This window comes from Dermacentor andersoni, chromosome 9 (assembly GCF_023375885.2).
Source record: "Dermacentor andersoni chromosome 9, qqDerAnde1_hic_scaffold, whole genome shotgun sequence".
Taxonomy (NCBI): Eukaryota; Metazoa; Arthropoda; class Arachnida; order Ixodida; family Ixodidae; genus Dermacentor; species Dermacentor andersoni.
The window spans coordinates 35,711,383-35,770,000 of NC_092822.1; the positions used below are offsets into that span (position 1 = coordinate 35,711,383).

A 58,618-nucleotide genomic window follows, 5' to 3' on the forward strand; every position below is an offset into this window, starting at 1 on the left:
CACCGTGTTGCATAATATATTGTGGTCGACTTTTACGGCGCAGTCGGTACGAATTGTAAGCCCGCGATGTACATTTTTATATAGGCAGCTACAACAGCAACCATAGGTTTACTACTTCCAGTCACGACTGAGTTCCAGAAACGGCACAGGTCACGTAGGTGGCGCTGCAAGCGGGTTCGTGCCCGGGATTTCGCATCACGTGTGCAGCCGCTAGTTTCTGCTCCCGCGGTATAGCCGCAGGATGAACAAGAACAGGTTGATGGCGTCCATGTACAGACCGAGGACAGCCGCGATGTAGTCCTCCGGTGACAGTGTGTACTTCCTGTTGCGGCCGCCAACGATCTGTTGCGTATTGATCACGATGTACTGCGATCGGGCAGTGAACACTATATATAGTACGCATCGTACTAAGAGTACCAATGAGAAATTACGTATTGAGGCGCTAGTTATATAACGCCTTGAGAGGGGCCAGCTGATTCGTGACTATTGTAGCCCCTTCAGACCGCGTGCCTGGGCCCCGTGGACAGCGGCTTTGGTCACATTTCGAAGTTAAACCACCTAGAATAAGGTAGCGTAGCACTGGCGTAACCTCGAGCTACAGGTGCAGGCGACCGCCGTATGCCAAGCGTGTGAATAATTTTCATGTCACTGATTTTTTTGAAAAAAAAAAATGATACTTATTCGTGTGAGCCGCAACTGCTGCGGCGTCAAGAGAGTCATAAAATGGATGAAGTGTTGACTTAAAATGGCACCAGCTTGCGCGACGATCCTGGATAAAAAGTGTAGGCGAAGAGCACGCTGCAGATCAAGCAAGTACTTTTCAGAATCGTGACCAGGTTGACAATAATAACCGACTTTAAAAGGTGTTGTGTCACAGGATTTGTTGGGTCTGAGTAAAGGCTGGACCCTGACCGAAACATGAATAAATCGTTTCTGACGCGCGTCTACTTCACTGAACACACACGCATGTATATATATACACACATATTCGAGCACGCGTAACTCCAAGACGTGGGTTCGTATCCTACGTGCGACCAGTTGTTTTTTCACCACTTTCATTTCCATTTATTTATTATTTCGTTAATTCAATTACGAACTGCGGATAATTTCCCCTATGCTGTCGTCGGTGTCATTCTTTGTTGGCTTCTTTTTCGTTTATTTACCCTAAAGCCCCAACTTGGGCATTACATGGGGGGCGGGGGAGGGAATAACAATTTATATACAAAAGTATAAGGCAACATGCATGTAAGTCGAATACCCTGATATGAAATTGTACATGCTATGCAACCTTTACATCTCTTCTCATTCGACATACGCCAATAATTCCTTGATTATACAAACAATAATCTTACATCCCCTGACATCTGAAGAAATGTAAGAAGAAATGTTAATGTTTCTAATTTCCGAATGTTTCATTAAGTGTTTGTTTGAATATAATATGGCCAGTTATTTCGGCTATATTACTTGGGAGGTGATTCCAGTCCGAAATGGCTAAGTGCGGATATGAAAACTTCAATAGCTTAGTACGTGCTAATGGTTGTTCGACCTTAAATTCGTGATCATTTCGTGGCCATTTCCTTTTGGCTGGTAAGATGTGTGCCTGGTAGAAGATATCTTATGACTAATAAAGATCGAGCCCCTCGGTCTTCAAATCTATATATAATCAGATGAAGGCAGGGCGCAAGGTCGAAACGTCAGTTCATTAAACGAGATATGTTCACTTCTGCGTCCACGTGACTGGCTACCTAGACAGAACTTCCTATGTCATCATCATCATCATCATCATCATCTATTTATTTTCCTTTAACAGTCCTTGTCGGGGTATTAGAAAAAAAGGAGGGGAGCGATTAAAGTAAGCAAAGAAGAGAACAGAGGCGTGGTTACAAGCTTAATACAAAGCTCAGCTTGTGGATTCCTTTGAAAAAGAACTAAGCGGCACGCTAAACTCAACGAAAAAAAAGGAAATCGGCATTTAAGGAACGCAGTATGAATCATCGATCGCAGAAATCCACAGTAAGGTAATGTATAAATGTCAAGAGCTCGAGGTAATCGGTAAGCAACTACTTAAACGTAATGAGGTTGCGCTCGTAAACAACTCTGGTGAATTGTTGCACTCTGCGATGGCGCTAGGCGAAAAAAAAAAAGATTGAATAAAAGGTGTTGAACCATGCAAGCGCTGGATGCTGCAAGACTTAAAAAGGCGGCCAAGTGGATGGGTTGGCGGATAAAAAAAAAAAGGTTGTACACGTAGTTGTGGGCCGTTATATTATAGTTACGGTATAACGCCAATGGTTCGAGTCCGTATAGGAGGGATTTAATCGCACTTACCACTTTCTTCGCTGCTTTACCTCAAAGTGATGAATTTGGCGACCCGGTTTTCGTATTGTTTCTGAATTGTTAATTAGGCAAGCTTGGTGGGTGCTCCAGATGGCCGAGGTTATTGTTCGAGTTTACTCTGATTGAAAGTTTCGTAGGCTGGTTTTAGCCTGGACAGTGACCATAGAGCAGGGCACACGCCTGACGTAAGCAAATGATTTGGAAGTGTCGGCCACCAATTTCGTGACGTGGTCGCACCAGGTAAGCTTGCTATTGGCGGTGCTACCGAGATAACGATACGATTGAATGGCGAATATGGTTGTCGACTTTAAAGGGATGCAGGCAATCTTTGTAAGAGTGTTTGTGTAGTATGGGCGCGCATGTTTACATCTTGTGATGTCAAGTTTCATTAGAGAATGGGGACACCGAGTTTCTCATAAATGTTTTTCTTTTTTGAAGCACAGCGTGGTCGGTTTGGTGTGGAATGCGACGATAAAGCGCGCAGTCGTCTGCAAAGAGTCGGGCAGAGGATGACTTGTCGTTAGGAAGGTGGTTTATGAAAATGAGAAAGGAGACCGAGGACGGAACCTTGCGGTACTCCGGAGATCACGTTAGCAGTGATCTGAACAATGGTTTCCGACAGCTGTGTTTTGGGAACGATTCGTTTAGAAAAAAAAAAAAGAAAACACAGCGGATCCATGACAATACGAAAGGGTCGAGACTGAGGCATGAAAGTTTAGCCAAAAGTCGCTATGGGAAACCTAGTCGAAGGCCCTGGCAAAGTATGGATAGACGGCGTCAGTTGGAAATGGGTTCAGGTGGAGTTCCCTAATTAATTCAAGAAGTTGTGTATCGTATGGCAGACCAGGTCAGAAACCGCGTTGATTGAGAAAAAAAAAAGAATGTTGACCAAAATGGGATGCTACTTGCGAATATGTTGTACGTATACCGATTACCTGCAGTTTACAGGCGATGCATGTTAGAGAAACGGGATGATAGTTTGACCTTGGCGGTTGCCTGACCTATAGAGTGGTACCACTTCACTGCTTCACCACTGATTGGGGATCGAATTGTCAGTAATGGACGGGTAAACATTACTTGTAATATAGACTGGAAATGGTTTTGGCACGTACGCTTTAGTATTGATGCCATTTTATATATGTATATGTAATGTACGCTGCCCATATATGTGGTAGCGTGTGCCACCTGACTGACGTCTTGATTGATTGATTGATTGATTGATTGATTGATTGATTCGGCTTAAACTTCCTAAGCGTCACCTTGAGTATGAGACACAGCGCGGTTGGGCGTCTCAGCTTAACTGGGGCCGCTTTGGCGTCTTTAAATGAAACGTACATTACCCCTCCTACGGACGCTTTCGCACTCACCCCCCCCCTCATCCCCCGCCCTCCCATAAAAAAAAAGAAAGGGAAGGCCTTGAGCTCTCATGTCACATGTAATCACCGTTTTACACGAGTTAATTTCTACTGTTTATAGGGTGCTTGTAGGGTGCTTATGAGATTTGCGCTCATTAACATACTTACAATGGAGTACAAGCCGGCCCCACAACAGCTGTAAATCATGAGACGTGTCTGAAAATAATAATAAAAAGAACCTTGTGACCTCTGTCAACGTTATGAGTGAGATTAAATAAGAAATAACAAAGCCACACAACCAACTCGGTGAAGATTGCTAGAAATTGGTACACTACTCTTACAATGTTTCTCCAGTGCATAAAAGGGTTATTTTCGCGGGGAAAAGGATGGCGTACGAAGATGGGAATATTTTGGTTCCACATCTGCTCTACCAATTAAACATTTATTTTATTGTATTTATTTTTTTATTTTATCCAAAGCGCGCCTTTCGCTCCGTTGCTGGATGTAGTCCCGCAGTGTTATTCACGTTTTTTTACGTGGGAAATTGAAAAACATTGTGGTCTTTGTATGTTATAGCACTGCAATTAAAAATAGAAACGTACCGTTCACCAGTCAGCTACTAGTATTGCTAATATTTTTACTTTGCCCTTTTGATTTTTCACACGAGGAAGACCATCGCACGTAATACGCATTTCTTAATTTAGAAATGGCACCCGTGTCTCGCGGTGAGTTATTGTAGAGCAAGTAAGTGAAAAAACAGTTTGAAACCGAAACTTTGCAGTTAGGGTTTCACCATGCACCGCGTACCCTACGATTTAGCGCGTAAACATTTTAGCGGCAAAAGGAAGAGGTTTCTGACTCTTTTTGCAGTAGATAAAGGAGTTTGTGGGGTTGCGTAAAAGCACGAAAATATCTCAAGTACCTCATACCGTCAGCAGCTTGAGCAAAAAAATTTGTTTGAAATGCAGCAGACACCGGCTGTTCAGCGGTGGCCAAGAGCATACTTCTTTTTTGGTGCGGGGGGGGGGGGGGGGGGCGTTTGAAGTAAACTTCAGGGATGATGCTGAGAGTTTAAGCTTCCCGATTATAGAGTAAAGAATCGAAGCAGCACGTACCCTCGAAGGGAAGATAAGGGCTACGATTCCGAAGATGAGCAGCAGTAACAGCGCTATAAGCGCCAGGCCCGTGAAAATGGTGAAGTCAATCTGCGATTAAAAAAAAACGCACGATGTCCAAAACTGGTCCAGCCGAAGCAAAGGTGTTGGACCGGGCTAGTTAGTGATGGCGTCGCTCGCACATACGTTTAAAATCTTCTCGTACGGGCCTTGTTTCCGCAGATTTTAACACTGGAGGACGTTTCTAGTGTAAAGCGGAAAAAAAAATAATTCAATTGAATTTTCATTCAGCTGAAGGCACAGAAACTGGAGACGGGGTGTAGTTGGCGTAATGTGACGTGAAAATAACGCGTGAGTAAACTAAAGGTCAGCGGGGAATGGGGATACACAGGTGTAAGCGCTGGCCGATAAAGTTGGCTTATTTCCACGAGAACACAAACGTGGCATAAAAAAGAACTGTGACGACTGAAACGTCGCGCATTTATGTTTTTTCTTCCCTGATACCGTACAGAATTTTTTTTTTAATATCGCCTGCAGCAGCGTAATTGCGGTCCTTGAGCTCGATTACCAGAAGCGGTGATGCAGGCATCGCGATTCGCACGAGAAACCGAAGTGCGTAATCGAACTGAACGAAAATTCCGAAATGATTGTTTCATGGATTACTGTACGGCACATATTGGAATGTGCGAATTTTTTTAGACATTGAATTTGCAAGACATGTACACTTGGAACGAATTCGAAGTATCGCGCGGGTGTCGATATAAGTGCCGTAAGTAAGCTTGCGGTAAAAAAAAAAATACGCTATTGTTCGACCCACTTTTTTTAACAAGCCGCTGTTTTATACGTCGGAACACAAAAGTAACGATAACGTCCATGTATATGTCACAGAAATCGGGAATAAATATCTCGTAACTAGTGCCATCCTGAAAATTCGTTCCTAGTGAATACGCATTGCCAACTCACCGGCTGCAGTTCGTAAATTGCGATATGTATGAGACAAAGTAATTGAATAAATGTTATAATCAGTGAATGTTTGTTAATTAGCCGATTATGCATTTCGATTTCTTGCGCTAGTCATGTACCCGCCTGTTTGAGCAGCTGAGCTCAACGGATATAATTATGCTGTCTGTCACAAGCGATTTGCTGAAATTTTGTAGTGTGGCCCCCCCAAAAAAAAAAGAAAAAGAAAAGGCACCCGGTATAAGGAAGAGCGCATTCCGTGCGTGAATATATAAAGTTTTTGTTTTCTGGCGAAGTTTTTCTGTTGATGAAGCATCAAAACGATAACTTCGACAGGGTCTACGAGATCTGGGCCAAGTATTCTTTAGAGTTATGGATACAGGATGACTCAGTCAATGAAGGTCTCGCTGAATGGGAAGAAATGTTCAGCGATGAATGAAAGGTTGGAGACGTTGCTTACGGTCGTTTGCATAGCAAACAGTGTGAGTACGACGAATACGGCCTGCGGATGCAATCAATGGACCATCAAGTTGTATATGCGTAAAAGATTTCAAAAGCGCTGACAATTTTCTTAATTCTTGTACGTTGTGCAGGGAACTCCAGCCGTGCACTTATTAGGAATGCGCGAATAGGAGTTCTTTCGGTCCGAATCGAACACGAATCGAATCGTGTGAGAAGCGAATCGAATGTTGAATACTTTTGCTAATAGTCTTTGAAGAATAAGCAGCTATTTTCACGATTTATGCAAAGCGGTATTCACATCCTAGTAGTCATAAGCTTAGCATCTTTCTGTTATTACATTGCGCGCTACCATACGCTGTTTATCAATATGCAAGAACGGACGGAGCATTAGAAACAACTAGGCAGGTTGTTTGCATATGTATAGGACTTTAGGAAAGTGAAAATGATCCCCGTAGTGTAGCCTGTTGCACTACGTAGCCTGTTGCACTGCGTAGCATGTTGCGCTACGTAGGTTCCGAAATTTCATACGTATGTTATGTCCGCGGGGATGAAAATGATCGAACTTTTGCCCCAATTTTATGTTTGATTGTGCACCGTTGACATCATAAAATACTCGACGAACAATTCGAGAAATGTTCCCATTTACGAATAGTGACTACTCGATTTGAAGGCCGAATAGAATAGGACACTATTCTATTTGTGATTCGAAAGTTTCTAATATTCGCACAACCCTAGCATTTATACATAAAATATTTGCTGTCACTAGGTTGTGAATTATTTAAGCGGAGATGCTCGTCGAACACATTTTTAAATATATATATAACCTAGACCAGTGAAACGCCGGTTGTTTACATAACTTTTGATTTCAAATATATAAACACTTTTATAGTGAGCAGCATAGTTTTCGTTCTGTACCATCATAATTTGTAAAATTTAGGCCTTGTTGCCCCCACCGTTTCTTGTCACGAAGCTTCCAGAAATACGGACTATTGGCGGCTCATATTTCTTCACATCAACTGTAGACTGCCGAAAACTGACTAGCAAGTACGTAGAATAAATGTTAACAAACGAGAAAAAAAATTCACCGACGATTACGATACTCCCTAATGCGAAACTTGAGCGGAGCGCGATGCTTGTCTTTCATCACGTGATATGTTGAGGCATCGCACCGAGTGGCAGAGCCGCGACGCGTGTTGCTATATATAGACCGACCACACAGTCGCCGCTTCCCGGCAAGTGCAGCTTATGTAACCGTAATCTTTACCAGGAAACGCTTGCGGCGAACGCTGTGCGCGGAGGCGAGCTTTCTGGTTCTTTTTTTTCTTTTCCCCCGGACACCAACGCCGCCGCTGCCGCGCATGCGCGGACGCGTGAGCGCCATCTGGTGGTGCATCAAGGTGGCGTCCTCCACTTTCCTCCTCGCGCTCTCTTCGCTATTGCAGTCTTCTGCTTGTCTCCGAACCATTTCGCCCTCTCCTCTGTTTTTCGCCTCATGCTTTCGCTGTAGCGTCCTCTTCCGCTTTCCTCCTCGCGCTCTCCTTGCTATCGGAGTGTTCTGCTTGTCTTCTCACCCTCTCGTCCTCTCCTCCGCTTTTCGCCTCATGCTTTCACTGTAGCCTCCTCTCCCGCTTTCGTCCTCGCGCTCTCTTCGCTCTCGCCTTCTTTCGTTCCCCGCTGGGCTCTGCGTTCGCTCGGTTACACCGATGGAGCACGAGGTACGCCGACACACTGCGCAGGGACAGGCGCCTGAGAGCTGCGTTCTAAAAACTAGCACCTGGGAAGTCCGAAATAGCTCAGACCGCAGTCTTACTTGCAAATCTGCTTTAAATGTATAAGCTACGTTGATGTTTAAAGGAGGTAAAGGCACTCCTGATGTCTTAAAGAAAACATGGACAAAATTCCATCCAGTTTCGAGTATCGGAAGTACCAAATACAAGGTGAAAAAAGTTGCCGAAAATGACACTTTGAAAAACAAAAATGCATTCTACACTTTAAACCCCAGACGCAGCGCCCGGAAAACGCGTCAAATACATGCTTTTCTGTTATTTCTTGCTCCGTGGCAGCTCGGGAAATTAGTTATTTAGAGAATGCGGCTTGGCTGAACTCCTCACGTGATCCGCAATAGCGAACGGCCTTGCTCTTCGGCAGTGGGACGCTAGAAAGACAAAAACTCACTTTTGGGCTTTTAACAGCCACCTTTTGCTATTTAAACGTGGTTTTAACTCATTCCCACTCTAATTCAAGCTTCTATTTTTACTGACAACGATAGTGAAACTGAACTTGAAAAGAAAAGGGAACAGGAAGCAGTTAGTAAAATGTGAAAAAAATTGTTTTTCGGTTAGTATCTTGTTCGTTTATTCTGGCACCTGCAGCCCGTAGTGTGACGTATCATCCTTGTGTGCCTAAAACCATCACTGCTTCAGTACCAACACTTGCAAGGAATTATTCAATCGAAAATTACTAGTGGTCCCATTGGGTGTGGTGCGGTGACCGCTTTCCACAACGCTGCACTCTTAAAGCAGTTGCGCCCTTTTGGGGTGTGGTATATTTGTCCCACAACGCTAATTCTAATCTGCGTTGCTTGCGTTTCCTTTCTTGAAAATTTGGCGCTCGCTACTTTCCTGTCGAGAATGCTACGTCACGCTGATTACGCGCAAGTCGTTCGTGACTTGGAAGTATACCGGGCTCGGCAACGTTAAAGAAAGGAAATAATGCGGACATGACAGATGACGATTATCGTTGGGGGACAAGATAAGAGTGATGGTGCAAACTTAAGAGTGTATCGCGTGATTAACCCACCGTCGTTATCGCTGCGGCCACCATCACTTCGTCTCGTTCGTAGCGCCTGCGATGTGGAATCCACACAGTGTAGCACCAGATTTCCTTGTTAACAAGTTTTGCCGATTTACAAATGTTTTACCGATACCTGCTTTACATATAGTGAGTGCCAAACTACCTGTACGAAATGTTTGTATGTCAAGCACTCCATACTTTAAGGGCCTACACTAGCATATTTGTGCGTTTGCGTGAAACACACACACAAAAAAAACAGGGCAATCTTACTGACGCAACATTGCCGTTTCCTACTTTTTCCTGTGTTGTCACTAAAGCATTTTGTCGACTTTCTTTCCCCCGTAACTTACAGGAAAATGCCGTTACGTATATTGCTCCTTTATGGGAGTAACGTTTACTCTCCTAGGAGTAGATTTTAGTCCTCTCCCGATTGCAGTTTTCACGGAGTACACTCTAAAGAAAGTTTACACCCTTTGGCTAGTATTTTGTCCCCAAACGTCAACCGTCATGTCTTGCCCGCATTTCATTTCTTTAACGCTGCGAGCGCGGTACTTCCTAGTCAGGAATGCCAACGTGAGACAGCATTCTCGAGAGGAAAGTATAGCAAGAGCAGAGTTTTCAAGAGAGGAAACGCAAGCAAGGCAGAACACGATTATTGTTTGGAGACAAGATAAGCCCCAAAAGGTGTAAACTTTTTTTTAGAGCGTACGGAAGAGGTCAAATGTTGCGATGCGGTTGTGACAGATCGTACAAGTGCTGGTTAACATGATACATGGAATGCCATTAAGAAGTGGCATAGCACCAGGCAGGCCGACACTATGCGACACATACAATCGTCAACTCTACCAATATATTCACGGTGCCAGGCTCTGAGTGGCTATGTTGGCTTTGCGAGAAGCTGCATCAATCTCTTGACTCTAATTGACTCGTGCGCCTGAGGTCTGTCTGCCTACACATACGTGGGCGGTCAATCTGCTCACAAATTTTAATTGAGTATAGATAAGCAACGAACAAAGCTAATTTCACTCAGTGTTATCATTTTATCACTTTTCGCAACAAAGACCAGTTGTCCTAAAATCAAGAAATTATCCGTATTTCAACGTCGCGACAACGAATAATTATTTAACAAAATAATATCTAGTTTCAGTGCGAAAAATAAACTTGTGAATTTAGAACACTTTTTTCATTTATTTTTCAAGTTTTCTCTCAGTTATTACAATGCTTACGATCGATTGTCATATATGGACGGACATACTTTAACCAGTCATAAAGAAGAAAATCTAGGGAAAAGAAAAGTAGCCGCACAAAATTTGCGATAAAAATTCGGTACTTTCTGACAACCAGCATGATGGATGAAAAGACAACTGGCCACCTCTGAGAGCCGACTCACGTGTAGGCTTGTAATTTTACCACGTCATTCCATTTCGTAAAATGGCTTCTCGCAGTTAACCCAAAACGCTGTGTGTGGTCGTTTTTCAAAGCGAGTTTGCATTCGAATGCCTCTGCTACGAAATTACCCGTATGACGAAGGACTGATTATGTTCCTGTCGAATTCCCATCTTTAGTATGCATTGTGAACGCCTCTACAACGAATTTTCCTGTACAACGAATGAATTTAGGCGTCCCCCCGACGGCTGATTCACTGCTCTGCAAAAAACAAACACAAAGCGAGTAACTTACACGCAGGTTCCTGCCAGGCTAACGGCCATTAACACCGTCTGCAAAAAAAGGAAAAATAAACTAAACGCAGATCCCACCCATTGTTGGAGTTCCGCGAATCATTGCCAATGAAGACACGAGGCGAAGCCACCAACCAGCGGCTTAGCAACAACTACAACTACAACAATAATAAATTTATTTTGCCATCACTGCACGCACAATAGAACTCGCACTTGGCCTGTAGTTGCTTCTTGCTGAATGACATCACTGCCGAAAAAAAAACGCAAGAAGTATACGAGAAAATTAACACACACACACGCGCACACGCACGCGCACACGCGCGCACGCGCACGCGCACACGCACGCACACGCGCACGCACGCGCACGCGCACGCACGCGCACACACGAACTACACGCACGCGCACACACGAACTACACGCACGCGCACACGAACTACACGCACGCGCACACGAACTACACGCACGCGCACACGAACTACACGCACGCGCACACGAACTACACGCACGCGCACACGAACTACACGCACGCGCACACGAACTACACGCACGCGCACACGAACTACACGCACGCGCACACACGAACTACACGCACGCGCACACACGAACTACACGCACGCGCACACACGAACTACACGCACGCGCACACACGAACTACACGCACGCGCACACGAACTACACGCACGCGCACACACGAACTACACGCACGCGCACACGAACTACACGCACGCGCACACGAACTACACGCACGCGCACACACGAACTACACGCACGCGCACACACGAACTACACGCACGCGCACACGAACTACACGCACGCGCGCACACGAACTACACGCACGCGCACACACGAACTACACGCACGCGCACACACGAACTACACGCACGCGCACACACGAACTACACGCACGCGCACACACGAACTACACGCACGCGCACACACGAACTACACGCACGCGCACACACGAACTACACGCACGCGCACACACGAACTACACGCACGCGCACACACGAACTACACGCACGCGCACACACGAACTACACGCACGCGCACACACGAACTACACGCACGCGCACACGAACTACACGCACGCGCACACGAACTACACGCACGCGCACACACGAACTACACGCACGCGCACACACGAACTACACGCACGCGCACACACGAACTACACGCACGCGCACACACGAACTACACGCACGCGCACACACGAACTACACGCACGCGCACACACGAACTACACGCACGCGCACACACGAACTACACGCACGCGCACACACGAACTACACGCACGCGCACACACGAACTACACGCACGCGCACACACGAACTACACGCACGCGCACACACGAACTACACGCACGCGCACACACGAACTACACGCACGCGCACACACGAACTACACGCACGCGCACACACGAACTACACGCACGCGCACACACGAACTACACGCACGCGCACACACGAACTACACGCACGCGCACACACGAACTACACGCACGAACGCACACACGAACTACACGCACGAACGCACACACGAACTACACGCACGAACGCACACACGAACTACACGCACGAACGCACACACGAACTACACGCACGAACGCACACACGAACTACACGCACGAACGCACACACGAACTACACGCACGAACGCACACACGAACTACACGCACGAACGCACACACACGAACTACACGCACGAACGCACACACACGAACTACACGCACGAACGCACACACACGAACTACACGCGCACACGAACTACACGCACGAACGCACACACACGAACTACACACGTACCTTTATAAGTGGCGCACACTTGACAGAGGGGCCGAAACAAAAAGCGCAGAAGAAATGTAGCGGAAACGCACTTCGCTACTCGTGTAACTGCGACTTCTGTAAGTTACATGCTCATAATTACCGATATACACCGCAGTATAACTTTCTACGGCACGTTTCTAAGACAACACCGCATTCACTAGAGGCGCTTTTGTACCGCTTTGAAGCATCGAACTCGTGGCTCAGTGGTAGCGTCTCCGCCTCACACTCCGGAGACCCTGGCTCGATTCCCACCCAGCCCATGTTGCAAGTTGTTTTTATTTATGAATTGCCTGCCCGGATTTTTCGCTCACGGCCAACGCCGCAGACGCCGACACCGACGACACCGGCGACACCGGCTTTTCTGCGACACGAGCTCCTTAACGCTGTCGCGTTAAAAGTGACGAAACCAATCTGATGGACGTGACAGTGTTCAGACCACAACGCAGCATGCAGGCACGTAGGGTAAATCCCGTCATTTACCCAGGTAATAAGTTTCCGAGTGTTTACCGCACGTGTACCACGTGATTCGCGGCGAAATAGCCGGTCTCTGAGAAAGCGGTAATATTTTTTTTGTTTCTTTTTATTTGCACATGCTGTCAATCCCAATAGGGGTTATAACAGGAGGGCAAGTACGATGCAAGAAATAGAAATAGAAAAATTATACACGCAAATGTCATGCAGTTGAGCGCTGTAAGGCATACAACGAAATCTACAAAAGTAAATTGCACGGACAAACGACATTTGGCACTTGGCTTAGCTGAGGACAAAGGCAAAAACGTAACACAGTTTCAAAATTTCGAGGCTAGCAAATCGCTTTCATTTAGTTTAGAGAAACGAGCTAAAGGTGTTCTGCTGGTAAATATACACATGTCATTGCTACAGTATAACGCCACACACATACACGCATTACACGTTATTACGCTTAAACCGGCAGTGCGTCGAAGGGGACTTTGAGCACGCAAAGCGAACGGACCGCAGCTTGGCGCAAAACTGGTTAATCGACGCAGACTACTTCGGAAGAGTTTGCTCGCAGTGTGACGTGGTATGTGCTACAAACTTGACCAGGTTGTCTTTGACGATGCGATTACTATAGGACGACGTAGTACTACATTTGCGTGCCTACTGTGAAAAACACTAGTACATGTACACGTGAAGGTCTAATATGAAGCGTATGACTCCGATATATAGCCGGGACAAGAAGAAGCAAGTCTGTATACGTGTACTTACGAACACTGAGAGCAGTATCATGTTTGCCGGGTAAGAACGGTCGACGCCCTTGCAGCAGAGGAGCACTAGAAGAGTGATGAAGCAGGGAATGCTGCAAACCAAGTGTGCGCGCATCATCATCATCATCATCATCATCATGTACGCTACGTGCTCATGGACACGTTTATTCGATGAAGCGGTTAAAACGGCTAAAACAGTTAAAAACCCACTGTATTGATTAATAAAAATTCTAACGATTCCCATAAACCGCACTTGCTTCCGTAGGTAGTGCCTGAAGCGTATCAAGTTACTATTTTGATGGGTGCCATTGTTTTGTCAGCTGTGTAAGTATGTGTTGATTGTACGAAGTGATAGATACTCCGTACTATTGCTTTATTTGATGTTAATGTTAAAACTTCCTTAGATTTTTATTGCATGTTGCTTGTTTATATAATACTGCCGTTCTGCGACCGTAATATGGTTTGACTTGTGCACCTAATTGTCATTGCAATATTTGTCATTGTATTTGAAATAGTGTCTCCAGATTGAGTTCGTTTATGATGCGGCCCATCTCTTATCTAGCATATATTTTTTTCTTTGCTCAAGTGCTTATAAGGATTTCCCTTCTAATAGAGACTGCTTGCTTTGTGCCCATTTTTTAATTATATTCTTTGTCACCAATTGACGAGTACGATGCCTCCTGGCACCTGTCAAGCTGCACACCGCAGCTTTTAGCACTAGAGGACGTTTGCGGAGTACACTATGGAAAAATGACATTGAAATGACGGCGACATTGACATTGAATGACAGTGACGTTGAATGACAGCGACAACACACACTCTTCAGTTTAACCACAAGGAAGCGAATTTTATGGCTTCGGATCATCGTTTTCGAGCGCTCCACAAAAGGGCTGCAGTATTATTATTTTGACGGTTGGAAAGGGGTGATCCGGCCGCATTCGGATGGTCCTTCTCGATCGCCCGACTCCAGATCAGTAGCAGAGAACTCTGGTCGCTTTTCGGTCACGTGACCGCGCCTCATTTCCCAAGGTTGCTCTGGCAACAGTGGCAATTCTCGCTGCGTTCACGATTGCCGCGACGATTATCGGCTATGGTTCCCCTCGGCGATCGCTTCCTCCCTCTCATTGCTGTGATAAGCGGCCGGCTTCTCGGTTGGTGCAGAATATCTCCTACACTGTAAAATAATTTACGCCATTAAAAGTGCATAAAATTGTAATGGCATGAGGTATAGACCAATATACACCTTCCTTTTTCACTTTGAAGGTGTAAATTATTTTACAGTGTACTTGTATCCAGAGTGACCCCGGAATCGGAGCGGCCAGATTCGGAGGATCAAAGTGACCATCCGAAGATGTTATTCGTATTTTCATGAAGGTCGTGCGCTTGCTCACCTAGTTAGTGCAATCAGAATACTCCCGTTTGGCGACTTGGCAAACTCGGTGAGTTGTGGGCTGCGAAGCAAGGTTTCACAAATCAAACAAGACATGTCGCACATCAAGCACTGTCAATCTATATATACCTGCGTGAAAAGCAAAATTTTCGAGTTGAATCCAGCATAGTTTTGTTGATGCAAAATCGTCAAATGGACCACTGAGTGAGCGAAAAAATCCGGCGTCTGTCATCTGCAGGGGAGAAACGGCACCTCCTTTCCCATTGGCTGCGACGCCACGTCACCATGGCTCGCCACGACGGAGCGGAGCGGGTGAAAGGGTTAGCACTTGCTGCGGCATTAGCGCGCCGGGTGTTGCGTGAGGGGAGAGGGCATCACCGCGACGCCACGTCACCCTCGCTCCCCGAAACCTGTGTTATTTATCGGCGCCTTCTTTCTCCGCGCTAGCTCTCGCCTGCCTTCGAACTGCGCCTCGGTAAGGCCAAATCAAAACGCGCCAAGCGTCTCAACGCGCTCGCTTGCCCGCGAGGAGTTCATAACTCGAAGGAGCGCTCAGCGGCGTTCAGTTGGACATTAATGCTTTCGCATTCACAACTCATAATTGCTTAGGTGTCCACGGATTTTTTTTATTTTCCTTTACGTGAAAGAAAACAGCGAGCCACTAAAAGGCTTGCCGAGGTGATTGGCCCCAGTACGTGACGGGCAACGGACCGTATGCAAACCAGTAATTCAGGTACAGATATGTTACGCGTACGATGAAAAAATCAAGTTGTAAACGAAACCACTGCGGTATATATATATATATATATATATATATATATATATATATAAGAAAATGATGGATCTCATGCGTATGTGTGAATTGGTGATAAGTAAATCTTTCTTAGGTGTTTACGGAAATGTTTTTCGTTTCCTCACATCTCTGCGGCTCACCACTCCTCGCTCATGAGTGCTCACTCTTTGTCCCATTTTGTCCCCTTCACTCCCCCTCTTCACACTCGGCTACCTTCCGTTGCCGACTTTTTCACTCGTTTCTTGCTCTGCTTGTCTATTCAGGTACCTGCCCGTTGACACATACCCATTCTAGGGTATTGGCCAGTAATATCCGCTTACCCAGTGGAACATTCCCTATGACACGTTCCCTGTGACACGTTCCCTGTGCCACATACCTAGTTACTGAACTTATATAATCGGCAAGGCAGGACAATACCCAACAGCCAGCACCCATACAGCTGGGAAAAGAGGCAATGAAAGACGTTTTCCTTTAATTTAATGTATTCATTCCTTAAAGTCCCGGACGCATTGCATAAAGAGGAGTGGGGATGATATGTCAAGATAACAATGTTCAACGAGGGCAGTGTGTTAACATCAATTGAGTATAAATTTGAGGAGTACAGTTGTACTACAGTTAATACAGTAAAAAAAATTGTAAGAAAAACAATAATAATAGTACCTGAAACACGCGGAATAACAAAGCAACACAACAAAAAGAAGGTATACAATGAAGGTTCAAGTCGTGATTGGTGAGATATGATCCAGTTCTTTTTTTTTTCTGAACGATGTGCGGTCAGAGGATAATACTGTATCGTCGGGTAGTGAATTCCAAATAATACGAATGATACTCAGTCTTTTCGCCGGCATACAAAGCACCTTGGCAATGCAATAACCGCGCAGTGTAGACGTTCATTACTGACCGACCAGCAAACGGCGTCAGATATGCGATGCTCTCGCAAATACCGCTGTGCATGTTTAAATAGATCATGACGCAACACCATCAGGCCCAATTATAAACGAGTACTTTTCTCTTGTCAGCTACACAGTTAATAAACGGGTGCGGCGAAAATGGTGATACGTATTCGGACAGGCTGGAACTCTCGGGTAACAATACATACGGATGACGCGTATGTGACGATCTCAAGTGACGATCTCAAGTGACGATCTCAAGTGACGATCTCAAGTGACGATCTCAAGTGACGATCTCAAGTGACGATCCCAAGTGACGATCCCAAGTGACGATCCCAAGTGACGATCCCAAGTGACGATCCCAAGTGACGATCCCAAGTGACGATCCCAAGTGACGATCCCAAGTGGCGATCGCAAGTGGCGATCCCGAGAGACGATCGGGCCAACTTCTATTTCGACTATTCAAATACAATCAGGGGACCGATGTGAATTAAATGTGTTGCACTCTAGGGAGACAGTGAAATTGTAGCAGCTTTAGTAAGCAAAATATTGATTTAAAGCAGTACATATTCTTTAAATAATAGACAAAAAGACGCTGTTAAATATATAAACCCACGAAGTTTACCAATCCTAGCTCTACGCCAGAAAAACATATCTCAGTTCTATAAACGGCATCTGTTAGAACGTCTCAAGTGGGCTAATGTGATTTGTGAATTTACAACTAACGTGAAATTATTACAACACTTGCAAGGTTGTTTCAAGGTCGTACTGAGAAATTAGTGGTATAATTGAGAGCGGTGTATAATGCATCAATTTTGTCCACTTTAGATTTATTATTAGGTTAGGCTTTACGGAATCGTGATATGCCGCTTTTCTTAATCCTTTGCAGAGTTGTAAACTCGAACTTTTCTCTTTCCTTTCTTTTGATATTTTAGAATATTCAAGAATATTTCTAAAACAATTGGGAACACACATTAAAAACCCACTTCTTATAGTTCCTAAGTTTTAACTTAAACATAAGTGCGACAGACTTAATCAGTACTGCAGTGCAGTGGTTGCCGAGAAAAACGATCTCTGTTTCCATGTGTTTACATAGGATCTTCTTAGCTAGAGCTTCCTCTAAGAACATGAACTACACAGTCAGCTGTATGAGCCCATGCGCAAGCCACACGGGCACGTGCGATACTCACATGAGTAAGAAGATAGCAATGATGACCGTCGTTACGATCAATTGCAGAGACAGCATGGCGTACACCTTCCTGATGAAGCCTGCAATGAGGTCACAGAAAAAAAAAATCGGGTATTTCAAAGGACACCAAAGATACGTGCAGGGTGATCTCTCGTAAAAAAAAAAAAGAAATGAACTTGTTTGCCTGCTACGGCAGGTATCGTAATTCTGTCACGCAAGTCGTATTGCTTAAAGATGTAAGCATTACTGGGCACTAAAAGTTGCAGTGATATGTCAGCTGAATAGCGATTCGAAGCTTTAATACTTGTGTAAGACTCGTGTAAGGGCCGTACTTCCTTTATTTCTTCACAATTTCGACGAGGTGCGGCCCTCACACGGGACCGAACCTTTTGGTCGAAATGGTGCCGGCGACTTGCGCAACCTCCCGGTCTTGTGCACAGCCTGGGTCTATAGGCGTCTAATAGCGGCATGTGGAAGTAAGCAGCGCCGATGCGTACTTTCGTAAATTCGATGCGTAAATTCGCCGATGCGCGCGCCTGGTGTCAGAGCACCGAAAGCGATTGCTTGTCCGTTGGAAAATTTTTCCCCACAAATTTTGAGCTGCCAAGTTGGAGCTGCGGCCCATACACGAGTCTATAAGGTAATTAATAATTTTCGCTATAAAGCACTGGTTCTAATTGCGAAATTGAACACGAGCCGTGGTGAAGTCATATCCACTTTAGCAGGAACCATGCGCTCAGCAACAGTGCCGAAAAATACACCCTGCAATTCCGAGGCTGAATGACATGGCGATCCGGATAACACTTCAGCATTGTCAGCGCACCATCTTTCCATACGCTGCTGAATCTTGCTAGGTCGAGCATTTTGGTTCAATGCTATACGTTGCCCTTCTTTACCGATGAACCATTATCTATAAAGGAATTCAAAAATATATCCTGAAATCCATGACGTCGCGTCGGGCTAGTGCGGGAACTTAACGGTGGCGGCGCCACCAGTGGAAGCTTTTCTGCGTCTTTTCTAGCTTACCTAACCTTTTTTTCACTATTAAAAAATGCTGTTTTTGTACTGCAGGAGCGTAACTTACTAGCATAGCTTAATTTGCTTTATTATTATTCAGTGAGGTTACCTTAAAGCTAAGCTGAATTTCCGCCTAAATTGTGACAAATGACGTGACCAGACCGAAGTCTGAACGAATAAACTTCCGCATAATATACACGGTTCAATTGCTGGGAGCGCAAACAAATGGTTATGAAGGGTTGGCGGGGTCGGCACCCTGCCTAAATCATTCAATTAGGCTCGCGAAATGTTATATCGAATGCAGGAGACAGGCTAATAGGCCCCCCGACCCTCCCTTTACTTCTTCTCTGAACTTGATCCCGTGACTTGCGAAATGAACGAAGGTTACCGTACTGTTATCTTCGTTGATTTGACGCAAGAAAGAGGGCATGATGTATGCCTGAAGAGTGGTTTAAAAGATGCAAAAAACTCTTAAGAGTGCCAAGACGCCCGTGCACCGTGCATTTGGCGCATGTCAAAAGACCACGGGTGGTCAAAAAAAAAAAAAATTCAGACGAAGCTTCTCCGTTTGAAAGCGAAGCCTCCCCGGGGTTTGAAGTTCTTCGTCGTTTTTTTTTTTTCGCCGAATATATTTGTGCTTGTACACAGACACGTTGGGTTGCTGGATACGTGCCGACCGCTGCCTTGCCGGGCACACAACTTAGGCCACTGGAGTATGTTGCCGTCCTTGGCAAATCCATCGGGCTATGCTCATGGCATATACGCTAATAGCTGCCATCTCGCCAACTCAAACGAGCTAAGGGCTATTTAGATTCCTACCATTTAGTTGGATCTGCGAGTTCGTTTTTTTTTTCTTCCTTTTTTTAGTTAAGGCGTCACTACAAACCTGAAATACCTAGCGGCCTGGACAAGAATTCGAACTTGGGACCTTCGGTGGAGTCGATTGATGCAAGACGAGGGCAATAAGTGCCACGGAAGGGTCTTCCTCTTGCGGCGCACGCATAAACTGGGATAAGGGTGATCGATGATGAATGTCGAAGGCGGGAAACATGCAAATAGCGACCTCGCCCCACTAACCATCCACAACTCCTTACCCCCTCTGTCCCTACCTTCTGAAATAAATAAATAAATAAATAAATAAATAAATAAATAAATAAATAAATAAATAAATACACCACGTGGGAAGAGGCGACCACGGAGAACGCAACCAAGGAATATCGCGAAACTTCACATTTTCAGTCATGTGGAACGTTGGGCCTGTAGTTGGTGATTAATCGTCACACCTTGCTGGGGAAGCAGCGTACCGACACGGACGCGGCAGAATGCACGACACTCGCTGCGACACACAACAGCAGCGAGTGTCGTGTGTTCTTGCGTGTCTTCGCCGTGTCTTCGCCGTGTCTTCTCCGTGTCTTCGCCATGTCTTCGCCGTGTCCGTGTTAGTGCGCTGCTTCACCAGCAAATTATGTGGCGATTAACATTTTCCTTGCGTTTTCATTCAAGCAGTGGCGGTATACCGTTGCTCAACACGCAAGAAGGAAGTTGAAACGCTCAAAAACTCGCTACGTACGCTAAGTGGTGTCGTAAAACGGCAGCAATTGAGTAGCGAATATGTGAAGAAACCGGGAACCCTCACCCATCCGGATGACCTTGTTGTCGAACGGCTTGGGGGTGACGGCCGTGCCTTCCTCAGCTTCGACGCAAGCCGAGCCTGCCTCGGCGTCAATCGGGTCTGTCTTTGGGACGGGCAGTGACCTACTCATGGCGACAGAATCAGTCTTTGCGAGAGCGCTTTCCAGGCGACGATTGTGGTGTGTCTGCAGGAAGTGAAAAGAGCGCGGAGATTATGTGTGGCGGGCGCCAAAAGCTTACGGGACGAGCGATCTGAGAAAAAAAAAACTATCTTTCCGCAACCTGCAGGCAGTTAATCTGGCATTCAGATTTCCAGCGTGTGCTGGTATGCGTAGGTGTTTTGTTCTCGCAAGCTTCGGATTGCATAGCACAGACGGAATGACCACAAAAAATAAAAACAAAACAAAAAAATAAAAGGACATGACGACACAGGAGAGTGCACTTTAGGATGGGTCGAAAGGAGGCAGACGCAGGACAAGCAGTAGGACTACCGCTACGCAGGTAGCGCTAGTTCTGTGTCTCTCTTCTTTAGTCCTGTCTTAGGACGTGCGCTTGTTAGAATCTTCAGGCATATCTTTATTTATTTATTTATTTATTAATTTATTTATTTATTTATTTATTGATTGATTGATTTACAATACTTCCAATGTTCCTTTTGGAGGGGGCCTTACATGAGGAATGGACGAGTCCACAATTTAGTAGAATCACATAATCAGCTACTGCGGCCAGTGCAGAAATCGCGAAAACAGCAAGAGAAAATGAAAAAGAAAACGCAGAAATAGGCAGGTACATAGGTTATCGCTAAATAAAAAGGCAACGCGAACTGATTATCGGTTACCGAAATCAAGAAATGTGGAATTCAAGGAGCCTGGGAAGCGGTGGTGAGAAATTAACTGCTATTAAAGCATGGCTAGTAAAAGAGGCACAGAACTAGATAAAAAGAACATTTAAGCCAACGACAGAACAACAACAAAAAAAAAACAGTGCAGCAGATATACTACAAGCACATACCGTAATTAGGCGAGAAATGATTCGATGGGACAACCAGTCCAACAACGCGTTCTTTGAACCGTAGTATCACATGCGCGAAAAACAGTGTTGTACGGTCTTACTGGCTGCGCATGATAATTGCAAGGAAGTTCCTTTTTTTTCTTTTTCGCAAGACGCAAGCCCGGTAAACATCCGACGCCGACTGTACAATGGGCATCAAACTTTCACGAGGCGAAGGTACTAGGCGACAAAAGTGCGTTTCTTTAAAGTCATATGTGGCGCGCAGCTCCCAGTGAAGAGTCACTGTCTCCACTTGATTGATGAATTGACACAACCGAAAACTTATGAATTGATTTGTCTTGTAGAATGATAGACAATTGTATTCAGGATTGAGTAGACTAACGTTATTTGTTTACTGTCAAGATACATTATAATGCGTTGACTGACTGAGTAGATCAATTCATCAATCGAATTCGATTGAAATGCAGTCCTATCTTTGATCGGTCCCTCTTCAAAAGATTCCGTGTGTGTTTCAATAATTGCATATGTTGTCTATAATTCCGACAGTAACCGTCTGCATGCCGTATTGATCTTGCAGCATTTTCGTAAAACTGCTGAAAGTATCTTAAGGTTGTTGGAATACGTACGTAATTTCTTCCGTGGTATGGATTGCTTGCCTGCTTGAGTGAGTGAGTGAGTGAGTGAGTGAGTGAGAGTTTTACGTACTGAAGTTACACCTATGTTGCGACAAAGGCCGTAGTGGGCAGCTTTAGTTTTCGCCGCCAGGGTTCTTTAACGGGCGGAAATAAATCAAGTGAACGAGTTGTACTTCGTAATTGCGCTTTTGAATACACCGATAGTAGTGGTAGTAGCAGTCCCCTGGTCACACCAAGATAGCTGCATTATGTGACAGCCTGAGTGAACATTTCTTCAGTTGCTGTTGCCTCAAAACACGGCACGTACCCACGAGGGGAGCTGGCCACACTGGACTGATTGAAGAGTACACCCCAAAAACATACCAAAAGGGGTAAAGGCAAACATTCAAAACGAAGAATTTAGTCAACTAAATGATAACACAAGCTTTGAGAGGACTTATGCATAACCTTAGGGGAAAATTTTTTGAGGATGCTTAAGTTTCGCTTTTAGGAGTGGAACGCGATAGCACTTAAAGATCCCTGTCTGCTTCTCACGCTTCCCGGCTACAGCACCTTATGTAACCGTAATATTTGCCAGGAAACGCTGGCGGCGAACGCTGTGCACGAAGGCAAGCTTTCTGGTAGAAACGCGGCCTCTTGCGTGGGCCGATCCCAGAGGTATAGTGCACAGCCGCGCCAAAAAAAAAAAAAAATTACATCATTTTCAGGTTTCTCTTACTGTTTCGCAATTTTTAATATTTAAGTCAGAAAAGATTTAACATAGAAGGCATACGCTGTCGGCGTTTTGTTTCGTGACATTCGTTTGTGGGTGGTCATTCTCAAAATTCCGAGGAATAACGTTGTCAAGAATGTGAGATAAGGTGTGGGCAACTTAGGTGACCGAATGGTGTGGCTATTTAACCTGCATACACCGCTTGTCATATACCAAGGCGTGCCATATACATATACCTCAATATGGGCGGCAATTTTTGCTCACGGACAACGCCGCCGACACCGGATTTGCTGCGACACGGAGCCCTTAACGCTTACACGTTAAAAAGAGAGCTAAAGTGCGCCATGGTCGGGTACCCTAGCAACGTCATCTTCCGGCCGCTTCAATGAACTTGTGCAGAGCAGTAATCGTAGGCCCATGGCTTGTTCCCAATTGATAGGTCGCAAACGGCAAAATATTTGGTGTTGTAAATGCTGAACCCAGATTGCCAATTTGAAGTATGAGAAGCATTCCGCGGAGGGAGGGCTTACCGGAGATGATGATGATGATGAATCCTCAACAAATGGCACAAACCCACTGTGGGGGATAGGCCACGAATCGGGTGGTAATATGATTCAATAGATAAAATAAATTGAATAAATAACACAGGAAAAAAAAATAATCCAAGATGCACAATAAAATGTGAATACATGAAATAAAGTATTGATCAATACTGTAGTAAGCCTTGCAGTGATAAGAATGGTTAAAAAAAAAAAAAAAAATAAAAGAAAGGTGGATGCACCTAAACTTGAGTAAGGTAAGTTATGGATAATAATAGTAAAATTTCAAGTGTGAATTTGTGCCTTTACTTTTTGAATTTTCCAAACTAAAGTAAAGATCAATCAATTCTTGAAACTAAGAACTGTTAACAAGCCATTCTTTTTGTGCCACATAGAAAATCATAAATGGCTAGGCATACGTTCCTGTGGCTATAGCCCAATACTGTTGCTCCAAGAGAGAGAATAGTAGTGCTGTTTAAAGGCAATCCTAAATTATGAAGAGGGATTTCTAGACATAGTTTTCGTTGAACAGAAAATCGCCGACAAGATAATAAAAAATGATCTATAGATTCCGGTTCATTGCAGAGGTAGCATAGAGGTGATACCGCCAGACCACACCTGTGCAAGTAAAAGTTAAGTGTTGGAATACGGCAACGCAGCCTAGTAAAGGAAACTTCGAATTTACGGTTAGGACACCAATTCCGGTTCCAAGAATAATTTAGGTGCAAAAAATCTGTACATTTTGCCAATGACAGGGCTTTTTTGTCTTCGCTCAAAGAAAATTGTCTATATCTGGCTGCAGTGACGTGCGCCGTTGCCGGCAGCACAGAGAGCACAGGGCCTGTTAAAGCAGCTCGGGCCAAGGAATCGGCTATTTCATTCATTTGAATGTCTCGGTGGCCTGGGACCCATACCATATGAACTAAACTTAAATGAGGCGGAGCTAATGAATAAAACGTGTTCAATGTTGTCGATTTTGTAGACGCAGTAAGTGCACTGCATACAGATAGAGAATCTGTGACGATAATCACTCTTGTAGCATCAACGGGTAATTTCCTCAAGGCAAGAACTATTGCTAGAAGTTCGGCATGAAAAATTGATGTGTAATCTGGTAGGCGAAGTGAAAAAGACCAATCGAGGGATGGTGAGTAGATACCCACGCCTGCCTTCTCTTCACACGAAGAAGCATCAGTCGCTATTACATTTATTTTGAAACGGGCCAAATATTCTTGTAAACGATCATTCAAATATGTTGTGGGCAGAAATTTTGCATTGTTAGGAAAAATGTCTGCAAATTCAATTTTGAGGGATCCTGTAGAGCTATGAAGCGGAATTATATCTCTAAGGCTTACATTTAAAGGTGTCAATTGTGCTTGCACAAATACGACTTGTGGGGTATGCAACCGGGACCACGTGTTCTCAAAAAATAGATTTGGTTCACTAATAAATGCATATTGTCCTCGTCGTAGCGAAGATTCATAAGCTCTTAAGTAGGTTTGAACCGTAAGCATGCGGAATCGCGTGTGAAGAGTAGGTAGGCGCGCTTCCTGGTATAATACATTATTAGCCACAAATTTAGGGAGACCTAAACATAGTCGAAGAGCTTCTCTTTCTAACAGAATAAGGGGCCTTAACTTATATTTTGCACTTCCAGAGAATAAAACACAGCCAAATTCTAGAATCGGTCGTATATACATACGATAAATCATAATTAGTGTGTCACTTCGCATACCAGAACGTCGGTTACATATTCTACGTAGTAGACCTACGGCTCGTGTCCCCTTCGTTCCAATACTCTCTATGTGAGAACGCCAGTTAAGTTTTCCGTCATATATGATACCCAAGTATTTTATTGACTCTACCTGAGGAATGGTTCTTTGTTCGTATACTAATGATAACTGTAACGGCCCGGAAAACGGAAAAACAAGGACTGCACTTTTGTTTATGTTAAGTGATAGATGGAGATCATGGAGCCACGTCTGTAGAGTACCGAGGTACGCTTGCAAAGACAGGTGAAGAGAATTTACGTCTCTAGCAGTCGCGAAAAATGCAATGTCGTCTGCATAGACATACAGATTTACATCCTGGTGCAGCGGAACTGAACTCATCAAGAGGTTAAATAGCACAGGAGACAGAACAGCCCCCTGGGGCACCCCTCTTGTCTGATCGAACTGCCTTGAAGAAAAACCGTTTTGAGAACAATGAAATTTTCTGTTTCGTAGAAATTCGAAAATCCATGCCGTTATATATCTAGGAAAATTGTAGGACTGCAACCTGTCCAGCAGTAGAGAGTACTCAACGCTGTCATAAGCTTTTGCGATGTCAAGAGTCACTAAAGCACTAACTTCTTTTCTTTGTTGAGCAAGTTGGATGCGGCTTTCTAAATCTACATGCGCGCACCAAATGGACAGACCCGGCCGGAAACCTATTTGGCATGTGCTCAGTAACGAATTTTGGTATATATGATCCATCATACGATCATATAAAACTCTTTCAATGAGTTTTACCATATTTGACGTAAGAGAGATAGGCCTAATGTTCTCAAGATTGTAGCCGGCTCCTTGTTTTTTAAGCAACGGAATAATTTTGGCTGTCCTCCATTCTTGTGGAATCCACGAATTTTGTAGAGAATAATTTACCGTATTCAGAATGTCGTCAGGAGACATTTCAAACAATAATTTTAGCATGGCATTGGAAATGCCGTCAGGACCTGGAGCTGAGGCAGGCAGAGACCCAAGGACATTAGACAGTTCTGACATTGTGACTTCCACAAAGTCATCGGCGATGGAGGGCCTTAGTGGCCCATTCGGCAAACGTGATGTTAAGAGTTGAGCTAAGCCCTTTCCTATGAATTCTAATGAAGCAGATATCTCGCGCGGTGAAAGAATTATCGATTCAGTATTCGGTCGTGTCGGTATGAATTTTCTGTATCGCAGGAATCTGAAGAGAGCCTTTTTGTTGCTGGGCTTAGAGAGGAAGTCATGATGTTTTTCGTCATATTCACATTTGGCATTCGATACTGTTCTCTTGAACGCAGCAGCTGCGAATTTATAATCACTCCAGTTGCTCGGACACTGATTGTAAAGTAATTTCTTCCATGCGGCTTTGCGTCTTCTATAATCCCGCGTGCAATCCGAATTCCACCATGGAGAGGTAGCACCTTTGCTTACGTTAACATTAAATTGGGACTTTTTAAAGGAACTTTTTAATACAGCGCAAAGCCGCATGGCTTTGATGTCATTGGGTATCGTTTTCTGGGAGTTGAGGACCGTTTTCAAGACACTTTGAAATTTCTGGTAGTTGACAAAAGTCCGCGACGGAGACTTCAGGAGAATAACAGGACTGACAATATCAAACCTAATAGGTAGATGGTCACTAGTTGAGGCTGAGTCGACAGTAGACCAGGAAGTTACGGCAATTCCTGAACTGGCAAATGTAAGATCCAATGCTGATTTAGAAAGGCCCTGAATAAAGGTAGCTGAATTCGTGTTTAAGCAACAAAAATTTTGACTAATTGCCCAGTCCGACAATCGCTTTCCACATGAGTCCGTTTTGAAACCCCAAGACACATGATGAGAATTAAAGTCTCCGGCTAACACAATTTCTTTCCTACAAGATTTGATAACGGTATCGAGGAAACGAGTATCATGCACGCCTGTGGGAAAATATGTATTAACTAACGAAAATGGGGAACAACCAGGAATAGTTACATCTATTGCTAGTATCTCACACTCTTTAGATATATACTGATAGGAAATTTTTACTTTGTGGCATATTTTAGTTGTTACCAAGAAAGCAAGTCCTCCACCTCGCGATGGACGGTCCAATCGAAATAAACGATAATTTTTTATATGAAAATCTTGGCCGTTGGAAAGCCAAGTTTCCTGCAAAAGAATAATGTCGGGAGAAAGTTCTGAACAAAAATATATTAAATCGGTAGCTGCTGAAATAATCGAACGGCAGTTCCACTGTAATACCTTTAAATAACCTATGATGAATTAATGCCTGCTTTAGAGACCGCTTGCTCTAGAATACTGTCTTTTAGAAAATCTTTCTTCGAGATACTGTCTTTACCGTACTTTGTGGTTTTTGATTCAGGGACGGAGCTGGAAGAGTTAGAAGTAGAATCTGACTTGGAAAGACTATCTTTCACAAACTTTTTGTTTTTTGAGTGCGGCACAGAGACCGACGAGTTATCGTTAGGTGACCTTGTGCGTTTGAGAGTCGGGAGGTCCATTTCTACATCCTGGTTGTTTTCCAACACTGATCCAGACAAGCAGCCGTTGTCCGTCTCCTGAGTAGAAGTTGATGGCCTCGCATTGTTTGCGTCTTCTACAGTAACTGATAAGGGATCGGGAAGGCGCCGCTGCAGAGTTTCTTTGTTTTCCTCTCAGGCAGTGCCTCGCACCCACTACGGAGGATTGATCTAGAAACAGGAGGCAGAAAGAACAAATAACTACAAAACTTGACATCCTGATTTCGCTTGTCCTTGTCCGAAATATAGGAGTCGTCCTGACTTCGCAGCTGGATTTTTTTTTTATACGATGCACTTAAACATTTTTACATGGGACGGAGACGATATCCTCCGCCAGATAGGAAACTAGGCAGACCATAGGCTTTAAAACTCAGGTCACTCCAGGTCGGGGCATACCCTAACCCCGCACTGTTACGCAGAATGCATCCAGAGATACAGTCTGCCAATATTTGCGAGCTATGCTCAGGAGTATAGCCAACTTGGAACACGGCATGCGAGAACGCAGGGAAGGAATTTCGCTTGCAAGGCTAGACGGGGCGAGTGGAAAAGGTGTCTCGCTATGCAGTGGAGCCCGCCTGCTGAAATCGTGGGTTCGCAGCACTGAAATATTTCTATCTCGGCTAATAATGAGATGACTTGAAAATTTTTTTTTTGCGGCAGAACGCTCCCTACAGGACACGTAACAACTTCCAGCGTATAACGAAAATTTGATATGGGGCCTGGTGAGGGGTCCTTTAATGACAATTAGCGATGTTGTGGTTGAAACACAATCCCTCGTCCTCGATCGTTAGCTGTCCTTTTTTTGCACTAGCCATCATAAAGATCATAGTCATCATCAACCAACATTTTTTAATGTCCACTGCAGAACATTACTACAGCGTAATAGGGTAGAAGCTTGAGCAGCTAGGTTGTAGTTCATAACGGTGGCAGTGCGTAGGGTAGCGCGCGAATGAAGGAAAAAAGAACAGCCGCGGGCCGTAGGGCTTTGGATACGCGAGGACCCCCCCCCCCCCCCCCCCCACCACGTGTACGCTGTTTCTAAAGCTCCCTAATATACGTGATTGGGTGGCAGAGAATTTTCCGTGGCCTTGGGAGGGAGATGGGGACGCAATACAAAGCCACGAAGGTCGTACGGCTTTATACTTATTTCTGGCAGGCCTCATCGATACATTTTAACTTTGTGATACCTTGGCTCTGTCTTATGTGTATCTTTTTTTTTATTTCATTTTTTAAATCGTTGTTTGCGTCGACTTTTTTTTTCATATCGTTTCAACCAGCGCCGGCGGAAGCATGAAAGCCTGCATGGAGTACGACGTATACATATTCAGCTTTCATTAAACTAGTCCTCTCCTAACACCGCCTTTTCAACACACCACCCTCTCCCAACACCACAAGGTCTTTTCACTCCGATCCTTGACATCATGTTAGTGGCCCGACTGCCAAAGAATGTAATGGGGACGCTCCCGTGCGGGCAACAGTGATTTTGACGTCACCGCCTTCGTCACGCCAGCCTTGGCAATGAAAATTCCGGGCCATGCAGTAGGGGCATGACGTATTGAACAGGTCTTGTGCTGTCTAGGTGGCGTTGCCTCTCCTCGACTTTGGTGTGCGCACACACCACTTAAAGGAAACCCTTGTACAAGAGGCGCGCACCAGGGTCCGACGCTCGAGCTATCTTAAAGGGTGTGCAGTACGTTGAATAACATTTCTTGCCAACCTCGGTGGTCTCTAACTCCGGCCGCTAAAGGTGCCCTACAAGTGCTCGCCGTGCTAGAGTCGCTTATCCCAGCTCGTTATATGCTATAAAGATTTTGTTTGGCGCTTGTGCTGTTCACGCAGGGGAGGCCCACACCAGCTTCGTCCTAGCGCCTCTATTTTTAAGTTCACTCAAATTGGTGACTACAGACTTGATGCGAAACCTGATTGTGGCTTCATGGATGACGTTTGTGAATGTTTATCATCAGAGTGTTGAGCTTGCTTTCACCTTTGCGCATCCCTCTTGCTATGTCATCATCATCCCTCATCACATCTTTATGTCCCCGTTCCCCCTGCCCCTGTACAGAGTAACAGGCTAGAGCACCTTAGCTCAGGCCGACTTCTCTGCCTTCTTTCAATTAAATTATCTCTATTGCTAACCTGAACATTTAATGGTAACGCACAGCGTGTCGCACACTGCTGGAGCACCACGACCCTGTATACTTGTGCAGCCATACTAGGACGTCCGGTAGCATGCAGTTGGTATATTGTTCGCATTACATCCAGAAATGCATCGGCGAGTTTCGATGCCCGTGTAAATGTACTTCGGTTTACACAACAATAATGGTGAACGCGGACGGCCGTACGTACGCTGCTCATAGAGCAATATCTCGAGGGCGAGGAAGGCTATTGTTGGCTAAGGCCTTTGTCGAACACGGTAAACTGATTCCGTTAGAGTGTGTTTCCCCATCGTGTTTCTCTATCTGAAGGGCCGTGGTTATCTACGAGCCTATATCTGTCTGTACCTATAAACAGCAGCACGCCTACGGCTAGAATGCATTATGCAAAAAAGGGTGAGGTGTGCAGACAGGACACAAGTGGACAACACGAACGCCGTTCGTGTTGTCCACGTCTCTACTCTTGTGTCGTGTCTGCACGCCTCACCTTTTTTTGCACAATGAATCGTTGCCAACTAGCTCAGCTTTCTGTCGTTCTAAGGCTAGAATGCATTGCAATTATAGATAAATTTGTCACACTATCTTACGGACGCCCCTTCTTACCGTGTTGGTACACCGATATGGCGGCCAGGATGACGTCAGCGCACCATATCGTCGAGCGTACATTGCTTTGCTTTGTGATGGTGGCCATTTTTTTTGTTCACTGGATCATCGGCGCTATTGATGTGTCGCTCGGCGCAAGACGCGCCTGTCGAGATGTCAGTTCTATAGCGTTTACAGAGATTTTCGATGCGCTAGTACCTCTAAGGTGGCGACCACGGTGTCTATAAGTGACGGGGTTAAATGGGTACGTGACACATTTTGCCGAAGTTGTACAAAGTTTATTACTCGCTACTCGCCCACACAAAGACGACAGTAAGTAAGAAGCTTGGGTAAGAGTTATAACATAGGTTCTCTCGATACCAAAGTTAGCCTCGAAGATGTCGGATGTCGTTGGCGTCATCGACAACATCCTGACGTCATGACGCCGAGTGAGATTCGCGTTTAGGGATAAAGATAGCTATGGTGACGTTGATCATAACAAATAAATAAAAGGAGTGCTGCGTTTTTTTTGTTTTGCTCTCGCTTGCTACGGCCGCATATACATATGCGGCCGTCACAGGCTGCTATAGCGATAGCAAAACGAGATTCTGTAAAAAGCAATGGTTGAGAAGTAGCAAGCGCATTCTGGAAAAAAAAAAAAAAAAAACGTTCTTCAAATGAAGAATGGACTCGCGGCTGTTGAAGGAGAGCTGGAAACTACCGAAGAAGTCAAAACAAAGTAGTTAGAATTGGTAGTGGTGTGTCTAAGCGCGTTGTATATGTTATTGCTCTTACCATAAAGCTTAATGAGTTAGAATAGCGTCTCTGACCTAATATTCTTGCTGTAATATGAATAAGGAAGTATGATGTAGAAAGCGAAGAGTCCTTACTTGAGAAAACTAACTAGGCGATGTTCGAATCATTGTGGTAACTAAATATAATTACTATCGAAAGGATACACAGGCTGGGAAGGAAGTTGCTTGGTAAAGATAACCCGATAACCCTAAAAATTGATTAATTTTTGTTATAAGGAAATATTTTATTACTGCGATAGCAGTTATATGGGCACTCCAGGCGCATTTCTGCCGTCGCCGTGATGTTTCGTATAGAATCCAAGAGCGATAACATCGTCGCAGCGCGCCGTATGCTGTATGTGCGAGTGAAAGTGTGCGAGGGTGAGGCAACGATGGTGGCTAAATCTCGCGCGCGCAAGGAAGGAAAGCGGGGAGGAAGTGCGCAGTCTTCCGTCGCGCGCGGGGCACCGGGCGGAGGGGAGCGAGGGAGGGACAGGGGCGTTCTACCAAAAATTTGGAGAGGGTGTTGGTTCTACTCCTGCAGCTGCAGCGTATGGTGCGCCCGCCCGGACCGCTGTATCTTGAACGCCATCTACGACGGGGACCGAGTCCGCCGAGCGTTGTGCTTTGGCGGGTACAGTTTGCGTTGATGTGAAATGCAGCACGAAGGTCAGTTTTCTCGCTTCTGCTGCCGTGATTGCTCCCTCCGACGTTCTGACAGCGAGTTTCCGAAGTCATCGAGTGATATGAGTTCATGTCTGCCTGTGCACGCGGTACACCATGCCTGTTAATTTAGTTAGTGAGCGAATGTTTACAAGTTTATACGCCGATAAAACTACTATCCTTGCTTGGTATAGCTGTCTACTAAATTGCTATCAAAATCGATACTTCGCCTTTCGGGCGAAACTGCGCTTTTTGTCTGTTTAAAATGTGGAGCGTGCTTAAGTTTCGCCTTTAGGAGTGGAACGCGATATCATTCAAAGATCCCTGACTGCTTGTCACGCTTCCCGGCAACCGCAGCTTGCGGATGCGCGGAGGCGAGCGCCATCTGGATGGTGTTGTTGCAAGGAACGGAGCGGGCGGCGACGCTCCATGAATAGTAGAAACGCTGGAAAAGGTGTGTGTGTTCGAGTTTCCGCGTTACAGACATGATGTTTTCTGGTATATCTGGTAATCCGACGCTACCATGTGTGTAGATTGTGTTTAGGTCGCACTGTACGATTTGCCTGACGTATTTTACTTGGAGGAATACAATTACTTCAGTGACGCGTCTGTGCAACGCGGAGGGCCTGCGTGGTTGTGGTTCGAAATGACTTTTCGCGAAACGGCGACCGATGCCGACACCAGATTTTTTGGCGATACGGGGCCCTGAAAGGGCCCCTCACCAAGTCTGGCCATTTTGAGCTGACAAGCGCATAGCATAAATTGCACGATAACAATCGTGTCTGCAAATATTACACCGCTACGCGCCGCGAAAAGATCTGAAATTTCAAACCGAACGCCGTTTTTCCTTATCCTCGAGGCCGCCGCGCTCCAAGCCGGAGGGTGACGTAGTCGTGCCCTGCGCCTACGCAGTCGTGTCCGCAGTGTGACGTCGCTTGTGGTGACACGTGACTTCGAGAATTATTCAAGGCATCTGTTATCTGTGCGATCTGTGGCTTGAATTGACGAATTGAAGTTTAGAGAAATAATAAAATACACAAACGGGGAATGTCTGCGTGCTTTTTGTTTTACTTCGCACCGAAGTAAGAGAGATGCACTTCCGCTTCGTCTGCTTGTTCCCAAGGTCATGCGGTCACGTGCGCAGGTACCGAAACTATGCCATTTTCTACCGTGTTCTAGCGCGTGATCATGCTCTGCCATCCGCTTGTTCTGCCTCATTATTCGCGTAGCACTGAATTATACCTCTAGTCATGGTTCCTTGAGCACAGCGCGCAAAATCGTGCGCTGCGCGAACGAGACAACAGCCAACGTCAGTTAGGAAAGTCCGCTTCGGAGGCGGCTCCAACACGTATCCTTTCAGAGAGGTGGCGTTTGCGTCGAGTTGGGATCGAGCCGCCGGCTTTCGGCGGGCGTGTTCAGTGCTTTTCTTGGTGTTTGTCTGCGCTGTCTGTCGCCGGCGTGCGCTCGGTATAGTTAGCTTGCTGTAATCATGTACAGAAGGCTTACATGTACAGAAGACTTCAACATCCCGGCCTTGAAAACTGTGATGGAACAGCATAGTTCACATTATTGAACAAAATCTCTTTGATGCCCTAAAAGTGAAACTGCCACGTCTTGGGATACGAAGCTCATCAAAAGAAATGGAGGTATGCAAAAACAAGTCAGTTTCGCCAGAAAGGCTAAGCAGTGAATGCGATAGCGGCATGCTTTTTGTAGGAAATAATGATTGTACGTACAATGGCAGTATGAACTGTAGCAAACACTAAGTAAATACGCTTAGAGCTGCCTGCGTAGAGAAAACTCGTTGACCGCGATAAGCGTCGGTTAGAACAGTATCGTGATGATCCAAGCATTAAACCTGCTTGTTCAAACACGTGTGCCGTTCATGTTGCTGCTTTCTCCACTGTTGCAAGTGTGCAATAGTGCATAAAATAGCGCAAAACTAACTCGTTGATCTTTTACTTTCTTGCGCACTACTAATTAATGTTACATACTGATTTGCCTTTAAGTTGGCCCAAGAGTTCCTTCGACACGTAGGTGGGACCGAGCAGAACCACATCAGAGAAGGAACCGTCATGTTTGCCTCAAAAGTGACCATGGAGTGCCTCCGAGTAACACATCGCGTCTGTCTTGGTCTTTTTGCTCTTTCTTTTTGCTCTTTTTTTTGCATGATAAAAAAATTAAATTATGGGGTTTTACAAACCAAAACCACTTTCTGATTATGAGGCACGCCGTAGTGGAGGGCTCCGGAAATTTCGACCACCTGGGGATCTTTAACGTGCACCTAAATATAAGTACACGGGTGTTTTCGCATTTCGCCCCCATCGAAATGCGGCCGCCATGGCCGGGATTCGATCCCGCGACCTTGTGCTCAGCAGCCTAACACCATAGCCACTGTGCAACCACGGCGGGTTTTTTGCATGATCAAGCGTCGAAAACAAAGTACTTGAAATGTGCTCGGAACACCTCGGCATAGCAATTGATCCTGCCAAGATAGAACGAGCGCACCACTTAGGAAGATACCGTACCGAGAAATGTCGACCAATCATTGTCGAATTTACGTTTTTCTAAAGACAACAGATTCTAGAGAAGGGTCACAAACTTAAAGGCACACGATTCGCAGTGTGGGAGGATTTTTCGATTCAAACAATGCTCACACGGAAAAAAAATTAACTTATGCGAAAACATGAAACGTGCCGTTAAAGCTAAACGTTGATAAACTGCGGATAGATAATTGTACCTACATGTACGATGCGACAACCGACACTGTCGCGCAGTCCCCGCAATAGCTAGCGTAAAAACAAAGAAGAAAAAAAAAGAAAAAGAAATCTAAACTTGTGGTGTCCACGCTGATCGCTCCTGCTTAACTCAGAACGGCAACTTACACTCGGTCCTGTTCTTATTGTTCCCAAACATACGTAGCGCATTTTCGAAAGAGAACAGAACTCTGTTCATATCTTGAAAACAGCGACTGCAATATCCTGTTACTAACCGAACCGTGGTTTCATTTCGAAATTGCTGATGAAGAGATCCTGCTCGACTACGACAACTTTAGTATCTTCAGAAAAGACAGGAACGAATGGTGGGGAGAGGGCGCGTTCTTATTGCTGTAAGGAAACATTGAATCGTTTACCATATATGCATACCGCTACTAAGATAGAAATATGTGTGCGCGTTGCGTATAAAACGTCAAAGGTCGTATTTGGCGTCTGCTACCGTACCATTACATTCCGTCTGCTACCGTACGAAGATACATTCGTCACTAACTTGCATGATAACGTTTTAGAAAATCAGAAACAAGTTTCCAAAAGCCGGTATCCACCTCTTCGGCGGCTTCAACTATCCCGACATTGACTGGCTTAGCTTGAGTTCATGTTCACGGAACTGTTGTGATTTTATTAATTTCACACTCCATTTTTTTGTTCTGTCGGTAGACACGCCCACCCGAGATATAAGCATATCAGACATCAGTTCTGTCATCTGCTCTAGAATTTGTTTCTTTTTTTTATTCATATCAATTCTCGTACACCAAAATCAGGCCTCCCAAAGCCTCACCAAGGGCTTGAATGGCAGCGCCTGGCAGACAGCGAACATTAGCAAAACAAAGGAAAATAGAGATGTTCCAACGAACTCGACAAACAAACAAACAAACAAAATAATAATTTAACAACTCAGAGAGACAGATATAGAGACATAACTATTACAACATCAAAAGGGATGACAGAAATGCGAAATTAAGACAGTAACACTCGATTAAATCATTATGGGGCAGGAAGCAACGCGGAGACATACCGCAAAATGTTTTTCAGGGTGTATATTGTTCTCATGCGGAATAAACTAGGTGGCATACTATTGAAACAGGCAGGTACATAGTATTGACGTAAATTGTCAGCCGTATATCCAGCATAGATGGATCTAGTGACCATCACCCGCTACAATTAACAATCAACATACGATCTACCGTACGCAATGAAATTTCAAAGTATATATTGAACTATAATGAAGCTAACTTTGTTGCCATCAATGACGGCCTGCGAACATTTTACGAATCGTTAAAAAAAAAAGTAATACATTTCGTTTAAGACGGTAAATGACAAGTGGACTATGTACAAAGAAAAATTGTTGGAACTAACTCGCACTCATATAACCCGCATTTCGCTGAGCGTTAACATAACAAAGCCATGGTTGAAGAGGACACCTCTAACACTAAAGAACGAGAAGAAGCGCCTTTTTAATATCACGAAGCGTGCTGGCACCGAAGCATCATGAAAAAAAAAAGAAAAATTGGGAGGCAGCACTGTAACGCCATTCGTAATGCTAAAAGTATATTTTAGTCACATGATCTGCCTTCTCTCATTCAAAACAACCCCTGGAAGTTTTGGCAAACGATTGCTACTCCGTGGTGACAGCGTTTTTAGACAACGGTGGGAACCCGGTTGCACCTGAGGACTGTGCAAGCGTGCTGAATAAATACCTTATTGCTGTTTTTTACTAACGAAGGCCATTCCATTATGCCACGGCCTCCTGAAGTAAACTATCAGTACATAGCACCCATACTTATTACATTTCAATAAGTCTTGTCATGAATTAACAAAGTTAAAATATCGACTAATTCCGGCGATGGCGGCATTGACACGAAAATTCTGAAAAACACTGTCATCATTTCCAGTATCATCTTGTGCCACATTTTCGTGCAGTCGTTATCCAACTGGGGAGATGCCAGATAGTAAGTTTAGGAAAAATAATCCTTATACTTGAAAATGGAGATAAAACACTCTGCCACTAACTACGGACCCATATCACTAACAAGTGTCCCATGCAGAATGCGCGAACACATTATCGCCTCAAACCTCACTCAGTTTCTAGATAATAATGGCTTCTTTTTTACAAAGCAGCATAGTTTCAGGAAAGGCCTTTCATGCGAAACACAGCTTATCGTATTCACTCACGAACTATTTCAGAACATGGACGAAGGTTTTCAGACTGACCGCATATTCATAGACTCTTCCAAAGCATTCCAGCGCATAGCCCATAGCTGTATGATATCTAAGTTATCATGTCTTCACCCAGATTCCTTAACAACGTCGTGGATTCGAAATTTCCTATCGTCTCGAAAGCAGTTCACAGTCGTGGGTAACCGTTCATCCGTGTTAAGCGACCTCACATCTGGAGTTCCGCAGTGAAGTTTCTTAGGCCATTTATTGTTTTTAATCTTCACCAACGGCCTTCCAGAAGGAATCAGATCAAACGTCAGATTATTCGCGGATGACTGTGTAGTTCATCGTAAAATTTGCTCGGATAATGACCACATCAACCTACAGAAGGACCTTGACAGGATCGCTAAGTGGTGCTTATCTTAGCAGATGACCCTTAACACGGATAAATGCAAATTATTTACCTTCAGCCGTAAACGCACCAACTCCACATTTAAATATTCACTTCTGTAATCAATATTCACTTCTGTAATTCACTTCTGTAATATTCAGTTCTGTAAATGAAACATCTTTATATAAATATCTAGGTATCCATCTGACACCAGACTTATCTCGATCCAACCATACCGAAAAAAAAAATAACCACAAAAGCATCACGCACGCTTGTTTATTTGAAACGAAATCTTCGCGGTGCACCATCGACTACAATAAGGCTAGCCTACCTAGCATTCGTTAGTCCTCAACTTTAATTTGCATCATCCATACGGTCACCTCAACAAGCATACCTAATCCAGTCTCTTGATGCAATACAAAACCGTGCGGCGCGTTTCATCGCTGGCGATTGCAAACGACGCTCAAGTGCAGCCGAAATGAAGTCAGAACTGTCACTTCCGTCTCTCGTGTCGAAATATTTCACTGATGTTCCTCCTCCGTAAAATAATTTACGGCCATCACACTTCTACGCTTCCGCTTGCGCATGCCCATCGTACTTCTCGTCGACTCCATAACCATCGAAGCTTCCAACGCCTGTTCGGCCGAACAACAGCATTTAATTTATCGGCTTTACCACGTGCTGTGTTCTGTTGGAACGGTATTCCAGATAGGGTGGCTGATATGCGAAGCACTCATGCATTCAAGGAGGAACTGCACGTCCTGTTGTCATAGCTTATCTTGTTTAGTTTTCCTTTTTTCATTTTTTTTAACTATATAGCCATTGTATAACAACGTTGATTGGCACGAAAGGTCTCGCTTTTGCGTGTATTACTTTAGCACTCGCACTGAGCAAAATTTTCGTATCTGCATTTACTGCGCTGATCAATACTAACCCAAAATGACCAGTGCATTCAAGAGTTTTGCTGTTTGTGTTGATAATGTACTGATTAGTTGTATTGCAAAACTCTAAAACATTCGCTCCATGTTATTGATCTTACATTTTTTTGTATAACCCCCTTCACATAATGTTCTAATAGGAAGCTGTGATGTATGTGAATAAATAAGTTAGATGAATGAATGAATGAATGAATGAATGAATGAATGAATGAATGAATGAATGAATGAATGAATGAATGAATGAATGAATGAATGAACCTCGACAATGCCTTCTTTATTTATTCGCTTGGGCCTTAGGATGAAATGAAATGCAAGCATGAAGGCCAAATTCATGCAGATACAACAAAACCGACTTATAGAACGTGTTGTCAATGATGCATCTTTCGTAGTATCCAGGTCGGTCAGTTCCCAGCTTCACATCTCTAAGTACCCTTTCACTACACACAAGTTTAACCCAAAGTGGGTGCGTTGTTCGGGAGGCACGTTTAAAGCCTACACAGGCAAATTTTCCACCGCAATTCGGGGTTTTCCACAAAGACCGCAACCATGCTAATGTAATGCCTCGTGCTGCTGTGTAGCATAAAAGCACTTCTTGTTGGGCTAGTTCGTAGCTGTTCATTATAAAATATAAGGACGCCAAATAAACGGACACACACAAGAGAAGAGAACGGGACAGGCGCCCTGTCCCGTTCGCTTCTCTTGTGTGTGTCCGTTTATTTGGCGTCTTTATATTTTATGCTGTGTAGCAATCAGAGTTGATAAACGTGTACAGCATGTCGGACACTACGACTCCGAGAGCCTACTGGGGCAGTTGCAGATCCATCCGTGCTGCTTGGAAAACTAATTACAATCTCTCCTCTGTGCAGACCGCCTAATTATAAACTCCACAGAACAGAATATCAGACTGTAATTGATCAGCCTCCTGAACCTTGCGCACTGACTGGCGATTTCAGCACTCACAGTGGTCTATGGGGGAGATTTCCGAAGAGATGCAAGGAGCCGCGGGTTAACAGAACAATTATGTGTTTCTTCGGGCACAGGTTCATTAAATAAGAAGGAGCCAACGTTTTACAGCATTGCGCATAACAAATACAGTTCTACAAACTTGTGCATGGTATCCTATAAAATACTACCCTACTTGGTATACAAGGTTACATTAGGAACACTTATGGCAGTGATCATATTTCCAGCTACCCCAAAACTTACAAAACAGCATGTTTGTCCCACGCATGACCTCGACGGAAAGTACCACCACCTGCAGGTCGAAAAAAAGGTTGGTAAATGAACCAAATGACCTCGGCACGCTCTTAATGATTTTCCGTGGTATAAGTGACGCTGCCGCATATTTTACTGTTTTTTATAATTTACGCTGCACTGCATAGTGGTACTCCACAAGCGAATGTGGCCCCAACGCGTGCCTCTGCTGCAATGAAGAATGTACACAAATGCGCGCAACATGCAAATCCCGGAACCTGCTCCCCGAGTTGCCAACAGCAGAAAAGCTCATAAACTTGAAACACATCAAGTTGCAAAGATGAACGTATAGCTAGAAGAGAGAGCTATGAAAAAAAAGATACATCGCGAACTTAAATTCCTATACTGATGAAGAAATATTATGGAACAGGCTTAACATTATTGCTTGAATTTTCCCTTTTTTTTTCATTTGACGTTGGGAAGCAAGTGCACTGCATTTTATTAGACTTTAAAAAAAGCCTTCGATACTGTTCCCCATTCTGCCTTACTACTTAAGATGTCTTACCTTGGCCTTCCTGATTCCATGCTTAACTGGGCGCATAATTATTTGTCGAGTCGCTCACAAAATGTGGTTATAAACGGCTATGAATAAAAATGTGCTGCTGTCACTTCGGGGGTGCCACAGGGGTCTGTTTTAGGGCCGCTTTTATTCCTCACATGCATCAATGACATCACCTCGAATATTACATCGAAAATGCGGTTATACGCGGACGACTGCATGGTTTATAGAAACATAGACAGGGACGTTGATGCTTTGTCCCTGCAGGGTGACCTTGGCCGAATACTTGCTTGGTGTCGTAAATGGCACATGAACCTTAATCCCAGAAAATGTAGTTTTATTAACTTTAGCAGAAAGAGGGCTAACATTCTCCACAACTATAATTTAGAAAACGTCTTAATTGGAAAACTAGATCAGGCAAAATATCTTGGCGTTCTTTTTTTTTTCTTCAGATCTCTCGTGGAATAAACATGTGGACTACATCACGTTAAAAGCCGGACGTGTTTTTAATTTCCTTAAAAGGAAACTTAAAAAGCCCGTCAAGGTGTCGAACAACTACTGTACTTTTCCAATATTCGGTCAATTCTAGAGTACGCTGTAGTGGTCTGGGTCCCGAACACTCAAATTCTTTTGAACAAGTTGGACGCAAGACAAAATCGTGCCATGCGGTTTGTTACTAACATGTATAGTCATGATGTTAGCGTTACGGGTCTAGAGCACTCGTGGAACACTCTAAAACTCCGGCGCACCTTTTCTAGGTGTTTATCTTTTAAACAGGTTGCGTGTGAAGAGGTGGCAATAAGTCGACATGTGTACCTTCAGCCTTCCACGTACATATCCAGACGAAGGGACAACATCAAAGCAATGGGCGAATATTCGTGCCGTACATCTGCGTTCCAGGCGTCACTTTTTCCCCCAAGCTATTAAAGAGTGGAACGTCCTTTCCAACACTGCTGTCACTAAAGCCCCTTAAACTTCTTAAAGTAGCGACACTCTCCTCCTCCGCCTTCACTCCTCCTCGTTTCTCCTCTCTTTCGCTCCCTTCTCGACCGTGGCGCCACCTACACTGCTCGAGCGTAGCAACGGCACTAACATACGCTCCTCACCACTCCGTAGACGCTTCTCGAGCAAACATGGCGCTGAAGCAAGGAGCGAGGGCCCACGTGATGCTATTAGGCCAATAGCGACGCGGCGTTGGCCTCGGCCAGAGTGCGCGAGGAGGAGGCGGCGTTCTTCAAAGCCTGGCACTACTTTACGAAGTTTAAGGGCTTTAGTTGTCACCGCCCTTACTGAAATGTTTTCTGCAGCGCTCTTGCAGCGTTTGTGCATGAGTCCAACATGACTTCAATCGTTTTCATTGAGTGTGCCGCTTTCACCTGCTGGTTCCGGTGTAACCTGTGTCCACTGCTGTAATCAGGACAAACATTCTTTTATGCCGTGCTTGTAACTTTTTGCGTTTACTCGTGTATAACACCCCCTTACAGCAATGCCTCAGGGCGAATGTAGGTATGTCTATGAATTAAAAATATAATTAATGGGTCGGCGGACCCTCTGTAGGAGCAGATCAAGCTTCGCTTTAATACGTTTGGACAGCAACTCTGATACACGTCTTCTGCGCTGCTCTGAATATGTCGAGCGGCAAATACATGCCATATAAAGAATCTTGTTCCGCTATGCGTGGTCTAAAAAGGGGCAGCAGTTACCGAGGTGCTTACTTTGTGCCTCGAGGTTCGATTATCTGGCATTCGTTCCCCTCCCGCTATCTCGACTCTCGACACTTCGAAGCGACCTCGCCTATCGCACACCGGGAGACGTGTGGCCGAGATAAACGTGCTATACGCGTGTGTGCGTTTTATCAGAAACGGTCTGTACTTCCCCGCTGTGAGACGGATACCGATTGCTGCTGGCTTACATTAAACTACTCACGTCGTGCATAGGTAGTCAGCGTGCCCGGACCAGACCCGCAGCATCGAAGAAGAAAGGGTCCGACCAGTTTCTTTTCCCAGTGAGGAGTCCATTTCGCAGGCATTTTTTTAGTGCGAAGCACTGGACGGTGGATATACGTGCGCGCAAGCAACTCCTTCCTTCAACAGAGGTGAGTGTCATATATTTGGGATCGGATTGTGGGCTGTCTACGCATCCTAATGAGGGGCAGTTAAACGCTCGCTTCGTAGCTTACGCCTTACAGGACTGAACCTGGACTGTGTGTGGACTTTTTTTGTAGAAAATTCTTACAGGTTGTCCACTGGGGCTGTGTAAGGCGTAAGCAGAACTAACCTGGGTAGCCGATATTCTATAGCTCAGATGGAGAAGAGAAAGATATAGTCGGGCAGGCCATGTAATGGCGTAGGGCAGAGTTGATCTATTATAGGTGGTCTGTTAGAGTTACAGAACTGGTGCATTCGAGAAAAGGGGAAGCGCAGTCGAGGCCGGCAGAGAATTGGACGGTGTGATGGAATTCGGCAACTCGTATAGGCGTGGGGAGCGGGTCAGCTGGCGCAGGACCGGTGAGATAGCTATAGGTTATCGCTGGGAGAGAACTTCGTCCTGCAGTAAAGTAATGAATTTTATTTTTATGTTTAATTTTTGTCGGTTCACTGCTCTGTATCTAAAGGTAGCCCACCGTTAAAGCATGTCGTTAAAGCACGTCAGACTAAACTCCTTAACGAGTCCATTTTCACTTCGGTCTATTAATAATAGCTTCCGAACGAGTCGCCCGCAGAAGGTCTATAGGTACTCATAGACTAGAACTAAGGGCGTGTGAACGTTGACTTCTTTTTCTTGCTTTTTTTTACATAGATTTCGGGAAACCGACTTTTCTTTTCAATCATACACCGTTTCCAGCTTGTATTTTGTTCCTGTGCTCTGGAGTTGAATACTTATAAAGTATGTGTGTATGTTTGGGCGCCTGCTCCGGATAACGTATACGCTCCGTCTCCATTTCCCTGCGTCTGTTCGTACTGAACAGCTTCAAGATTCTATTGACTAAGTATATTTAAACCGCGACAGAGAGTAGAGCCGTAAGTCTTCGAGTTTGTCAATAAGGAACCCATCGAACTCGCAAAAAGGCGCCTGTAGATTGTAAACAGCAGCTTTGAACAGCGCCATGCAGGACACGGCAAAAGAAACGCACGACGAATCGCTGTTCCTGTGGTTCCATCGCTGTGTCCTGTGTCGCGCTGTTTAAATGTGTTGTTTGCCAGGTGAACCAGCCCAAATGAACACGTTTGTTAAGGTCTACAGATTCCCTGTTCACTATTTTGTGTATGTGTCTGTGTGGAGGACCACACCGATTGCGGCTGCTATGGAGAGATAAGTAGGGTTGGTGGGGGGACGGGGGGAAGGTAAATAACGTGTGATAAACGGGACTCCTGTGGGTACTGTTCTGCATTACCTCATTGTCTCGTGCTGTATTATTCTAACATTTTCTCATCCTGCGACGTAAACACTTGTGTTTGTGCTAACACTATTGCGTTCTTCGCTTCTGCAAATGGCATTCAGTCTCCTTACGGGATATTTATTTTATACATATTTTTTTTATACGGACATACCTTTTTGATTACCTCTTGTTTTTCGTAACATTATTACAATGTATTACGTTATTTTCTCCCTATTATATTGTTTGCCTTTGCACGGTAAAGAACCCCAGGTGGTCGAAATTTCCGGAGTCCTCCACTACGGCGTGCCTCATAATCAGAAAGTGGTTTTGGCACGTAAAAACCCCATAATTTAATATTAATATTGTTTGCCTTTGCTAATTGTCTACGTAGTGTGTGTAATCCTAATATTGTGCTAACTATTGTTACATTATAGGATAACTATGTAAATGCCCTTGCTGTTATGATCCCTGAAGGGATAGATAGTATAAATAAATAAAATTAATAAATTGCAACATTATCTCGCCATCCTTTAACAGCGGCTGGAAGTAATTCACCTGCCTCTGTGTCAACAAGAGTGCACATTATAGGATAACTATGTAAATGCCGTTGCTGTTATGATCCCTGAAGGGATCGACAGTATAAATAAATAAAATAAATAAATTGCAAGATTATCTCACAATTCTTGAACAATGGCTGGAAGGAATTCACCCGTCTCTCAGTGTTAACAAGAGTGCTGTTTTGGTTTTCTCGCTAAAGAATGCAGTGTATATGTTGTGGGAGATACGGGGTCCTCCTCCGTGCTCTTGGGACAAAGGAACGACAACACAGTAGTGCAAACAATCACAAGGGCATTTATTGCACCTTTCATTGATCAATGCCTGCTAGCCGAGTTGCTATCCGCAATACATGCCGATGGGCGCGCGACAAATCTAGAAGTCCGACTCACCGCGACCGGATAACGAGCGAATATGTTCGCCCCATGCTGGATCCCAACGCCTGGTCGTTCGCGTGTACGGTCACGCCAACGGTGCCCAAGGCGGCCACGCGAGACGGTCTCGCAGAAGCATGGTCGGCGCACGCGCGGGCGGCACGTCCGTCCCGCTCGCTTCCCGAACCCAAAGAGGACGCGCCTTGTCTCTCGGCGCCCGAGTAACCCCGCCGCGGCGCGACGGTCGCGCCATCTCTCGCACCGCGCTTGTACCACTCCGACCGCCGCGGGCGCCAGGCCACGCGAGCCGTGCGGGAAAACAGCATATCAGGGGATGCGTGAGAGTCGCGCATCCCCACAATGTATATAACTGTTATGCCGAACAATTTCATCCCACAAGTTGAAGAAACCAAGTACACTGGGATGATTTACGATGGTAAACTCAATTGGTGACCGCATATGGACTGTGTTGCTGCAAGAGGTGCGGCCGTGCTCTCCGAATATTACGACGGCTGAGTAATACTCCGACAGGCCGTGTAGTGTAAGACACACATTGCTAATCATGCACATCATGTATGTTCGGGTAATATTAGAATTCGGCTGGGTTCCGTTCTCTTGAGTTGCCACTTATAATATTCGTCCCCCTTGTTCTATAGTAGAACGGGATGCGCGCCGTCTTTGCCTCCCCAAATTCGTAGCGAACGCTGTACTGTACCTGGAAGTGCGATCTAGTGCCTTTAAAAATGTTAATGGCTAGATTTCGACCAATAAAGGTCCCAACCTTTGTGCGGCTGTATGAATCACATTTCGGAAGACACCAGACATTGGTTGTTAGTCAGCCCATTTTTTAAATTTTTTTAATGTTCATTGACCCCGTTTTTCATACGCCACAGATGGGTTTTTTCCGTAGCCACTGCCCTACAGCCCTTCAATGTTAAACTCTGTGCGATAAATCCCGTAAATTCTACTGCTGTCTGTCTAGACATTATTTTCGATAACATCTGCCCAAATAATGGAAAATTTGTATCTTCATGAATTCTCAATGACTTGATGGGTTTTATTCATATCCAGACCAACGCTGTTATAGCGACAGATGCCTCGCAGAGCAATGAAAAGGCAGGTGCAGGAATTTTTCCTCATTCGCTAAATTGATCCTGTTGAATTAGACTTGGCTGATTTTACTCCCATTTATCTAGCAGATTGAACCCCTCTCATTCGTGAGTAGCTATTATCACCAACTTACTCTCCCTGTGTTGATCGCTTGCAACGTGTGGCGACTCAAAAAATGTTTCAATCATTATAACTATTGGCACCGTCTCATTTGCGTTTCCTTTGTTTAATTTGATTGGCTGGGCACAAAAGTTTGCCTTTGAATGAGTGTGCCGACTCATTAGCAAATGCTTCCCTGGGTGGCCCTTCAGTCTCTGCCATTCCCCCACCCCGTATATCACTGCCGCTAGGTTTAGGAGATTAACGATGATGAACGAGTTATATAAGTCTAGCCTGGCCTCGCATTCTGACTGCCACCATCCACTATTCCCCTGGAGCCGCAAATTCAGCCCAACACGCAAATTAGAGGTTACAATAACGCGGCTACGCTGCCGTATCCCGACACTAAATTTCTATACACACAAGGCTGGTTTGGCGGCATAACCTTTGTGTACACAGTGCTGGGAACTCGAAACGATTGGACGCTTTTTTCTTGCATGCCGACGATTTTTCCGGGTAACAATAAAAGTGCTCGAGGTCCCTGTAAACAAGCTTGGCCTCAGCATGAACGTGCCCGTCTTGCTTTCGTTTGGAGCTAACTTCCACGTCAGGGTACAGCCACCAGGAAGTTTGCACAACCATGAAAGCCTTTATTCTTGTCACCCATCGGCTACCTTCCTAAAACAGTCAATTGTAATAATTATTTACATATTTTTCGATTCACTTTAGCGTGATGACTGTATAACACTTTGAACACCGTGCAGAATTTGTCTTCGCCTAGTATTTTTTTTCCCCTAAACTTTATTCCGTCCGTTTTCTCCAAACCGCCGAATTCTTGGCCGATTCCCCCACGGTGGTTATGTGCAATGTGTGCGGGGGAACAACAATAACAATAACAACCACACGTAGCGGTATACATGGGGTTTTACCTGCCGTCGTTGCTTAGTGGATATGGTGTTGGGCCGCTAAGCACGAGGTCGCGGGATCGAATCCCGGCTACGGCGGCCGCATTTCGATGAGGACGAAATACTAAAACACCCGTGTACTTAGATTTAGGTGCACGTTAAAGTACCCCAGGCGGTCAAAATTTCCGAAGACCCCCACTACGGCGTGTCTCATTATCACATCGTAGTTTTGGCACGTAAAACCTCACGATTTAATTTGATTTAGAACGCATGGTTTGTTCTGTACGCGTCTCTCTCGCGTCCTCGTCTTTCGCGCTGTTCCCTCGTTCAAGAATGTTCAACCAACTAGCCGACAAGTTCACTTTATTAGATTATTTCTTTTACGCAAAAGCAACGACCTCTGTCTCCGGGAAGATGGAGCCGACGGGCCGCCAGTACCGCATGACCGGCTTCGGCGACTTCCTGGAATGGCGCACTCTGCGATTCGCCGAGCCCTTGCCCAAGATCCGGGTTTGCGCGCTGTGCGGCGTCGTGGCCTCGGTGCTCAAGTTGCTACCCTGCACCCACGTCCTGTGCGAGTCCTGCGAGGGCCAGGCCGTGGACGCGGGTCGCCTCTGTCCCATAGAGGGCGCCAGCTTCGACGGCGAAGACGTGCAGACCATGCCCTTCCCGCGGCGCGACCTCGGCGAGCGCCGGGTGTTCTGCTTCAACTACGCCGGAGACGGCGAAGGGTGCGACTTCGCCGGGAAGCTGGAAGAGCTCGAGCAGCACTTCGTGGTGGACTGCTTCCACGGTCGCGTGCAGTGCTCCAAGTGCGCGGGCGAGGTCGCTCGCAAGGATGTCTTCGAGCATTACGTCGGATGCGTGGGAGGCGATGACTGGAGGTATAATGGGGCGGGTTTATGTTTTACGTGATTCTTTTAGAGGCTTATACGCGCACAAGGACGTTTAACGAAGAAGGGACACACACACGATGTGTGTATGTGTGTCCCTTCTACGTTCGACGTCCTGTCGTTGTGCACGCATAAGTCTCAAAAAAAAAAAAAATAATGTACAACCAACTCGCCCAAAACGTAACGCTTACGGTCTACGTCGACATCATCATCATTCGTTAAATCTATCTGATTATGCATGCGGCACTAGGAAGCGCGGCTTGCTGTATACAGCCCCCCTGTGGCGTAGACTGATAGGGCAAAATGAAAGCTAAAGTCTCACATCCCTCATCCCTCCGTCTGGAGGGAGTATTCTGTAAATTTCCACATATAGTGGACTCTCCATTTCGGCAGCCGCTGATTGGCTGGAGCTCAACTAGCGATGGGGAAACTGGCTGTGGCAACGCCTCCTAGATACCACAGGGCGGGTGCACTTCAATATGTGACGTCATGCTTCTTTACCCGACTGTCATAGAGCCTAACGGGGATGCTCCTGAGTAAGCCGTGGTGATTTTGGCGTCACCGCTTTCGTCACGCCGGGCTTGGCAAGGGAAATTTTGGGTGTCCCAGTAGCATGATGCCATACAGAAGAGTGTGCAGGCTTGCTATCTGTAGGATGCGCTCGCTCTCTGCGCCTGTTTCTTTCTCGCTGGTACTCGGTGCCAGCCAATCAGAGCTTCAGCAGCGGACAAAGTGGACCCGTCTCCACTAGGTGTGCGCTTACAGAAGACCAACCTTAGTTCCGATTGGCACTTTGAGCACTTTGCGCAGCTTCCGATTGAACGCATAGATCATTTAAGCAGCAGGAGCGATGCGGACCGCTTTTTGTCGCAAGAATAGCGAGTCTTCTTTTTGCGCCACCCACGATATACGCCACAGGGTGCTTGAACAGCAAGCCGTGCTTCGCGGTTCCGCGTGAACTTGCGTAAGGAGGAGAATTTAACAAAGCAATTCGACAGCAGGTATTTTTTTAAAGTGTTGTAAAATTTTGTGGCGTTTACCAGAGACTTTCCAGTGTGTACACGCGCCGTATAGGTTTGTAATTGAAAAGGTAACTGATGTAGTTGGATTAATTAATCAATGATTCCTGTGATGACTTCCTGGGCTGACCACCGATAGTCATTTAATTCAACTATCGCAGGCTTTTAAAAAAAAATAGTGTTCGAAGTGAAAAATAAATGCAATCCTTCGCAGATATATGTCGATCTAAGGAAGTGGTGCATCAAAGACAGCGAAGCTGTACAAGGGGCAATACCATTGTTTGGGAGAGTTGGTTCATATTGACAGTTTTCGTAAGAACGCGCTAAAGCCGAATCACATACGACAGAACGGTACCGTAGGTGGGCGCGTGGTAGCAGGACATTGCGACGTTTTGACACTCGCGACCGACTCGCTCGCCCGCCTTGTATATGCTGCTGCTCGTTGTAAGGGCCGGTGTAGCTGCCAGACAGCCGAGCGAGCCGGAGTGAACGTCAAAACATTGCAGTGCCCTCCTCGCAGGTGACCACGCACTGTATCGTGACAGCACGCGGTCACCGTATCACCGGATGCCTTGTCGGGACGTTACGACACAGTAACCTCCCGCGAAACGAAACCGAAACCGACTGTAGAAAATCTATTACATTAAATTATTCACGGTGCTCCGCGGGTTGCTGCTATTTATTTCTTAGGGTTTTTGAGGTCCAATGCTTGCTGTTAAAACTAAGAATTATTAGTCGAAAATATCATGTCAGTACCGCCTTTAACACCCATCCGTCTTTCCAAACATACCACCACCAGCAGCAGCGGCGTGTCGTCCGACGGTAGGGTGAGCTTCAACGCCGAGGACGTGATGCGCCTGGCGTCAGCGCTGAGGGACCTTCAGAATGGGCTGAACAAGGCGTCGCTCCACGATCCCGCCGGCGATGCCAAGATTTCCGCGCTTCGACACAGGGCCAACTCGCTTGCCAACTTCCTCGATTTCCTGGACCCTCAGGGCGAAGGCGAACAAGGGGACCGGACCTCCCAACGTTACAGCTGGTGCGATTCCGAGACAGGTTGGTGCATTCAGTGGACGATGATATGAAGAGTTCCGTAAGTGGGCTTTGCCACACATCTAGCCTGCCCTGGCAGATAACATGGCCACCATCTCGCTACTAGCGCAGTTGAGATGGATGAAAAAAAAAAAAAAACTTTATTGATTAATCAAGCGATGGGGAAAAGGGGGAATAAGGGAAGGCGTAGGGTCGGAGGGAGCGTGTGGGTGGGTCCTTATTCCGAAACACCAGTGATACTGGCAACCTTCTCCACCTGGTTCAGGAGGCCCCTTCGGGCCTCTAGTTGAGACATGCTCTTTTTGAAACCTTGGATGGTTGTTGGTACGGATGGTGGAAAGGATGATGTCACCGGTCTGCATGTTATTGAGCCCACGCCACTTCCCCCCCCCCCCCACGATGCCAATCTCTGTATGACGGAAACAAATCTCGAAGGCTATGCTTTTTTGGCGACTGCATCCGCCGCAAGCAATTATTTGGAAGCCTGAAACACGTCATTGACGCCATGTTTTAGACATTGCCTATTACGATTCTAGCCCGCGGTCCGCCGTCTTGGAAACACGTCATTGACGCCACGTTTTAGGCATTACCTATTACGATTTTAGCCCGCGGTCCACCGTCTTGGTTAGCTCAGACCACGTGGGCGCCGGAGCGCGCTTGCAGGGTTTGTCTGTCGGACCACGAGGTCGAGGGTTCGATTCCCTGTCGCGGCGGCCGCGTCGCTCCGGGGGCGGAATCCAGAAACCCCCGTGTACTATGACTTAGGTGTCAATTATTTCTATACCTAGGGAAGGGAAACGCAGTCGTGGACGGCAGATAATTATGTGGGGTCATGAAATGAGGAAATTCGCAGGTGCAAGTTGGAACCGGCAAGCGCAAGGCCGGGGTAAATGGCGATCGCTGGAGAGGCCTTCGTCCTGCAGTGGACATAATACAATAAGCTGGTGGTGGTGGTGGTGGTGGTGGTGGAGGTGATGATGATGATGGCGATTATGATGATGATGAGAAGGAGGAGGAGGAGGAAGAGGAGGAAACTCTAGCGGTCAAAATTACTCTCTTCGCTACCACCTCTCTCGTAACCAATTGTGGAGATCCGAGAGGACGTTAATCCCCATAATTACTTAGAGCATGAAATTCCATTTTTTTCCCACGCGAGAAATACAAATTTATAGAATGGGTGCCTTGCATGAGTAGAAAGCTGCTTTTAGACAGCTTCCATGGCTTGATCTAGGCAACCTCAATCTTTCAGCAGTGTTTGCGTCCAGTCAACAAATGAGAGAGAAAAAAGAGCTAGTGATAACCATTACTAAACAAGCACACAAATACCACAAATAAAGAGTCGATACACATGAAAGCATTTGACATGGTATGATATATCTGGTTGCCTAAAAGTAACAATTGCATACATCAACAAAATATGGACAGTACGCTCTTACACAAATGTACACCCGTTGGATGTATATTTGCCACAAAACAATAATCGTCATGTGACTTGCTTTTGCGTTTCCTTTCTTGAAAACTCAGCGCTCGCAACTTTCCTGTCGAGAATGCTGGGTCACGCTGATAACGCTCAAGCCGTTCGTGACTTGGGAGTACCGGGCTTGCAGCGTTAAAGAAGGAAATACGAGCAAGACAGATCACGATTATTGTTGTGAGACAAGATAAGCGTCAAAGGGTGTGCATTCTTTTTAAAACCCCAGATACACCGTAAACTAATATACATTCTTCAGGGTGAATAAAAGTGTATCTTGGTCTGCAGCTCACACCCTTAGCCCTTTTTGGGTGTAAGGGTGTGATTTATGGACCAATTTATACCCTTATGTTGCCTCAAGGGTGTAAATTTGTTCACAGTGTATAGTGAAGCGTTTGCAGAGTCTCGAGTAGATTACGTGCAGTGACAAATTTCCCAAGGGCGTGACTTCGATGTTTCAGTTGCTCGGATTTGCACACTTGCGAAGTAATTGTTATTTAGTTTTCTTTCTTTTACGAAGGGTTGTCTTTGGTTTCTCCACAGGCACGGCAACGATCTGCAAGTTCGTGGGCGTCGCGTCCATGCGCAAGGCCGACGACCCGACGCTAAGACTCGGGCAGCCTCATACGCTGGATGGGTACACGTTCAACTTGGCGTGCAAGTTCGAAAGGTCGTGGGGCAAACTTTCCGGCGTCTTCCTGCTCTTCGCCCTCTGCGCCGGCGGCAAGGACGACGCAGTAGAATGGCCGTTCGCCAAGCGGGTCACGCTGAGCATCGCCCACGCCAAGAAAGAAGGCAGCGACATCAGAGTTCCAGTGAATATATGCCCGGAAAAGGACGCGGAGTCCTTGAAGAGGCCTCAGGCTGACGTGACGCCGAGGTGGATACAGTCGGAGAAGGTCAGCTGGAAGCAGGTTGAGAAGAACGGTCTCGTCCATGACGACTGCCTGTATGTTGCCGTTGCCTTCGAGTAATGGCCTCCTCTGGATTGCGAAGCATGTTGACTCGCTTCATAGGCGTTGTTCTAGCAATGGCTGTTATGACGTTACCGGTTGCTTCCATGGCCTACAGTATTGTAATGCATGGCGTTCGAGATCGGTTTACAACGAAAGCCATCTTGGAGGCTGTGAAGGGGGGGGGGGGGGGGGTAGAGGTGGACGCCATCTTCTACGCTGTTAAAAACGAGCAAACATTTTCGTCTTGGTCCCACCTTCTGGCAAGAGCTTCGGAAAACATGGAGAATCGCTTCCCTAGCATTTCCGCCATGGCGATTAGAACACGTGATGCGCCAAACAGCCGGTTTTTCTGCCTAGTGTTTTTCTGTCCTGTTTGTTCCTTCTTGACAATATGATCGAACATCGCGTGAAAGTTCCGCCAAGTTTGCGCTGTTTTCGAGCCTGATTCGCTTCTTCTAACTTTGCGTGTCAGAAGGCGTTAAATTATTAAATTGTGGGGTTTTACGTGCCAAAACGACTTTCTGATTATGAGGCACGCCGTAGTGGAGGACTCCGGAAATTTCGACCGCCTGGGTTTCTTTAACGTGCACCTAAATCTAAGTAGTACACGGGTGTTTTCGCATTTCGCCCCCATCGAAATGCGGCCGCCGTGGGCGGGATTCGATCCCACGGCCTTGTGCTCAGCAGCCTAACACCATAGCCACTGAGCAACCACGGCGGGTAGAAGGCATTGCGCACCCAGTCCCTCGCACCAGTTTTTCTAGGACACAAATATTTTTAGATGTTTTAATAAATTCTGTATATATATAGGGAGCGGCCTTCGTCCTACAGTGAACATAAAACAGGCTGACGACGACGGCGACGATGATGATAACGACGAGGCCTGCGCTCCTTCGGTGGGGAGGGGAGGAAAGGGTGATTGTGTTCCCATCTGTGCGGATGATTAAACCTTGTTGCGCAAATCGTGGGTTTTATGTGTGTTGTTTGACATTACAGACGGTAAACAGCAAGGGGTAACCACAATTATTTTTTTCAAGTGTTTTTTTTCTATAACACGCATACGCAACAACATCCGTGTTCCTGGCCATAACCACATACTTTCTAGTTATACAAATGGAAATTCGTACGCGACCCAATTTTCTCACAGCGCCTGTTTTCACCGTGGCCTTGCAACAAAAGTTGAAGAATTACGACTTGGTGGCGCATTTCAATGCAGAGTTTGCGGTAAAGTTCCGAATCTTTAATGTTTCCTACTTAATTAGGCGCTTATATGTATATCATCGGTATTTTAAATACTTACAATCAGCTAGTTTTATTTCACGTAAAGGGAGCGGAGCTGCTTTAAGAAAGCTTAACGGTCGGTCGGTCGGTCGGTCGGTCGGTCGGTCGGTCGGTCGGTCGGTCGGTCGGTCGGTCGGTCGGTCGGTCGGTCGGTCGGTCGGTCGGTCGGTCGGTCGGTCGGTCGGTCGGTCGGTCGGTCGGTCGGTCGGTCGGTCGGTCGGTCGGTCGGTCGGTCGGTCGGTCGGTCGGTCGGTCGGTCGGTCGGTCGGTCGGTCGGTCGGTCGGTCGGTCGGTCGGTCGGTCGGTCGGTCGGTCGGTCGGTCGGTCGGTCGGTCGGTCGGTCGGTCGGTCGGTCGGTCGGTCGGTCGGTCGGTCGGTCGGTCGGTCGGTCGGTCGGTCGGTCGGTCGGTCGGTCGGTCGGTCGGTCGGTCGGTCGGTCGGTCGGTCGGTCGGTCGGTCGGTCGGTCGGTCGGTCGGTCGGTCGGTCGGTCGGTCGGGTCGGGTCGGGTCGGGTCGGGTCGGTCGGGTCGGTCGGGTGGGTCGGGTCGGGTCGGGTGGGTCGGGTCGGGTCGGGTCGGGTCGGGTCGGGTCGGGTCGGGTCGGGTCGGGTCGGGTCGGGTCGGTCTTTATGAGCAGTCTACAGCAGTACAGCAGAGAGCTCGTAACAAAAGAGAAGCGGCGTTACAAATAGTACACGCATACAGCCTGCACCATACATACATCATACATCCTATGCAATATGGGTGTTCTTAAGCACTATGGACAGTTTATTTTTAAAAATCACATTGAAGATTCGCTCATATCGCAAAAATACTTAAAAGGAAGTGAACAACTGAAACGGAAATTTACATTTATCATTGTAACTTAACAAAACCGACGGAAAACAAGATTGACCGCAGTTCACGTTTGAACGTTTTTCTGGGTAGGCAGAAATAAAAAATAGAAGCGCAGTTATTTAACATGTCTATTACCTGATATTCCAGATATTGTTTTCCATACTTTGTTCTGACTTTTTTTTATTTCTGCGTTTGGGTTTAGGATATCATATTGCGCCAAGACGGGTGTGTAAATACTGTGGAGTTTCTGTTTATAAATTCGCTGTGCCAGTATCCATAAATAGACATTATTTGCAGGTAAAACATCAAATCTAGGAAAAAGTGGTTGCGTCGGCAACAAACTAATAGGGCCGGCGTGGTTCACAAAAATCCGGAGGACACGTTTTTGCAGCAGTTGTAGCCTATCGTAGTTCACTTGTGTCGTTGTCCCCCAGACCAGAATGCCATACAAAAGTTTAGAATAGAACAGGGAGTAATATAGTGATTGCTTTAGCCAAAGAGGTAGAAGAGGAGCTATTTTTCTAATACATACGGAGAGCAGATGATTCACATGAGGGGTCCAAGACAACTCTTCACGAAACCATACCCCAAGGAACTTTTGCGCGCTTACTTGTTCTAAGTTATGTCCTGTGTACTGTAAGTTAATTTGCAGCACTGAAAGTTAAGTTCGTATAGCACCGCTTAAATTGTGCCCCGACGTTGGAGGTCTCGGGGGTCCCTCTTGTGCAGTCGCAGTGCCGCAAAACGCTCGATGAAGGCTCCACATAGCGGTGAAGCCCTTTGGTGCCACGCTTACTAAAAGTTTCGAGCTTATTCAAACTAGGAAAAGTACGCAGGAAATATTGTACAGGACATCTGGATCCCTGATTCAAGGTTATAGTTGGAATCCGTGCTAGTTGTTATTCACAGTCGGAACGGCAATGACAATCGCACCTTATGGCATTCTTCAGAAACTGCGCACCAGTGCTGACTGAGGCACCCTCGTATGTGGTTCACTTCTCGCGCACTGGGGCGAGCGGGTGCGGGTTGTCGAGGGTCGCCGTTCTAATCGTGGCATCTCATTGATGAGCAGCAGATACCCATTGTCCCGTAATCAGTGACCCATATTTGTCCAGTGGTTGGTTTCGAACGCAGTTCCCTGAGCGCAGCAGTCTTATGATCTATCCATCTACCCATTAGACCATGACCACTGCGCAGGGACCCAAATAAGCTGGAAAACGGTCCGAGACCTAGACTGACAGAGAAGCAGATAGGCGGTCAGATAGACAGACACTGGAGAGCGCTCGAAGCATCCGGAGATTGCAGACGATGTTAATCACTTTAATAGGAGTATCCGAGGGACCGCACTCAACCGACTGATCGACCGACTCACCGAAAAGCGCTTGAACTGTCTTAAATATGCTAATAGCTTTAGTAAAGGAACCCAAGGGGCCACTCCTGACTTACTGACCGATCGACTGACCAAAAAGCTGCTTTAGGATAGGATGGGGATAACTTTAATAAAGTGCCGGCAAACGACGGTTTAACACGTCGTGACGCTGGCCAAGCGTCGACCCGGGGTTATTACCCTACTCTGCCCCAGTTGGGCCCGTTTGTAGGGGGTCACGAGGCTTGTGCTTTTCAAGCGCACTCCGGGCCTGCTGGACGGCCCACCTTTAAGCTGCTTTAAGTACTTCACAATTATCATCGCTTCAACGAGGGGATCTGAGGGGCTACACTCGACCAAACGACCGAGCGCTTTGTTGAAGCAATTGTGCTCTTTGTGACGTATGCTTTTTGCAGCTAGATCATTTAGGTATCATTTATTTTATCTTTGAGTTTAATGATGTAGAAAACGAGGCCAGCAGCCAGGGAACACCTGTGAAGGTTGTAAAGATGGTAGTTGCTGTCCTGCGCATGAGCTTTGGGGCAGGACAGCAGCATCTAGCTACGGTCACGAAAACCCGTGAGGGCTAGCGAAGAAAGCTTCGCTTTAAAGAAATGGCCTGCGGCAAATAGTGCAGTTCTAATCCTTCGGCTGGATTACTACAAGGAGAAGACAGGGCTCGCCCGAGAGATCGGAGCGCACATTCGACTAGTTAACAAACTTTCACCAATTTTCACCGAAAATATTTCACGCCTTGGCATCTGGAGAGTGTAGGAGTTTCCTCTTAAAGGGCCCCTCACCAGGTCTTTTGAGCCGACAAGCGCAGAGCATACATTTCGCGATAATGATCGTGTCTGCAAAGCATTACATCGCTACGAGCCGCGGAAAGATCTGAAATTTCAAACCGATCGCCGTTTTTCCTTCTCCTCGCGGCCGCCGCGTTCCAAACCTGAGGATGACGTAGTCTCGTCCCTGCACCTACGTACTCGAGTCCGCAGTGTGACGTCGCTCGAAGTGACACGTGACTTCGAGGATTATTTTAGGTACCATCTGTTATCTGTGCGATCTGTTGCTTGAATTGACGAACTGAAGTTTAGAGAAATAATGAAACCCACCAACAGAATGTCTGCGTGTTTTTTGCTTTACTTCGCACCGAAGCAAGAGAGATGTACTTCTGCCCAACAAAGGAACTCCCCTGGGATCGGTCATTTCACCAACGCTATTTAACATAACAATGATCGGCCTAGCGAAACAACTCAAAGAGGTCGAGGGCATACACCATGTCATGTACGCCGACGACATAACCATTTGGACCAACACGGTATCACTCATAAAAAAAGAGACTACCAGAGGCTGCGACCTGCGTAGAGAACTACGTGACGGCAAGAGGCTAGCCTGCTCGACCGAGAAACCTGAGCTGCTCAGAGTCTGGAGAGGGAAACAGAATCGCACGGTCCCGACTAGCAACGAGCTCAAGCTTGGCGTCTACCTCGAGGGAAAACTAATACCGGAGAAAACGCTCATAAGAATTTTGGGCATGTGGATACAGTCGAATCAACGCTGCTCACACATCCTCGATCTACTGAAGACATCAACTCTACAAGTCGCTCGCATGATAACGCGCATCTCCCACAGACGCTCAGGCATGCGAGAGGAAGACACGCTAAAGCTGGTTAGGAGTCTGGTGATCAGCTGGGTTACCTACAGTCTCCCGTACTGCAACCCAATCAAGAGCGAGGTTCAGCAGATAGACGCGATCATTCGCAAGGCATACAAAACCGCGCTCCACCTACCACAATGCACATCCACGGAGAAGCTCTTGGCACTAGGACTTCATAACACTTTCGAAGAAGTCAGAGAGGCACAACATGTTGCTCAGCTGCGCAGACTACAACAGACTCCGTCTGACAGGGAGCTTCTGCAGAAATTGGGATGCAGCGAACAGATGCAAGAAACCCAAAGAACCGCGACTATCCCGGACAAAATACGAAACACAATCAAGGTCGCTCCCATTCCCAAGAACATGGACCCCAACCTACACGAAGAACGCAGGAAGGCGAGAGCCGAATACATCCAAAAGTCACTAGCTTCCCAGGCAACAGTGGTATACGTGGACGCAGCCACATACACCAGAAGGGCGAGACAGACCAACCCCAACGCAGTAGCGGTGGTGATAAACTCGGACATGTGAGAAATCGTCAGCGCATCTCTACGGGACTGCACGGTAGTCGAGGCTGAAGAAGCGGCCGTCGCTCTAGCGGCAGCGGAGGGCTATGGGACTAGGCGGTCCTTAACAATACTAACCGACTCCCAAACAGCAAGCCGAAACTACATGTTAGGCAGAATAGATCACAGAGCGCTCCGCATACTCCGCTCTGAAGATCACCACACACTAGACCCAGAAGAAGAACAACCAATTAGACACACGATAGTGTGGACGCCGGGTCACACGGACGTGGAAGGCAACCGTGAGGTCGACAGGGTAGCTCGAGGATACACTGCATACCGAGCACCCTCCGCCAATGACCTCGAGGAAACCGAGCCAGTCCCCAGAGGATACTCGGCTATCCTGAACCACTATAAGGGCAGCAGGAAGCGGTACCCCCCGCCACATAGCTCTCTCACTAGAGAGGACTCCGTAGCTTGGAGGCTGCTACAGACGGGTGCATCTCCGAACTCAAACACACTCAGTAAAATGCAACCCACACAGTACACTGAGAAATGCCCGGGGTGCCAGGAAACAACCACGCTCTACCATATAACGTGGGCCTGCCAGAAAACAAATGCGGCACCAATAATACCAAACCCGAGTGCGGAGCAATGGGAAGGAATGCTCTCCAGCGACCGTCAGGACGTCCAACTAGGGCTGATCCGACGGGCCCAGCTGGCAGCGGCATCCAGCGAAGCCCTGGACTAGGGGCAGACGGTCATTGCTAAGAAGACGGAAGACACCATATTAGCATCAAATTCATCAAATTTTCTAGAGCTCAATAAACGTTTTTCCTCCTCCTCCTCCTCCTCCTCTGCTTCGTCTGCTTGTTCTCACGGTCGTGCGGTCACGTGCGTAGGTACTGAAACTATGCCATTTTCTATACCGTGCTCCAGCGCGTGATCATGCTCTGCGATCCGCTTGTTCTGCCTGAGTATTCGCGTAGCACTGAATTATACCGCTAGTCATGTTTGCTTGTGCACAGCGCGCAAAATTGTGCGCTGCGCGAACGAGACAACAGTTCGCGCGCGACGCCGTTAGCGGAAATGCGGAGCGCCGGAAAAAAAAAAAACGAGAAAAAAAATGACGGC

The 58,618-nt window shown here is 46.1% G+C and overlaps 2 protein-coding genes across 3 annotated transcripts; one reads left to right on the forward strand and one right to left on the reverse strand.

Moving 5' to 3' along the window:
- Window positions 1-210: 210 nt before the first annotated feature.
- On the reverse strand, window positions 211-20,792 carry LOC126527625 (protein lifeguard 3-like). Its single transcript, XM_050175437.1, has 6 exons — window positions 20,666-20,792; window positions 18,014-18,092; window positions 15,142-15,201; window positions 9,029-9,074; window positions 4,808-4,897; window positions 211-366 (listed from the first exon to the last, which is right to left on the reverse strand). Exons 1-6 carry the CDS (start codon window positions 20,790-20,792, stop codon window positions 211-213), a joined length of 558 nt encoding a protein of 185 aa, XP_050031394.1.
- A 21,099-nt stretch (window positions 20,793-41,891) lies between these two features.
- Window positions 41,892-52,769, forward strand: LOC126527684 (uncharacterized). 2 transcript variants are annotated; one of them, XM_050175546.3, is made up of 4 exons: window positions 41,892-42,116; window positions 46,835-47,327; window positions 49,155-49,411; window positions 51,423-52,769. In XM_050175546.3, exons 2-4 carry the CDS (start codon window positions 46,858-46,860, stop codon window positions 51,851-51,853), a joined length of 1,158 nt encoding a protein of 385 aa, XP_050031503.1. In that variant the 5' UTR covers window positions 41,892-42,116; window positions 46,835-46,857; the 3' UTR covers window positions 51,854-52,769. The 2 variants fall into 2 exon arrangements, with proteins under 2 accessions (XP_050031503.1, XP_050031504.1); XM_050175547.3 differs by having other exon boundaries at window positions 49,158-49,411.
- Window positions 52,770-58,618: the final 5,849 nt, after the last annotated feature.

What these genes read in the sequence shown, in the direction of transcription:
- LOC126527684 (XM_050175546.3), top strand. Translation starts at nt 46,858, where the DNA reads ATGGAGCCGACGGGCCGCCAGTACCGCATGACCGGCTTCGGCGACTTC. An exon ending in GTGGGAGGCGATGACTGGAG is followed by an intron (nt 47,328 to 49,154) that starts GTATAATGGGGC and finishes TACCACCACCAG; the next exon opens with CAGCAGCGGCGTGTCGTCCG. An exon ending in CTGGTGCGATTCCGAGACAG is followed by an intron (nt 49,412 to 51,422) that starts GTTGGTGCATTC and finishes GTTTCTCCACAG; the next exon opens with GCACGGCAACGATCTGCAAG.
- LOC126527625 (XM_050175437.1), bottom strand. Translation starts at nt 20,792, where the DNA reads ATGAGTAGGTCACTGCCCGTCCCAAAGACAGACCCGATTGACGCCGAG. An exon ending in CAACAAGGTCATCCGGATGG is followed by an intron (nt 18,093 to 20,665) that starts GTGAGGGTTCCC and finishes ACCTCATTGCAG; the next exon opens with GCTTCATCAGGAAGGTGTAC. An exon ending in CCCTTATCTTCCCTTCGAGG is followed by an intron (nt 367 to 4,807) that starts GTACGTGCTGCT and finishes GCCCGATCGCAG; the next exon opens with TACATCGTGATCAATACGCA.